Consider the following 72,089-nt stretch of genomic DNA (forward strand, 5'->3'; position numbering starts at 1 on the left):
TCTGGATGTACTAGGGGTAAGTGATATTCGGGTAAGAAGAAATAACGATGAAGAGACAGGAGATTTTAAAGTGTACTTGATTTGCGTTAAAAAGGGAAGGACTGTTTGTCAGGAATACTATTGTACGCAATAAAGTTTCTGTTAGGCACGTAAATGAGCAAACTATGTGGGAAGATTTGGCAGTTGGAGGAATAAGGATGAGAATTACCTGAAGGTTTTCACCATGTGAGGGTGCATATGAGGTTGAAGTTGACACGTTTTATGAAACATTGAGTGAAATCGCAGTCAGGGTCAACAGCAAAGATAGCATAGTGCTAACGGGCGATACCAATGCGAGAGTTGGAAAGAGAACTGAAGTATTCGAAAGGGTGATTGCTAAATGGGGAGAAGAATGGACGCTAATGGGAAAGGGAAGCGTTTGCTGGACTTCTGTGCTAGTATGTGTTTGGCAGTTACGAATACATTCTTCAAGCATTAGACTATTAACCGCTACACGTGGGAGGCTAGGGGTTCCAAATTCATAAAGTAGACTATATATTAACCGACTTCAAATTCAGGAAGTCTGTTAGGAATGTACGAGTTTTTCTGGGATTTGTCGGTGATACAGACCACTATCTGATCTCTAGTGAAGTAAGTAGAAGTATCTCAAGGTTCTAGGACAGAGAAAGTGAAATCTGTCTGCAAACAAATAAGAGTAGAAAATCTCCAGGACGAGGAAATTAGGCAGAAGTACATGGATATTATTAGTGAGAAGTGTCGAACAGTGGACTGTGAGCAGGTTCAGGATATAGAAAGAGAATAGGTGGTATACAGGGATGTTGTAGTAGAAACAGCAAGGGAACGATTAGGAACAACTGGGAGTAAAGATGGGCAAAAGCGAACATCTTGGTGGAATAATGAAGTGACAGCAGCTTCTAAACGTAAAAAGAAGGCTTATCAGAAATGGCTCCAAGCAAGGGCCGATGCAGACATTGAATTGCACGTAGAAGAATGAAGCAGGGCGAAAGAAATTGTTGTTGAATCCAAAAAGAAGTCGTGGGAAGATTTTGGTAATAACCTGGAAAGGCTATTTAAGGCATTAGGGAAACCTTTCTGGGTAGTAATAAATAATCTTAGGAAAGGAAGGTAAAATAAAATGAGCTGTGTTTTGGTTAATTCAGGTGAACTCATATTAGATCCCAGGGAACCACTGGGCAGGTGGAGGGAATATTCTGAAAATCGTCTCAACGTAAAAGGAAATCTTCCCGGTGGTGTCGTGAACAACCAAGCTCATGGTGAGGAAGAAAATGATGTTGGTGAAATTACGCTTGAGGAAGTGGAAAGGATGGTAAATAAACTTCATTGTCATAAAACAGCAGGGATAGGTGAAATTAGACCTGATATAGTGAAGTATAGTGGCAAGGCAGGGATGAAATTGCTTCATAGAATAGTAAGAATAGAACGGAGTGTTGGTGAGGTACCTTCAGATTTGACAATAGCAGTAATTGTACCTATCTATAAGCAAGGGAACAGGAAGGATTGCAACAACTATCGAGGTATCCCGTTGATTACTATAATAGGCAAAGTATTCACTGGCATCTTGGAAGGGAGGGTGCGTTCATTGGTTGAGAGGAAGTTGGTGAAAACCAGTGTGGTTACAGACCACAGAGGGGCTGTCAGGATCCGACTTTCAGTATGCGCCTGGTAATTGAAAAATATTGCGAGATGAATAGACAGTTGTGCTTACGTTTCGTAGATCTAGAGAAAGCATATGACGGGGTAAGGAGGGAAAAGATACTCACCATACTGAGGGGCTATGGAGTGATGGGTAGATTATTAAAACCAATCAAAGGCATTTATGATTACAATTGGTCTGCAGTGAGAACTGATGGTAGAATGAGTTTTTGGTTCAGGATACTTACAGGGGTTAGACGAGGCTGTAAACTTTCTCATTTGCTCTTCGTAATTTACGTGGATCATTTGCTGAAAGGTATAAATTGGCAGGGAGTGATTCAGGCAGGTGGAAATCTACAAAGCAGTCTGGCCTCTGCTGTCGTCTTCGTCTTAACGGCAGATTGTGCCAAAAACCTGCAGTCTAAAGTGTTGGAACTTGAAAATAGGTGCAATGAGGATGGTATGACAATTAGCCTCTCCAAACCTAAATTGATGTCAGTAGGTAAGAAACTCAACAGAATTGAATGTCAGATTTGTGATACAAAGCCGGAAGGGGTAGGTAATTTTATGTATTTTTGTTGTGTGTTCCCCCAGGATGGTAATATAGTAGGTAAGTGAGATTGAGTCAAGGTGTAGTAAAGCTAATGCAGTGAGCTGGCAGTTGCGATCAACAGTGTTCTGTGATAAGGAAGTCAGCTACCGGATGAATCTGTCTATTCATCGGTGTGTTTCCAGACCATCTTTGCTTTACGAGAGGATAGGATAGGAAGGGTGGGAGGCGGAGTGTTCATTCTGGTGAAAGAAGAATTTGTAAGCTACGAAAATGTTAAAGATGAGACACATGAAATTCTAGGTGTAAGGCTCATTTCTAAAGATAATAGGCAACTTGATATATTTGGAGTGTACAGATCGGGAAAGGGTAGCACTGACGCCGAATCGGAATTATTTGATAGGATAGTCAGCTATGTGGGAAACGACATGGAAAGAAATGTGATTGTAGCGGGAGATCTGAATTTGCCAGATGTCAATTGGGAAGGAAATGCGAACGACAGGAAGCATGACCAACATATGGCAAATAAGTTAATATGGGAAGGACAGCTGATTCAGAAAGTGATGGAACCAACCAGAGGGAAAAATATCCTGGATGTCGTGCTGATAAAACCAGATGAGCTCTATAGGGAAACTGAAGTAATAGATGGTATTAGTGATCATGAAGCTGTTTTTGTGGTAGTTAAAAATAAATGTGATAGAAAGGAAGGTCTTAAAAGTAGGACTGTTAGGCAGTACCATATGGCTGATAAAGCAGGCATGAGGCAGTTTCTAAAAAGTAACTATGATCGGTGGAAAACGGTAAATATAAATGTAAACAGACTCTGGGAAGGGTTTAAAGAAATTGTTGAGGAATGCGAAAACAGGTTCGTACCATTAAGGGTGGTAAGGAATCGTAAAGACCCACCTTATTATAATAGAGAAATAAAGAGACTAAGAAGGAGGTGCAGACTGGAAAGAAATAGAGTTAGAAATGGCTGTGGAAGTAAGGAGAAATTGAAGGAACTTACTAGAAAATTGAATCTAGCAAAGAAGGCAGCCAAGGTTAATATGATGGCAAGCATAATTGGCAGTCATACGAATTTTAGTGAAAAATGGAAAGGTATGTATAGGTATTTTAAGGCAGAGACAGGTTCCAAGAAGGACATTCCAGGAATGTAATTAATGAACAAGGGGAGTGTGTAGGTGAGGATCTTCGAAAGGCAGAAGTATTCAGTCAGCAGTATGTAAAGATTGTTGGTTACAAGGATAATGTCGAGATAGAGGAGGAGACTAAGGCCAAAGAAGTAATAAAATTTACATATGATAACTGTACCGGGCGGTACACCTCCACGCCGCTAATTTAAAATTTGCGCCACGTGAAACTCCTCTACTGGAGGAAGTCCGAACTTTATCTAATGAGTTAATTTGCAAGTGTCTCAAAAGATGCCACTACGTGGAAATTCTTGAGTTTTTGAACTGTGTCATTTTCGACGTATTTTTGTTTTGCTTGTAGTAAGAAGTGTGAACTTTCTCTTCTAGAGGACACTACTGAAGATCAACAATAGTGCACCCTAGTGCGAAGTGAAAGAACTATTTCTTGGAGAAAATTTAATTTCAAAAGTTTGTTCTTTGCTAAATTTCTTTCTGTCATTGGTTAAGTTGGCAATATTAACCCTTGCTTTCCTCTTGTTTTGAATCTAGCCAATCCCGAATTTCTTGAATTCATTTTCCACCAATAATGTGTTTCTTCTTCATCTTGTGTAGGGGTTTCTCTTTATTCACCAATAAAGTGATTGTGGGCGGGTGTTTTCCTTCCTGAAACGCCTCGAACTTTCCGCGGGAGTTTATAAACTGCTGATTTTAGGGTCTCGGGGCCACTTCTGTTCCATCTTTTAGTGTGTAAAGTACATAGCAGGGGGCGGGAAGCGCCTCTTTCTTCACCAGCAGTTCAACACCAGGTAATGGCCTCTTAATAACTTCTTTTCTTGCTAGGTCGGCAGTTTAACTCTCGGGGCGGGTTTGAAGCGTTTCCACCATGTAACCTTTTCCTAAAATGTAACTACTCTTTACATCTATTCTCTTTTAAAGCTACATATTGGGATAGAGAGTGCTTAACCCTCTCGAGCTCCCACTCATATTGTTTTGAGGTGAACTTATTTTTCACAACCTATTCTTCCTTGATGTAATGTAAATTGTTCTTTTCGAAAGTCTCCTCTGTAGTATGGGATTAGCCCTTGCATTAGCGGCCTGGAGCCAGATTAGGTTTTAAAACAAAAATGTATAAGGAGTGCAGTTCGCCTCCTCTCAACTTGGTATTTTAGAAGCCATGTAATTATTCTTTTCTCTCTTAATAGGCCTCAGTAGGTTGGGTCTTTTACCCCTGTGTTTAGGTCCTTAGAGGACAGCTTGAAGGTCGAGTTTGGTGTGGCCTTTGATTGGCTTAAACTTTGAGAGCAGATTACTCTTTTTGGAACTTGATTTTTGTATGCCTCGGGGAGGCTTTTCTGCGTAAAGAGGAGCTAGTGCTCCAGGGCATGATTGGGGTCTTCTGCCCCTTTTGTTGAATTTTGTATATCGTAAGGTTGGGCTTCTAGCTCAAGAATCGTGTGTTTGGCTCTCGGAGCCCAAATTCTGTAATCTCTGTTATTGTACATTTCAATTGTGTTTTCGGCTACTAAGTACCTGTTCTATTTGTTATTACTTAATCTTGAAAAGAAAATATAACCTTGTTATATTTTACATTAACTTTAATTTCGTAGTTTGAGACCCGTTCACACCCGCACCTTCTTTCTCCTCTACCTACCACGATAAACACGGTAACAATAACAATGACATTTACAATAAGATACAAAAGTTAAAAACTAGAAAAGCGACTGGAATTGATCAGATTTCTGGGGATATACTAAAGACAATGGGTTGGGATATAGTACCATATCTGAAGTACTTATTTGATTATTGTTTGGTCGGAGGAGCTATACCAGATGAATGGAGAGTTGCTATAGTTGCCCCTGTGTATAAAGGAAAGGGTGATAGACATAAAGCTGAAAATTACAGGCCAGTAAGTTTGACATGCATTGTACGTAAGCTTTGGGAAGGCATTCTTTCTGATTATATTAGACATGTTTGTGAAATTAATAACTGGTTCGATAGAAGGCAATTCGGTTTTAGGAAAGGTTATTCCACTGAAGCTCAACTTGTAGGATTCCAGCAAGATATAGCAGATATCTTGGATTCTGGAGGTCAAATGGACTGTATCGCGATTGACCTGTCTAAAGCATTTGATAGGGTGGATCATGGGAGACTACTTGCAAAAATGAGTGCAATTGGACTAGACAAAAGAGTGACTGAATGGGTTGCTATATTTCTAGAAAATAGATCTCAGAGAATTAGAGTAGGTGAAGCTTTATCTGACCCTGTAATAAGTAAGAGGGGAATTCCTCAAGGCAGTATTATCGGACCTTTATGTTTTCTTATATATATATAAATGATATGAGTAAAGGAGTGGAATCGGAGGTACCGTAAGGCTTTTTGCGGATGATGTTATTCTCTATAGAGTGGTAAATAAGTTACAAGATTGTGAGCAACTGCAACGTGACCTCGAAAATGTTGTGAGATGGACAGCAGGCAATGGTATGTTGATAAACGGGGTTAAAAGTCAGGTTGTGAGTTTTACAAGTAGGAAAAGTCCTCTCAGTTTTAATTACTGCGTTGATGGGGTGAAAGTTCCTTTTGGGGATCATTGTAAGTATCTAGGTTTAATATAAGGAAAGATCTTAATTGGGGTAATCACATAAATGGGATTGTAAATAAAAGGTACAGATCTCTGCACATGGTTATGAGGGTGTTTAGGGTTTGTGGTAAGGATGTAAAGGAGAGGGCATATAAGTCTCTGGTAAGACCCCAACTAGAGTATGGTTCCAGTGTATGGGACCCTCACCAGGATTACCTGATTCAAGAACTGGAAAAAATCCTAAGAAAAGCAGCTCGATTTGTTCTGGGCGATTTCCGACAAAAGAGTAGCGTTACAAAAATGTTGCAATGTTTGGGTTGGGAAGAATGGAGAGAAAGAAGAAGAGCTGCTCGACTAAGTGGTATGTTGCGGGCTGTCAGCGGAGAGATGGCGTGGAATGACATTAGTAGACGAATAAGTTTGAATGGCGTTTATAAAAGTAGGAAAGATCACAATATGAAGATAGAATTCAAGAGGACAAACTGGGGCAAATATTCATTTATAGGAAGGGGAGTTAGGGATTGGAATAACTTACCAAGAGAGATGTTCAATAAATTTCCAATTTCTTTGAAATCATGTAGGAAAAGGCTAGGAAAACAACAAATAGGGAATCTGCCACCTGGGCGACTGCCCTAAATGCAGATCAGTATTGATTGATTGATTGATTGATTGATTGATTGATTGATTGATTGATTGATTGATTGATTGATTGATTGATTGATTGATTGATTGATTGATTGATTGATTGATTGAGAACGAAAGCTTGGTGGACTCAGGATATCGTATTCATTAGAAGTAAAATACATGAAAGTAGCGAGAATTATTGCTTTTACAAACCAGTGGAACAATGGCAGGAGAGTTCACGGAACAAGCGGATAAAGGCTAATTTAGGAATGAACTCGATGGACGAAGCTGTACGAGTAAACCGTCTTTGGTGGTGGGGAATGTGCGATGAATGGAGGAGGATAGGTTAGCTAGGAGAATAATAGTCTCTATAACGGAGGGTAAGAGGAGTTGAGGGAGACCAAGATGATAATATTTTGACTCATTTTGTAACAACTTAAGGATAAGGGGTATGGAATTAAATGAGGCCACCTCACTAGTTGCAAATAGACGATTGTCGCGACGTGCCGTTTTGGTAAATTCACAGAGGCTTGCAGACTGATCACTTGAAGGGCATAACGGACTATAAAGGTAATGCATGTATATATGTATAAAAAACCGTACGATTTTATTTCCCTTAGTGTACGAAGAATTGGATCGTAAAGTTCAGTCAGTTGATCCTTCCTTCCATGACTGTCCACATATGTTGACTTATGGACTTGCATTCGTATTCTTTTTTTTTTTCACCCGGAGAGGTTCCTTCTCTCTTATACATCCTCTTTGAGCCAGAGCCAGACATAGCGGGATTTTGCACCCAGTGTAGCGTACTACAATATTGTAGACAATGCGGATATGTTAAACTACAACTCTCCCCACAGTTGTGTATTTTGGTATATATGCGTGTTAACAGTGTGATTTATTACAACCACAGTTGTGTATTTTGGTATATATACGTGTTAACAGTGTGATTTATTACAAGTATTGGAACTGGGTGATATAACAAGCCCATTCACATTTCAAGCAGAAGCAGGAGAAGTGTTGCATACTCTTTAGTTGTCACTAGTAATACACCCTTTCCTAAATTCAGCCTGTTCTACTGACTGTTGGAAATCAAATTTGTTCTTCAAGAGTTTGTTTCAAGTGATTAAACTAAATTCAAACACCCGATTCTGTTTCGAAGTGGTTGGAATTTTGTTATATAAGGTGCGTAATTCACCAGCTTATGTCGTTCACAGATTTACGGATTTTCTTCATTGAGGAATTGTGTTTTCTATCATTTTACACTGTTCACAACCTCTAACATATTGTCGGTAATGTTCAAGTTCAATCATTTACTTTTGCTAAATATATAGATCTCAATTGAGAATATTATAAGTTAATAATAATCTTTCTCAGTTCCAGCATTCTACTAATTTTTACTATTTAATGTTATTAATTTTATTAAATTTTATTTTTAATTAAGCGTTAAAAATGAGTACGTATATAACTAGCTTGCTTTTTAGAAAACTCCCAGCCTGTGCGTTGCAAGTGCCCGCAAGTTTTGTGTAGTAGCAATGTACCGTATATCTACATTTAGTGAAATGAGGATTTATTTTCTGAAGAGCTACGCAGATGAAGAAATGCGGATGGTAGTTTCAGAAAGATTTTGCAATATATAGTGTGTAATTTTAATTATTGTTTTGCTGTGTTATTTACCTCTGTTTGCAATTTTATAGTGACGCTGTGAATGTTGAATTTAGGGGACAATTCTGAAATGTTGAATGCTGCGACAAATGGCATTAGGGTTCGAAATCTTCAGAGGTTTCCATTTAGGATATCTGTATCTTGTTATATAGGTGTTGTTATGGAGATTCTTCTGTATCACATCATTATGCCACAGCAGCTGTATGCAGTATTTATTCGTGATGATTTAGGTAACAGTTGCCTGCCTCCCTGATTTATTTGTGTGTAAATATTTTTAGGGGCGAATGGCGGTGAGTTTGCATGGGGTCGACTCCTTGGATCTGCAGCCCTGGAAAGCGTTTCCGTGGTTTCGCCATTTTATCATTAATTAACCTTGCGTACCTAATCCTATCCCTTTACTTTGGAGTTGTTAGTGCAACATTAAACTGCTAGCAGGAATGAAAAACAATCTTCTGGAATAAATTCTGGCTGTGGAAACTGTAAAAGGCAGTTGCTTGGAAGTAAAGCCGAAAATATATTAATAGAATAAACTGTGATGGCCAGAACAAGTAAACATGGCACATTTCAGAATTGTCCCCTACATTGAAATATACAAAATACAATTGAGCATAGTTTCCTGAATATATATGTGTTTACATAAAAATCAGTTCCCTGGCAATGTGTAATTATCGACTCAATTAGCCATAGAAACGAAGTTTATATTACCTGTAGGAGAAATTGTAGTATTCATTGTTAGTGCAGTATGTTTACATTTACAGTAAAATCTCACAAAGTGACTAATGAAAACTGCTGTCGGGTGAAATGAACTTTATATTACCTGTAGGAGAAATTGTAGTGTTCATTGTTAGTGCAGTATGTTTACATTTACAGTAAAATATCACAAAGTGACTAATGAAAACTGCTATCGGGTGAAATGAATTCTCTGAGGCACTACTCGAGGTATTCAACATAGACAATTTTCGTACCACGTGGGGAATAATAAACCGTTGTTGGTTTCAAGGATAATGTCCAGATAGGGGAGGAGACTAATGCCAAATAAGTATTAAAATTTACATATCAAAACAGTGACATTTACAATAAGATACAAAGTTGAAAACTAGAAAAGCGGCTGGAATTGATAATATTTCTGTGGATATACTAAAGATTATGGGTTGGGATTAGTACCATATCTGAAGTACTTATTTGATTATTGTTCGGTTGAAGGAGCTATACCAAATGAATGGAGAGTTGCTATAGTAGCCCCTGGGTATAAAGGAAAGAGTTGTAGACATAAAGCTGAAAATTACAGGCCAGTAAGTTTCACATGCATTGTTTGTAAGCTATGGGAAGGCATTCTTTCTGATTATATTAGATATGTTTGCGAAATAAATAACTGGTTCGATAGAAGGCAGTTCGGTTTTAGGTAAAGTTATTCCACTGAAGCTCAACTTGTAGGATTCTATTGGATTCAGAATGTCAGATGGACTGTATCGTGATTGACCTGTCTAAAGCATTTGATAGGGTGGATCATGGGAGACTACTGGCAAAAATGAGTGGAGTTCAATTAGACAAAACAGTGACTGAATTGGTTGCTATATTTCTAGTAAATAGATCTCAGAGAATTAGAGTAGGCAAAGCTTTATCTGCCCCTGTAATAACTAAGAGGGGAATTCCTCAGTTCAGTATTATTGGACCTTTATGTTTTCTTATACATATATAAATGATATGAGTAAAGGAGTGGAATCAGAGGTAAGGCTTTTTGCGGATGATGTTATTCTCTATAGAGTGATAAATAAGTTACAAGATTGTGAGCAACAGCAACGTGACCTCAAAAATATTGTGAGATGGACAGCAGGCAATGGTATGTTGATAAACGGGGTTAAAAGTCAGGTTGTGAGTTTTACAAGTAGGAAAAGTCCTCTCAGTTTTAATTACTGCATTGATGGGGTGAAAGTTCCTTTTGGGGATCATTGTAAGTATCTAGGTTTAATATAAGGAAAGATCTTAATTGGGGTAATCACATAAATGGGATTGTAAATAAAGGGTACAGATCTCTGCACATGGTTATGAGGGTGTTTAGGGGTTGTGGTAAGGATGTAAAGGAGAGGGCATATAAATCTCTGGTTAAACCCCAACTAGAGTATGGTTCGAGTGTATGGGACCCTCACCAGGATTACCTGATTCAAGAGCTGCAAAAAATCCAAGGAAAAGCAGCTCAATTTGTTCTGGGTGATTTCCGACAAAAGATTACCCTTAAAAAAGTGCTGCAAAGTTTGGGCTGGGAAGAATTGGGAGAAGACGAGCTATTCTACTAAGTGGTATGTCACTTAGTTTACAAAAGGAGTCTATTCATTACAATTAATACCACGCTTTGTAGTTAAATAAACATAGAAATTCTAAATTTTAAGGGGACACGTTTTGCCCTTCCTTTATTGGACATCATCAGCCTTATTTAATCTTAAAACAAACATTATTTAGAGGACATTGACATTTATGATTTATAAAAATTGAACTGGGTTTTTTAAGGTCAAAGACACTAAGGAATAGTAGGTATAAAGTATGATGTTGTGACATGACATATACAACACATGCTAAAATCATTGTAAACAATTTTAAAATCTTTGGCCAAAAGAATATCATATAAAATTCTAAAAACAACTCTTGTCTGGCACTGAAGTGGATCATCTTCGTAAGAAAATTCGAGCATATGTTAGCTTGAGGCAGAGGTCAATACTAGTCTTCAATAAAGTAGATTGGTTGAAATGTTGAGGTTGGATTTTGTATCGTTTTGCAAACAGCAGCTAAAGAATATTGGCCGGGAGAAAAGGCAAATGTTTCAAATTACCTTATTAAGTTGGTTGATCCATAAATTATCGTAATATAACCAATGCAAAAAAGATGTTGATGTGCTGGTTGAAGCTGCTTTTAAGACGAGTATATCTGGTATTTGACAGGTATGCTTGACTGTCTCGTGAAAGTGTAGTCCCTCTAGAAGATGTAGAGCATCGTGGAAAAGGATATGGTTTTACTGTAATGGAACAAGAAAAAAGAAGAAGAGTGTTTAAATCATATGTTAATATCCAAGAGTTATGTATTATGTAAAACGGGTACTTACTCATTTGCCGTAACTATGTATATCTTAGTGTATTAACATCATTGTTCTGCCTGGAATTCCTACTCCTCGTGTTGTATCGATGCGGTAGAGGAGGAGGGGAATATTGAGTGGAAGGTTAAACACACACCGTGATACACGTCTTTCTTTTTTGTGTCATTACAGTATAACCACATCCTTTTCCACGATGCTCTACATCTTCTAGAGGGACTGCACTTTCACGAGACAGTCAAACATACCTGTCAAATACCAGATATACTCGTCTCAAAAGCAGCTTCAACCAGCACATCAACATCTTTATTTGCATGGGTTATATTACGATATATTATGATAATTTATGGATCAACCAACTTAATAATATAATTCAAAACATTCGTGTTTTTTCCTGGCCAATATTCTTTAGCTTCTCTTTACAAAAATAAACAAAATCCAACCTCAGCGTTTCAACCAATCTAGTTTATGGAAGACTTGTATTGACAATTGCCTCAAGCTAACATAGGCTCGAATTTTTTTACAAAGAAGATCCACTTCAGTTCCAGACAAGAGTTGTTTTTAGAATTTTATATGGCATAAATGTTCTTTTGGACAAAGATTTTAAAATTGTGTACAATGATTTTAACATGTGTTGTATTTGTCATGTCTCGTGATGATGATTATGCTTGTTGTTTTAAGGGGCCTAACATCGAAGGTCATCGGCCCCATGTCATGTCTCAACATCATATTTTATACCTATTATTCCTCAGCGTTTTTAACCTTAAGACATCGCAGTTCAATTTTTGTAAATCATAAATATCAATGTCCTCTAAATAATGTTTGTTTTAAGTGTAAATAAGGCTGATGATGCCCAATAAAAGAAGGGCGGAACATGTCCCCTTAAAATTTGGAACTTCTATGTTTATTTAACCACATAACGAGGTATTAATTGTATTGAATAGGTGGGGTAATAAATATACTCCTTTTGTAAACTAAGTGTTTTCAGTATCGAACAAAAATGAGAGTGATGGTTTGTAACAAGTGGATGTTCCGAGCTGTTAGTGGGGAGATGGCCTGGAATGACATTAGTAAACGAATACGTTTGAGTGGCGTCTTTAAAAGTAGGAAAGATCACAATATGAAGATAAAGTTGAAATTCAAGAGGACAAACTGGGGCAAATATTAATTTGTAGGAAGGGGAGTTATGGATTGGAATAAGTTACCAAGAGAGATGTCCAATAAATTTCTAGTTTCTTTGAAATCATTTAGGAAAATATTAGTAAAACAACAGATAGGGAATCTGCCACCTGGGTGACTGCCCTAAATGCATATCAGTATTGATTGATTGAAACTGCTAAACATTTAAACCAATTGTTTGACATGGAACTCCCTACAAGGGGCGCTCTGGTAAACACCACTCGGTTGTGTCATTAGACGTGACATGCGCAGAAAAATAAAGAAAGGACACTTAAGTAATTGTTGATGGCATTGCTCAGTGCAATGAGCTGATAGGACAATTGTATAAATTTCTGTCTTCATATCAGTAGAATTTTCTTCATTTTCCATTTCCAGTCTTTTGCATTAAAATGTGAATCAAGTACCTCCTCAGTTTTTCTCCACTACTCCCTTCCTTCCTCGAATATTTTTTCTACATCTACTCCATTCTTCTCTGTACTCTCCTTTCCATATCCATTCACCCCCTTCTGGGCATTCCCCGATGTCTTTCTCCTATGACTTTCTCTGTAAATACTTACTTTGGTACTCTATCCTTTTGCGTTCTCATCATGTGTCCATACCATTTTAGCTTACGGGATCTATCTTGCCTTTCAGTTCACGGAATTGAATCCTCTCCCTGATATCTATGTTTCTGACTTTATTCCTTCATGACCTCCCTATTATTTATCTTAAGTAATTTAATCTTGGCCTCTTGCATTCTGCTTTCGTCATGTTTTATTGTTGTCCATGTGTCTGATGCATATGTCAAAATTGTTGTGTAATAAATTGGGTGCAGAATTTTCTCACATACTTTTCGGACGTCCCAGTTACAGACTATACATCTCACACATTAGTAAAACTCATTGGCTTGTTCAATTCTCTTTCCAATTTCTTAATTTATTTTCTCATCTTCTGGAATAATTCTCCCCAAATACTTGAAGCTTTTTCCACAACTTCTAATGGTCTTCCATTTACTTCAATATTCCCACTTTCTTCTCTATTACCTCTCGACACCACTACTGTCATACACTTTTCCACACTTATTTTCATTCCATATTTCTCTATCTCCTGATTCCATACAGCATCTTGTTCTTGTGCTTCCATTTCATCTTTTCCGCATATTACTGTGTCATCTGCAAAGATGGTTCCCATTATTTTGTATACTTTTGTGGATTTCATCCATGACTAATTAAGATTGGAGGGGATAAAACACATCCTTTTTGAAGTCCTGTTTCTACTTTGAACCAGTTAGTTTGTCCCGTCGTAGTATTCATACTACTTACTCACTTGTCATTCATGGCTTTCATAATTGGTTCTTCTCCTCTCCCTGCCTTCCTTTTTATCAATGCATCCGAGACCACTTGCCATGGTACACTAACATATGCCTTCTAATTATTAATAAATATCATCACTGAATCCAGCCTAAATTCACATCTATTCTCCTTCTTTAGGTTCACAGATTGAAAAAATTAAAAATTATGTTTACACTGAATATGGAGTACGACATCATATGGAAGTGAAACATAGATAGTAACTGGTGCCGAAAAAACAGAGTTGAAGCCTTTGAATGGCCATGATATCAGAAGTTCTTGATGATCAGATTGATAGAACATATCTCAAATAAAGAGATAGTGAATCAGCTGGATGGGAGGAGAATGTTTTGAGAGAATTTGATCCTGAGAAGGATAATTTTGATAGAAAAAATCCCAAAGAGCTGTGATCTTGTTCAGTTAGTTTTGAAGCTAATTGCAAAGGATATACATTATAGGAAGGGAGCCTCCGTGGCTCAGACGGCAGCGCGTCGGCCTCTCACCGCTGGATACCGTGGTTCAAATCCCGGTCATTCCATGTGATATTTGTGCCGGACAAATCGGAGGCGGAACAGGTTTTTTCCAGGTACTCCAGTTTTCCCTGTCATCTTTCATTCCAGCAACACTCTCCATTCTCATTTCATAGCATCTATCAGTCATTAATAAATCACTTTGGGACACCCGGTCAATGATTGGAAAACAGGTTATAGGTTTTCATAAATTGTAGGAAGATTCCAAGATATGGACCCAGGTGATCACAGTGATATGCAAACGGAATAGTCATTGAATTTTCAAGAAGTTTTGTGCATTTCGATCACAAGCGATGCATGTTGGATTTTTAATAAGAAAGGTCATCTTGTTGTGGTTTCAGTTCCATATTAAACTGTATGTTATATAGCTATTAATATGATATATGGTGTCATATAATACTAGGGGTCCTTTGACTATGATCTTGATATTGAGAGATATGTTAACTTATATTACCTATGGAAGTGATCACTGTTTTAGAAGTCATTTAAAACTGGATGTCCTTAGCTATGATCAAAGTATCAGTCGTAGAAAGCTTGAGGTCCTTAGCTCTGATCACAATATCAACAGTCATGTCAAATTTTGAGTTCTTCAGTATGATCATAATCTTGATGGTCATGTAAAATTACAAGCTTGTTGCTTAGTCTGTTGACAAATAACATAAGTAGATATTACATCAATAAGGTAATATATTTTTCTGGCTTATGTTTCAGTGTAAAGTCATTGGAAGTAATCAATAATCCCAGCACCTTCTAACTACTTCAGTTGCAGTACAAAATGGACCTTGAAGTAAAGATCAAAGAGGAACCAGCCGGGCTTGAAGGAGCAACATATGCATCACTTGTAAGTCTCATTTCTGATAACTTTATAGAGATCAGAATTTTATCCTTAGCAGTTCAATAAGTTTGGCAGGGGCATAATTTACTATGTGTTTCCCCAATATTAACACCAGCCGTCACCATTTGCTGCATGGACATCTAAGTGTAGTACGACTCTGTTTTGTTTCTTTGTCTGGGAATACACCACAACATGCTACACAAAGCTGCCAACTCTTAGGAACTTAAGGTTGGGGTTGGATTAGTCTGTACTTTTTACTGCCAGTATCAAAATTACTTTTGTTTAGGGGATGCACCTATTCTATTTTCCCTCTCCGATTATAATAGAGGATGGTTGGCCCATTGTACTGATTTAAAAAATAATATTCTCCAACACTACTGCACCACCATGTTAAAAATTATTACTTCTACCATAATTAGTGTAGAAGAAGTTAAATCACAAACCATTCGTTAGTGTTTTTGAGATGATACGCCAGTCTGCTAAATAAAATGTCAACACAGGTGTGATTATTCTGGGTTACCCTCACATCCACAATATGCTGGAAGATGTGTGTGTTAAGGAAAGAGCAGATTTGCCTATGACATGTGAGGGATAAAATAGCTCAAAATCTGAATATACATTCTCTCAAAATAAGTATTTTGCTCCGGCATTGAATTCATTTAGAAAGGCAGAATAGTGATTAGCTCATTTTATTCCTCAAATGCAGGTCAGCTTATGTTATATAGAGAACCATATCTAAGGGCTCTAGAATGCAGGATTTCCGAGAATAATTTCTTAAGGCACATTAAACAGAGTTTTTTCTTTCCTCTTTTTCATTACTTCCCTGTCGTTTTTGTGCATCCTTTTCATCCATTCCTTAGTTCAGCTACTGTTCACTTCTATATTGAATGCATTAACTTGGTACATTCTAGAATTTGTTACCTTAATTCACTTTTATTAGTAGTTAAACTTATATTAAAACATAAGCTTTTAATCACAGTCCCTTCCCCCCTTTAATGCCGACAAGGTTTTATGAATCCAAGTAAAAAATTTAAATGTATTGTAGTAGACCATAATTAATCTTCTGAAACTCCAGATGTACACTCCAACACTGCTGACCCTGCACTGACAGTGTTCTCATCCCTACACTTCAAAGAACACTACATAACATGTTTGTAGTAGTAAAATATTTCATTTCTAGTTGCCTTTACTTTGGGCTACATCACGTCTTTTGCTGTAATATGACTGTGATAAGTCTCCTTCTTTCATGTTTACGTTTTTCATATAAACTTGGAAGCATTGAAATATGCTGTTTGAAACAGAAATGCCTTAATGCTTTATGTAGCCCCTGTGATCTCAGCAAAACCAGAGTAGGGAATATGATTCCTTTATTTCAACTTATTTTAATCTGTCTATAAACAAACTCTATGCTGAGAACAAAAAATTATTTAGAACACTTGTAACACTTCTAATTGGTTCACACAACTTCTATGATTTGATTGATATGATTGTACTTATGAAAACAGGTCATACAATTTAGTGTTGATGCCTATCACTGCTTCCTTCCAAATTCTGTATGAGATTGCTCCAATTCCATCCCTGGTATTATATCTTCTGATATGGCTAGACATTTTTTTGCATTTTATATTTTATTGTAAGTCTTGTCCTTTCTCTGACATAAGGAGTGGGCAAGTATAGTAACACCATTCTCAGTACAGCCTTTGGTTATAACAGTTCTCTGTTGCTAGAAATCTTCCTTAATCATTAGTGAAATTCTGAAAGTAACTGTAATACTGAATTAACATGCTCATTTGTTAGTGACTCTATTTCTAGATGTGTGTTAAGAGCATACCTAATATCTTATTTTCCACAGGAAAATTTTGAACATGTATCAGAAGTGATAGCTCTGAAAGAAGAAGTTAAATCGGAGTTAACAGAGCCAGGGTCATCGCAGGAAAACTCTCTTGAGGTAATGTACATAATTTGATAAGCCATCATCAGGAAATGGAAATGGGTAAAAAATTGCTCAACAGATGCCAGGGTTTGATCCTTCATTTCAGGGCACATGATTGATAGTCTTACAGAAAATATACTTTTTTATGAGATTGACTGTTTACTTACCTAGTTTACACTTTTCCTTCAAGTTGTTCCATAATCTTGCGTTAGAATTATTCCAAAGACCTCTATTCTATGTCATTTGGGATCTGGTATCATTCCTACTAATACTTTTGAATTCGTAAACAGTTTTGAACACAAAGTAGCTAAAAGATACATTGATTTGCTTCTGTTACAGGATATTTTACTAGTTGTTTCCAAATGAAACACCGTTGTTATCTTATTGATTATATTAATTTTTGATTATATTAATTTCTAGATAATACAGTAATTTGTTCATACAAGTTGCAAGTGATATGCTTGTTTTCTGTGAGCGTTCGCTTGTATACTACACACATTGCAGCCATCTCTTGGGAAGTGAAAAATATTCTTGTTCTTCGTAATGTGGTCTGTGGTGTTACTAGTCATTGTGACTTATAATATTTGTACCGGGAGGTACACCTCAACCCCGCACAGTTAAAAGAAGTGCCTTGAGGGACACCATCTATCGAACAAACTTGAAACTGCTAATGCATAAAGCTGGTACATTGATCAGAAGATGTCACTACTGAATAACTGAGTAATATTTTATTTTAAAGTTACCTAAACTGACTGGATTTCTTTGTTTTGTTTTGGTGTACATCAAGAAGTTTGAACTTTTCTCCATAGATGTCCCTACAGAAACTGAGGTCATGCACTCTGGTCAAGGTGGAATAATTAAAGTATTTTAAGAAGACTTGTGTTTATACATTTTCTCAACTAAATTGACTTTCATGTATTTTGATAGTTCATGGTTTGCAACACTTCCTTCTCATCCCGCCAGCTTTCGAGTCTGGCCAATCACAAATTTTCTGCATTTATTTTTCAGCCAATCATAAGCTTCTTGTATCGTTTTGAGTATCCAATAAATTGAGAGGGTGTGGTCGGATTTAGTCCGGAGCCTTCTCGAACCCTCCCGTCGGCTATAAAAGCCGTGGCTTTTTCTAGTTACCTTGTCTTATTCTCGTCAAATTTCTGAGTGTGTATGTTAATTGAGAAGGCGGTGTGCCTAATTGTTCGGCAGGAAGTACATCAGCCCAGGTAAAAGCCACCCGTTTTCTATCTCTGTATCTATCTCCGCAAACTCACCCGAGGGGTAGGTTCTATTATTTTTAACTATGTAACCATCTGTTTTCTAAAACGTAAACTTTCTTTCTGCTAATGTAAAATTTCATACAGAATTAAACTGTAAATCGGGGAATAGAGAGTGCTTTACCATCTCGAATTCCCGTTCAATTTATCTTGAGGTGACTACGATTTTGTAACTTTTTTTTCTCCTGTAAATCACTCATTAACTTCTCTTTTGAGTCACCTCAGTAGTGTGGGATTCCCTAGCCTCTGCATCATCGAGCCACAAGCCCAGGTAGGGTTTAAAAACTTGGTTTTAAAGGAGCGCAAGTGTACGACTCCATACATTTTGAGTTTGGGCCAGTATTTTATCCTGTTCTTCTTTTTCACAAAGTAGTATGGGTAATAGATACCCCTGTGTAAAGGAATTGTAAATTGTAGGTTGTGCCTAGAGAGGCCAGAAATTGTAAGGTTTGTGTAATGTTGCCTTGAGCAGCCTGCAAGAAATTGGGAGCATAGCCTCCTTGGTTGAATTTAAAGATCATGTAAACTCTCTGGTGATATTGGTGTAATATTGAGTGGGGCCTTCGGAATGCTGTACGTGTAACGTTTGGAGCAAGGTGCTCTTGAACTGTGTCTTGGGAGATATCTCTCGTTATCTGACCAAACACAACATTTGTGATTTTGTAAACTTGTAAATTGGAGCTGGAAGCTCAAAACTTGTAATTTCCAACCCTTGGATTTCTGTTTTAGTTTGCTGTTTTGTATCTGACATTTTCTTCCTTCACCTAGTGAAAAAATTTGTTAAGTTTGAGATCTGAAAAGAAACATAACTTTTATTTTAATGTTTAAATTAATCTTTGATATCGTAGATAGACCCATTCAAGCTGACACCTTTTTTCACCTCTCTGCGTTCCACAGATTATCCCGGAAAAATTATTTGAATCGGGGATTGAAATTTCTGCACTTAGCAACTTAGCAAATTAATTGCGGAACTGAGTAGCTCAGGCGGTTAAAGTGCTGGCCTTATCTTTCTTATTATGCATGAATGTTGAGTATTCAGCAGGAAAGCAGCTTTGATCTTCAAAATTTTTATAGCAAACTTTTCAAACGTTCGTGTGTAGTTAGTAAGACGTAAAGAGAATATTATTATTGTCCCCCCTCCCCGTGAAAGGAAGTCGAACTTGATGTGTTTCAATTAAACACACAAGCTTTTAATGTACAGTCATTTAGTTGCCTATGTAAAGAAGCCACTGGTTCGATGCCTTGTCTGGTTGGTGATTTTTAATTTATTTTAGCTCGATGGTTGTGTGTTTTGAATCCTTTAGCTATTATGATAGTCAACAGTCCAAGGGAAAGTGTGCCGAGTTTGATTACCAGGTGGCATGGGGATTTTTTAAATGCGTGTTGCTCTAATGTTAGGTACCAAGTGATGTAAACATTAGAGCAGGCAGTTACACATCTCCAGGTTTCAAATCTGCAGCCCACAGTTCAATGCGCGAACAATAAACTTTGTATTCCCTGTCATAGCAAGTATGTTACTTCCAAGTTTAGTCAAGTTGCTCGTTGCGCCAATGTTCTTTTTCAGAGATGAGCATACTAGGCTAATTGCAAAAACCATGAACTTTGTATTTCATGTCACAGCAAAGATTTACAAGTCTAATCAGAATGTTCCTACAATCAATTTTCTTTTTTGCTGAGACGCACATATGTCACGACCTTACTTAATACAAAATTTGTGGCATTCTCTTTCCACATTTAATTATCATAGTTTGTGCTAATCGTTTACACTTAGTCTTCAGTGAAAGGAAAGCTTGTCATCGATTCCTGGTCAGGTTGAGGACTTTAAACGTTTTTCTTCTTATGAACTTAGGGCCTTTAGTTCTGAGTCGAACTTAGCTCCAGGTTTGAGAACCCAAATCAGCGATTGTTTTCTTTGCTCAGAAATAAGTTTGGATTTTTGGAGTTAGATATTTGAATAGCACTACAGCTTAGAATCCAAGCAAGCTCTATGTTCAAATCCTAGTTCTGTTGTTGATTTTTCGTTTGAATCTTGTAACGCAAAAACTAAGTGTTTCAGTGAAACACATAAGCTGTTAATGAACAGTCATTTAGTTACCATGCTTGTTGGCTTCCAAAGTAAATGAGACCCGGGTTCAAAACATAGTCGGGTCGGCGAATTTTTCATTTCCTGTAGCTCAAATGTTGGGTACACACAATAATTTAGTTACTATGGTAGTCAGCAGTCCAAGGGAAGGATTGCCGAGTTAGATTCTCAGTTGGTGTGGGGACTTTTTTAATTTCTCGCAGCTCAAACGTTAGGTGTTTTGAATTACATGGAAACTTTCAGTGTGCAGTAATTTACTTAGCATGATACTCAGCAGTCCAAAGGGATGAGCTCTGTGTACCATTTCCAGTCACATGTAGTGCGATCATTTCTTTTCAGTTCTGAACACTTATGTTTTAATCTCTTAAGTGATATCAAGAGTATTATAATTCTAAAATTCTAGAATAACTCTAGAATTCAAATCTCTGAGCTCGAATTTTTACAATAAAAATTTAGGTTTCCAAACCCTGAAAACCAACAGCACATTTCGCATCAGCTCACACGCTAGCATCGTTGACTCTGCAGCCGCTCAGCTTAAGGACCTTGAAGTATCTTTATAAAGGTATGTCCCTGTGAATAATGCACATGTGTTAAACCTTTCACCATCTCCATAGTCCCATACCACCATCTTGTTCCACATTCAGTTCTGAGCCCTAGACCATAGCTCATTCCCTTTTGCCCTTTTGTTTTCAGCCATTTTGCACTTTCGCCCTTTAACCATTTAACTCTTTTGCACATTTGTCCTTTTGCCATGTTGACCTTTTGTGCTTTTGCCCTTTTGCAGTCACTCAGATCCACGACCTGATATCGCCTTTCAGTGATATGCCCCTGTGAATAAAGCACATGTATTAAGCTTTACACCGTCTCCCTTGTCCTATTAAAATAGTGTATATGGCTGCCATCCACTTCCAAGCTCAGCTCCTAAAGCCCATGCACCATGTCTCATCTCATCTAGTTAGGTTAAGCCTGGGACTGAATCTCAAACTCGAGTCTGTAACGCCCTTCTAAGGTTAAGCCGGGCAACAAATCTGTACCTGTTAGCTTAAGTCAGCACTCTTGGACATTAAACTTGAGTCTGTATAGCTAATGACCTTATAAGGTAAGCCTAGGGTTGAATCCATGGCCTGCTATGTTAGGCCTCGAGTCGAATCCATGCCTGTTAGGTTAATTTTGCACTGTTGGCCAAACACTACTATTCGAATCCCCCTCCCCCCAAAAGTTAGGTCATGTGAAATTAATCATTTTATTTAGGCATTGTTATTACATTACGTATGTTCATAATTTATTGAAAACCTTAACTTCATGAACATTGTAGCATTTATGTCACCCTCACTGTGAGGATCATGATCAAATAACTAGAAGAATGTTCACTTTAACACATTATGAAGAGTTGTCAATCCATCTTCACACATTATAGAAGACAGACTAATAATGGTTTATAATTTGCATTAATTAGTACATCTTTAATTAGACAAGCTTGGTGTTGTTGAGTGTGCACAGAGAGTGATTATTATCTTAAACTGAGCTGGTCGCCTCATGTCCTCAGTAATATACTCTCCGTAATGCAATATTTGTTGCTACTTCCTCACTGGTCATAAATATGAGCTATCATCGCATTCTGTCGCTTAACAAGACTAGGCTATTTCCATTGAACACTATCCACCTTCCTAAATACAGCATCCTACGACATTAAGGTCTATTAAGGTCACTCATTTACACCCATGTTTATTACTTTCAACATAACTTACTTTTATATCATAAGATTAGTCCCTAATGCACATGAATAACATTTGGATGACAATTTGTACTTCATTGATGAAATTATGCAAGATTAGATAACAAATATTCACAAAGGAATGCATTGTATCCGTTCCTGTTAGTCTCTTATGTTCTAAATTAAACAAATTGTTCTCTGATTTTAGCACTTGATTGTTAGTGCACTACGCTGTTAATGGAATTGTAATAATTGAAGACTTGCAATATAAACACATTTCAACTGATAGAAGTACACTCATGTTCATGAAAACAGAACACCTTTAAAGACTACAGATAGGAAGTTCATATTCACAGGACATGTTCATTAGTATGTTCTGCAGTAACGATCAGCATTTCAGTCACCCAGGTTCGGCATGTACCCTGTTGCCTAGCAGGAACTGGGTCCTCGAGGGGCACTGATAACTTATTCCATATGTGATGGCATCGACACGTATAAGGCGTGAATGGCACCCTGGGGTATAGCCTTCACCTGGTTCCACAGTTGATCTTTGGTGGTTGGCATTGGATCACAGCGCCGCACCCATCCCTTCACCATATCCCACACATTTTCTATTAGCGACAAGTCCGGTGATCGGGCGGGCCAGGGCAACAGTTTGACATCCTGTGACAACAAAAAGGCACCTGTTCGTGGAGCAACATGTGGTTGTGCATTGTCATGTTGAAATATGGCGTCCGGGGTGTCGTGCAGAAAGGGTATGGCTACGGGTCGCAGGTCAAACTGGTAACAGTGACATGGACATGCACCAGCTGTGATTCGTGTTTGTACCCAATAGCACCACACACCATAAAGCCTTGAGTTGGCTCTGTATGTCTTGTGAGAATGTAGTCATTGTGATGCCCCCCCCCCTCTGTCTGCGGCGAACAAGAATGCGGCCATCATTTACAAACGATCAGAACCTGGATTCTTCCAAAAACTATCTGCTGCCATTCCTGTCCCTGTGACGTCGTTCCATGCACCGTTGCAGTCTAGCATGTTTATGCACATTAGTCAAAGGTAAGCGGAGAATTGGACGATGCGCCGGTAACCAGATCGTAATAATCAGTGATGGACTGTCGCTCCTGATAGTGTACGATGTGTTACACTGTTCCACTGTTGCGCCAGAGCCGAGGAGGACGCAGATCTGTGCTGCAATGCTATTCGGATGAGCTGTCGATGTTATCGGGGTGTGGTGGGGGGTGGGGTGGTTTGACCAGCCCCATCTCATCGTGTTCTACGACCTTCTGTCAACGTTCTCTACACGCCCGTTGCACTGCCGACGCACTTCTTCACACACGAGCAGCATTTTCCCAGATGGATGCATCATGTTCTCTCATGTTAATAATGCGCCCTCTATCAATCTCACTCATTTGACAGTACTTTTCTTGCATTCGTCTGCGAGGCATCCTGTATGTCTGCTCAAGTCACACGGATTCATTACCTTCGGTTTAAAGCGACAACACGAGCCGCAGGCACAATTTACCAGTCGGTGGTGCGCAGAGATATTGATGTGGCCTTGAACCTGAGGGTCGACATGGTTCGAATGCTAATAATTTCTTCAGAACATACTAGTGCACATATCCTCTGATCATAAGCTTCCTATCTCTAGTCTTTCAAGGTGTTCTAGGTTTTATGGACATGAATGTACTTCAATCATTCACAAAATTTGCCAACACCAATAAGTAGGTCAGAAGCGGTAAGAATCTGCAACAACACAAGGTAATAGAAAATACTATTTCAAGAATGAAATCCTTCTGAGAAAAATATTATTTAAAAAGGGTACTTTTTTATGTTGAACGTTGTATCAGTCCTGGCTGGCAACGTCTCACAATTGGTCCCTTTAGCACTCTTTATTTTGTGGTGGGATCTCCCCTTTTAGTAGCACATTACGGAAGGAATATCCCTTGCAAGGTGCACCATGCTGAAAGTAGAGATTCCTCTTGCAAGCAGCATGATTATTCACCTTGTTCCTTCTCTTGCAGGCTTCTTGTAACACTAGCCTTCCTCACACACACACACACACACACACACACACACACACCTCTCACACACACTGAAACTAAAACGGCACATTAATATGTGCTCCAATCATGCCTATTTAAATGTCAGTCGACGCTTAGCTTGCAAGTTCAGATGATTTACGCATACCACACGTGTTCTTGAATTAATATTGTAGTGGTTATGTCGTGCAGAAAATAAACTAAAGTGTTCCCTTTGTAAGACAACACGGCTAATAAACATCGCTTGTCGTAGGATATCTTGTAGAATTGTAGTGGAAACACAATGAAGTTGAACTAAGATATATAATGGTTCAATCTTTTGAATACAAGTAGAATTAGAAATATAATGTTACTTTGCTAGTTGATTACAAGCGGTACTGGTTTCAACCACTGTTGCGGGTCATCATCAGCTGATCACTTAAAATATAAAAAAAACAATGCACAGGAAAACAATAGTAGATGTATAAATATTTCACCAGTTGCAGTTCATGAATCACCATAACACATTAGTCATTAGCACTGCGTGTCTAAAGTTCCCAAAATCCTGAAGCCAGACACAAAACGTATGTGCTAACCGGCATCGTGCTTCCGAATTACTGTGGAACTCGACGGAAAGGAGCAAGCCTGCAAACGCTCCTAGGCGTGAAATCGTACAATGCTGTTCAATGTACTTGATGATAGAAATATATATTTATGTTTATAGAATCTCATATATCAGATTCTTGAAGTTTGGAGATGCAAAACAGTTGACATAAAAACAATTGTGAAAAGAAAGAAGTTAAGAAACGCAATATTAGAACAATTGAGAAATGCATTTACACAGCATGTGATTTCTTTGAAGATATGAGCTCGGGTAGTTCTTGAGGTGACGTAAGGTTTAAATTTAAATGTTGTAACGATCTGAACCGTAAATTATATTTATAATACGCAGATCAATGCGGAAAATAAAAAGAGAGATAAACAAACATGTTAACCCTTTATTGCATGAATTATTTTTCGTTTTCGTTTGGTGAAGAAAATTTCAAGCTTCAATGTTCAACTTACGTTCAGTGTTTTAGATTTACCAGCAATTCTTAACTGGGGCTAATAGCTTAACACTCGTATGTGATGTGGATTGCCATAACGGGGTATATATACGATTTCACGCTAAGATTTTAACATTCAAAGACCGAACACTACTGCCTACTGGCCATGGGTACGTATTGCAGGGCGCAATACTTGCACGACCGTAGGTCGGTAATGTCTTTGAGGTTGAGCCAGAGGTACTTCTGAAGCCTGTGGTAATATGATGGGGAGGGCCCACGTAAAGTAAACGGTGGTTGGTACGTGTGGATGCTGACGGGGTGGAAGGAGTACCTTTGGTTGTAGGGCTGTTTTGTCTTATGTTATGTAAAAAAAACAAGGCATCACTGGTATATGTCTTTAAATGACTGTACAGTTAAAGGTGTGCCGGAAAACTACATCTGTCCACAATCTGTATCCATTTATACAGGTGAAAAGTTGTATGTTGCCTGAGGGCAACAGTATGTAGTAAAGGGTTAGTGGAAGATAAATAGGTGTGGATCAGAATACAAATAATGACTAAAGCAGGTAAAAGCATTATATATATATAGAGAGAGAGGGGTTGGATTAGATAAGGTAAGGGTGTATTCTGCCCGAAGGCAGGTCCGAACCTCCGCAGAGGTGTTCCTGAGCCGGAGTTTATGTACGGTAGGGTGGCCAGTTCCTTTCCGCTCCTCCATTCAATTTACCCCACCAACAACGCGTGGCAACCCATTCAAATGTTGACCACGCCCAATGTTGCTTAACTTTGGTGATCTCACGGGATCCGTTGTTTCAACACGGCTACGGCTGTTGGCGTTGATTTAGATAGAAGATGATTAATAGAGAATAGGGAAATAAAGGAGTAGTAGTTTAAGGTGAGGCAGGTGAATGGTTATTGGAGGTAAAAACGTGGGTAGGAAACTGCATGGAAAATCGAATTCCATTTTAGATTTTCACCATTTTTGAAACGGAGAATGAGGAAGTCGAATAGATTATTGTTTTTTTTCAGAAATGTCGTTTAAATTGAAATTAGGGTTGAAGTACTGGTCAGGGTGAATGAAAGAATTATCAGTTGTGTTTAGAAGGAGACCTTTGTTAATAATTTTAAGTATTACCATGTCATGTTAAATTTTTGTGAAATTATGTTTAGAGTCTTGTATGTGTTGTCCTATTGCAGAAAATCTTTTATATTTTATGGCGTTGATATGTTCGGAGTATCTGATATGAAAATGGCGTCCAGTATGATCATTGTACGAAGAGCTACAGTAGTTACATTTGAATCTGTATACTCCAGATTTAGAAAAGCATTAGATTTATTTAATGAGTTAGAGTTGTGTAATATATCAAGATTTCTGTTATTGGTTCTAGAAGATACTTTCATATTGTATTTTTCAAGAATGTTTGCATCTTAAGTGAAAGTGAATGCAGTTACCACTTCATCTTCCACTTTCACCATAGCTGTCATAGGTGACCCACTGACCGAATTAAATTAGGCTTTTGTGGCAATCTCAATTTTAACTCGAATTATGCCAAAATATACAGGTACAAAATGTTGTAGATGAAAGATTTTTTCAACGCTATATACTGCTGTATAAATGACACAGAAGTATTAAATTGTATTATTTTGATATACTGATGTGTTGTTGAATTAGTAAAATTACTTTGTAGAAATCCTATGTGTGGTGTGAAAATCTCATTTTCAGTATAAATTGTTGTGTAGAACTTTAAATTTAAACTACATATAGACTTTACAGTGTGTACGGAGTGTCATTCTACATTATTAACAGTTAACTTTTCTGAGATGCCCAGCTATTTTTTAGCGGTTAATTTTAGTACTATAATTGGTTTTACAGTAAAATAATGATAATCGTTAAATTTACTATTTGTTAATTGATAATTCACCCAAGTGTCATTGAAATGTGTTTGATCCAACACAATTTCTTCCCTTTGTAGATAAATTGACCCATGAGCATTTCTCTATGCCCAGATACCTTTAATCCATGGTTGTTATTCACAGCATATACCCTGCAATTCACTAGTGTTTTCCTACATTTCTCTGAGTATTAGCTTCCAAATATTCCATGGGATATTTATGGACGTCGGTTTATCTTCAAACAAGTGTACACTTTGTTTCTTAATATGGATAGATCTGTGTTGATATAGGACAGTCAAAGTTCATAGAACTATTGTGATAAACCTATTTCTTGATTGTTGTCACTTTTCTCCTGTCCCTCAGTGGGAAGATTTGTTTGTTTTATTGCGTGGTATCTGAATGTTCTCCTTGTCAACAAATGTTAATTTAAGTAAATTGTTTTTGAGTGTTTTACACCAACTGAAGTTCTGTTAGGATCAACTTGCGTTACCTTCATCACCTCAATAATCATGCCTTTGGCAGTTTTTCTGAATATGGTGCTTTCATGGTGTTATTTCGGACTGTGCTGCAGGAATATAAGCATAAACTTGGAAGCATGGTCTATCCTAATTACAGTGCTGATATACTTGATAAATCTCTTAAAGTGATTCTTGGTGAAAGACATACGGAGAAGCTGCGAAGAAGTAAGAGCTAGCTCGATCGTAGAACCGAAGAGCATAGGTAGGCAGCCCATCTTGAGTTCAAGAGAGGAAAGCATGCTCTGCATGGAATTTTGAAAGATGTGCGTTTGGGGTTTGGGCCGATGACCTTCGATGTTAGGCTCCTTAAAACAGCAAGCAAGCAGCGTATGGGGTTTTATTTTACTCTTACTTTTCCAAAGTAACCCCATGTATCGTAAAATTTTGGACATGTATATGAAAACGTTTGTACAAATGTGCATGTAAATGTGTCTAACTGTGAACACCGAATTTTTTGAATAGAAACTTACTTCTTAACATATTGTTTGAAATTACATTTTTAGATACTCTCACAATAAGTATTGGAAGAGAAGGAATTCAAGCAATAGCTTCTTTGTGGTACTGAACAACAGGCCGTGCAGCTATAGGCCTGCATTTGGGAGATGCCGGTTTCGATTTCACAGCAAGCAAATGGTGCAGCTGTACCTTAATTAAGGCCACAGTTGCTTCCTTCCCACTCCTAGCTATTTTCTAGCTCATATCGCCATACAACCTATCTGTGCCAGTGTTATGTAAAGCAATGTTAAAAAGCAGTTCTTCGGTGAAAGAGAAATGGCAAAAATCATCAAGAAACCAATATTCCATAGGTTATGTTCAAAGAACTTTCTTATTAAGTCTTAAATTTATGAATTCAACTGGCCACTGTTCTTTGACTGATAATTACATTCAAACTTTTCACATTTTTGTCTAAATATTATGTACATAGTCAATGAAAATTTACAGGCCCATAAGTTCAATAGATTCACAGTTTAAGAAACATTTTTTCAGTTAAACTATTGTAATTAGGACACATCTAAATATGGCTTGTAGTGTAGTTATTTTATTAGTAAATATTATGCTTGCTTTATTATTACATACTATTTTCATTATAGGGGGATATCTCTCTAGAAATTTGGTTCTCATTAAAATCCTATTGTTTCAGTAGACCTGCTGTAATTAGGATAATGCTAGTCCAGTTTAGAATTGAAGAATAGCTATGTTTATTAGATAGTAAGTTGCTTGTTTAGGAAAGACCAGAAATCTCATGACATCAGAGATGTCTATGAACTTTTCTACCAGAGTACATCTAGCAGGAACGGTGTTGACTTGTACGCAAGCCTGCAAGATTGAGTTGCTGAGGTTCAGCGCTATTCAGAGAGCCTTACGTCAATTGCACTCAACATTGCACCTCTCGAACTTGTGTTTTCTCTGTCACAATCTGGCTGTGACGACCTAGTTAAGGAAAAGCATTCCTCTTCAACTTTTTATCTCTCTTATCCCTTGTCCGAAAAACGGTGACAATTATAAATTTACGTATTTACAAATGATCCTCCTTTTCTATGCTACCTTGCCTACTACTATCCTACAGTGTGTTGCTCTTCAAGTTTTTATCTCTCTTATCCCTTGTCTGAAAAACGGTGGCAAAAGGGTCACGAGTGAAGAAACAGCAGGTCGTCATGCAAGTTAGGTTCCAAAAGGTTTAGAAAATAAAATAAATACATGCAATGTAAATTTTGTTGGTTGTTATTTAAACGGGCCTAACATCTAAGGTCATCGGCCCCAATGTAAATTTTTATATAATAGCAGTTTTACAGCATGATTTGAAGTAATTCCACATGTTGTATATGAATTGATTATATTTTTCAATACGGAAGATATTATGAGTAGAATTTTGTAAATAATATAAATTCATTAAGGATGAGCTGTGTGTTTAAGAGAAAAAGAAATTGGTGTAAATTGTATAACACTGTATTTTATGAAATTGTGTTTTTCTCTGTTCATTTAATATTTAGTGCTTGATACTAATGTATTTTGAGTAATTTTCCACCAAGGTGGACACTTCTTTTGCATTAAAAGTTGTTTTTGATTGTTCCTTTCCATTGTTTTATTTTTAAAATAAGAGATAAATTAATTATACTCTTGTTGTGCCACTATGAAATTTATATTCTCAGCTGTTTCTTGTTTGGGTCTATATATTTTTATTCCCTTTCTCCTTTATTCTGCTTTTCTTATTTTTTATTTATAGATTTCCGAAGGTATTAAGGAGGAAATATTCATAGAAGAACATACTGATGATCAGCTGTTGCCGTACATCAAAGAAGAAACAAAGTACGTACACTACAGATCCTATAGAATATGGAATATGTTGTACCTATTCACAGTTATTTCAGTAGTGGCTGGTTTATCTCCAAAAGCTAGCCATTTTCGTCAGTTTATTCCCATCTTTACGAGCTTACACTTAAACACTAATATCTTAAAATTCTGTTGATTCAAATTATCTAAAATATTCATGAATTTTAAGATTATATTTAATATTCGGCCATGTAGCCTTTTTGACTACATGTCTACAAAAGAAATCTCTAGTAAAACTAGACAATTTTGAAGTGTATTTGTTTACAATACCGGTACCTTTAAGGAACCATGAAAAATGTGTTCTTTCTTTCTCTGTCACTGCATCATATGTTCATCACATTCTTATCATCTTAAATACCATCTGCAACTATTGCCACCAGATATTCTAAGTAATTTTGTACATGCGTATAAACAGTGACACATAGAAAAAGCCATGTTTGTAGATTATAAACTAAATCTACACATTCAAAATTGTTAAGTTTTATGTACATTTAAAGAATATAATAATTTCAAACTAACTTAATTAGGTAAATTAATCACTATAATGAATACTGTGTTCAAAAGTGCAATAACTCAAAGAATGCCATTTTAAAATTATTTATTTGGCTCGATTCCAATTTTTTCATGAATTTTTCAGTTCTTTTGTGTGTTAAGTCAGATTCCATCATTTGTGGACGCCAAAGCAGATAATGTGTTGTAGAAATGAAACGTTCAGATCATTAGTGCTACATACTAGATATCGTAGATTTCAAATAAATCTTCCACATTGTTGTAAGCATAAAATAAATTGTGGTATTGAATTTATGTTTGTTCGAGTTGTATTGCCACACCTGCTGATTGTCGCCAGTTCCCTCTTTTCATTTTAGTGCCCATTGTCAGTCAAGTGCTTGTAGTGTGTTGATTGCAAACACATTCACACAATTAGTATAAACTAATAAAATGGACAGCTACAAGTATAGATATAATTTGTGCAGTTTGCCTAAAAAATTCAGAATTATTCAAGTAAGTGAATTTAATATCTCATAACAGTGGGTAAATAATAATGTAATTATATAATATTATTTCAAAATTGTAATTTTTATCAGTGACATTACAACGTATCAAAAGTGTATATCCTGTTTTCAAACATTTCATGCAGTATTTTTTGAACTGTAGGTGAGCCTTTTTTTTTTTTTTTTTTTGCAATTTGCTTTACGTGGCACCGACACAAATATGTCTTACGGCAATGATGGGATAGGAAATACCTAGGAATTGGAAGGAATCGGCCGTGGCCTTAATTAAGGTACAGCCCCGGCATTTGCCTGGTGTGAAAATGGAAAACCACGGAAAACCATCTTCAGGGCTGCCAACCATGGGGAGGTGAGCCATTGGATTATTTGCCAATTAACTTTTTGCCCTCTCACCTTTGTTGGTTCTGTGTGAATCAGTCTTTGATAATCCATGAGAAATGATTTTATAATCTCAGATTGGTGCTCTTAACCGAGCCCTCTTATAGGCAGGTCCTGCAATGGCTAGTCGTAGCCTAAAGTTTGACTTCAAATCAGATTATTGATGGAAACTATGAATTCTGAAAGGTTTATTTGATTTCGTGAGAGGTTAGTCTTCTCGACTGTTATGTGACGCATTGCCTTGTTCCTACTGTATGTTTACTACTGACTCTCATTTCGGCAGTCTATAGATATCATGCAGCAACTTAAATTACTTCTGTTAATAAGTCTGATAGAATTGCCATGCCAATTTGGTACTGGATTACATAAGAACTGGTTTTAGGATTCATTTAATTTTCTAATTGCTGACTTGTGGAAAGACACACATTTCTGAGTTTACCAATTAGTGATGGGTTACCTTCCATTTGTGGAGATACACATCGCCCTGATGAGTGATGAGGCAAATTTCCACTTGTATAGAGACACATGATCAAGAACTAACCGCTTAATGATGCTGTTTCCTTCGAATTGTAGAGTGTCGAGTGTCACATGGCCCTGAGCTGACCACTTTGTGCCACTTCTCAATGGTCTTCATATTATAGATGTGATCAGGGTGAAAATAACAAATTGCTTATTATGATCGTCTGCTATCTATGATGGATGTAAGCAGAAATATGAATTGCAAAATTCCATTCTGGCTAGAATACATCGACGGACTCCCCTCCTGTTGATACTCGTAAAATTTCAACGGATATTCAAACTGTCACTCCCGATTAACACAGATAATCATCAAATTTTTTTTGTTGAGTTATAATTTTTCTTTATAATGCATTTATAGGAGTCACTTAAACACGAAATCCAGAAGCGTTCTGTCATTCCAACACTATTTTGTGAAAATAAATCATTATAGATATGGGACATAGGCTTTAGGGGAGTGAATTTGAACATACTAAGTTAAATGATTGGATTTTTTAAAATATCCATTGTATCCCATTTTTATAAAAAATATTCATCAATCTGCTTCTTGTTATTCTGCTCCTTTAGTGTTAGTCCTGCCTGGTCGCAGGGTCCAGTGTTGTGATTCATTGCATCCAGTTCGGTCTCGGACCGCGTCTGTATGTAGTCACACAGCTTTGAAGTCGTTGTACACTTTATCTGTCCTGTGCGGTCTTGTTCATTCCTTGAGCCTCTTTTCACCGACTTTCTGTGTATAGGTGGACTTTCCCAATATATATCGTCCTCTGCACGCAACGCATGCCCAAACCAGCCCACATGCCTTTCCTCAATTTTCTTCTGGATTGGTGCAATGCCAAAACGTTTTCTAATAACAGAATTTGAAATGTGATCCAGTCTAGTTATGCCAGCTTTCCACCTAAGCTTATTCGTATCCATGATGCTTAGTTGGCACTCTGCATCCTATTTAGCTGGCCACCATTCATTGCCCTAGAAAATGACAGGACGGTAGATCTTAGATTTCAAATGGTCCTTCAAACGACGGTCGCAAGGGTGCCCGTTGTCTTTCCCAACTAGAGCCAGCTTTGTATATCTTTAATTAGACTTCATCAGTAAGTTGGCCATCATCACAGATTGTGGAGCCAAGATACCTAAATTTCTCTACTCGTGCTATATCTTCTCCATCAACATGCATGGTTCGAACTTCTCGACGATGTATTGTCATGTATATTGTCTTTTTTTGTTGAAGCGCGGGACATATGGCACTAGTCGATTGTTCCAGTCTTCTGTTTGGCGCTTATTCTCTGCAGCCAAAATCATATCATTTGCATAGAGAAGTGTCCATGGCATTGGACATTGCAGGTCGGATGTAATGGTGTCCATCACAAGAATGAACAGCAGAGGTGATAAGGCAGGACCTTGGTGGACTTCTACAGTTATGCGGAAGTCATCAGACGCTCCTGTGGAAGCTTAAACATAACTCCTTGGTTCTTCATAGAGCAATTATACTCTCTCAACAAGGTGCTCTGGAAGGCCTTCTCAGGGTCCAGAAAGTCGTGATGATGCCTCTTATTCCTTTCACAGTGTCTCTCAAGTAACAGCCCTGCAGCGTGGGTTGCTCCTGTTGCGCCACAATTTTGGCTATATTGCTCATCCTTTTGTCGAAAATTTGTTCAAAATCTGTCATTGCGTAGCTCAGAGATATGATCGGGCGGTAATTAGAAAAATCGGCAGAGCTTCCCTTATTTTTGAATGGACACTTTGTTGGTTCTTGGACTTCTTAGATGATCTGTTTGAAAAGCTTCCTTTAGCCACACTGCTGCATCCCCTCATTGGGAGAAACAAAACTCTGCCGGAGGATAATTAGGACAGATGGCTTTCCCTGGTTTCGTTTCTTTCAGCTACATTGGACCTTCAACAGCGAAGATGATTAGGACTGGTAGATACCGAAATTCCAAGATTGAAATTAAGTAGCTCCGCCAGTGTACCTGCACTTCCCGCCAGTCGAATAGCAAATCGACTGTTTCCTCGATTTGACTAGCCGTTAAATATTCCGCTCGTTTCCTCGCGTGTCAAGTTTCACATATAGACGTGCTTACCGGTTTGTTTTTGTTACAGCAACGTCATTCTGGCTGGATTGTAGGCGTTCCAACGAACAAGAAACTTGTGGTACAGCTGTTTGTTCAACCGTACTGCATACTTAACATCACGTGTCATAGTTATTCCTTCGTTGTCGTCGCCCGGACTTAGTTGTTTCAAGAATAGAGCGTTTAGTTTAGTCCGGCTCACTTCAACTATGGGGATTTTTGGCACTGTAACTTTTGCAACAACGTTGGCCTCCTCCTTCAGGCGCCACCATTTGGTCCATTTCCTGCGAAGTATTGAGGTCTTGGTGACAGATGACGGGTCGATGTTGCGTTGCAGCGGTTTCGTAAGTAGCTACTGTTGTATCTTGGACGTCTTTGAGATTCCTTCCTTTCACATGGATGGTGTGAATGTGAGTTGGATGGGATCCACTGTATTACATGACTAGATGAATATCGCGCTTTTTGAACCGTCTGTTCGCGATGATCAGTTTCTGCGTACTCGGGAATTTGTTGGCCATCGTCGTTCTTGTGTCCATATCTGTGTCCGCCACGGACTGTGTGGTGTTCTTTCCTCCGTCCGACACGTCCATTCAGATCTCCGGAAACGAAAAGATTGTCAGCGTTCTTCTTCTCAGGCAAAGCCCAGAAGTCATCATTGGTGTCCTTGCCCAGGCCAGTTTGTGGAGCGTTCCACTAAAAGATTAGAATTTCCGTCTCTCCCCAGTGTGGACGTGTTACATCAAGCGATTGTCATACTTTTGCACCTTGGAGACTGAAACATCAAATTTTGCTAATATAACAATGCCAACACCGTTAGTTTTTCTTCGGCTTCCGTTGTACGTCAGTTGGTAACCGCACCCCATTGTGCATGACTTGTCTCCACTACATCTTTTTCCTGCACATCACAGATGCCTCAAGTGCTGTGGGTAATTTGCTACTTCATCCAGACATAGTTCAGTGATGCGATACAGAATGAGGGTACTCGCTTGCTTAGCCGTCGGAGCCCGTGCGACGATAACCCTTGCTGACTGGGCACTGCCAACCTGCGTCCCTTCCTTCGGGCGCGCTAATCGTGGTTCGGATTCCATGAGCCATATTTCTGTAGTCATGTGACGGTATTATTTTACGGCCGGCTTGTCTTGAAGTATATTAGAGCTCATGACAGCAGGTAGTTACGCCGCTCTGGACATGGGGAGCAGACGCCTTTTGCAGCCGCTCCTCTAGAGAAGAAACACTACGCTCTTTTCTGCATTACTTTCCAGAGATATAGAGTACCACTTTTGCCAAATGCTCCGTACCGAACATCTCCATCTCCGCCAAAATCGCCATTAAAACTTTGTGCGTGTTTGGTCCGTGAGAGCTATTATATTTTGCTCAAAACTGCTCCCAGGCCAGTGGGGAACCCGTATCCGTCATCTGGGACGCGCCACATTTTACAGCAATATAGCTGGTTCGTGGAGAATATTTATGAATGCAAAATGAAATACGATTTTACAGAAAAACTAATTCTGAACCTGATAAATCACTTGTCACAAAAATCACGTAAAGAAGATTGGCCACAGACTTTTGCACATTTTAATTGGCGTGATATGTCACAAATCGTATGATATACAATCCAGTGTCTTATTTTCTGCCCCTCTTGTCAAGTGGTGTCAACATAAATATCTTATGTGATGATCAAGAGGTCTAGCCTGTCAGTAGGTATATTGGACAGTTTGGCGGCCTCCGCCTCGGCAAGCTCCCAGGGCTCTCTCTTCCGCCTCCGCACGGGCGGCGTTCCCAGGGGCCTCCTCTTCCGCCTCCGCACTGGAGGCCTTCCCAGGGGCCCGCTCCTCCTCCCGCGGGAAATTTGAATTGGTAAACAAAGCCACGTGCTTTTTGACAGCTGTCATCGACAACAACACATCGCTAACCTCACTGCTGCTATCTTGACGGGCCTAAACCTCAATGCTGCCAACTTAACCTCACTAGCGCGAGATTTGAATCGGTAAACAGAGCCACGGGCTTTTATGACAGCCACGTGCTTTTTGACAGCTGTTATCGAAAGCAACGCATCGCTAACCTCAGTGCTGCCATCTTTACGGCCCTGCTAAAAAATTCCGTCAGCTGTCATCCACCATCTTGCATCGCAAACCTCAGTGCTGCACTTTTTAGCTCTCTTGTTTGGAAGCAAACCTACGTGCTTTTTTGACAAGCAGCCATTTTTAATCAACAGAGCACCGTGCTGCCCTCTTTAGCTTCATACTTTTGAGGTGGATAATTTGAAAAATGCTTTTTGACAGCAGCCATCTTTAATCAACAGAGCATCGTGCTGCACTCTTTAGCTACTTACCTTTGAAATGTGCTCTTGTTTGGAAACAAATCCACGTGCTTTTTTGACAGCAGCCATCCTTAATCAACAAAGCATCGTGCTGCACTCTTTAGGTACATACATTTAACATGTGGTGGCGGATAATTTGAAAAATTCCGTCAGCTGTTATCCGCAATCTTGGATCGCTTACCTCAGCGCTGCTATCTTTACGGTACTAAATCTTATCGTTGTGGTGGTGGGAAATTTAAAATCTACGTTCTTTTTTTTGACAGCTGCCATCTTTAATCATGAGAGCACCGTGCTGCTATCCTGCGGGTAATTCCGTCCGCTGTCATCCGCCATCTTAAGTCAGCAAAGCACCGTGCTGCTATCTTTAGCTACATACATCTAACAATGTGGTGGCAGCAATTTGAAATTCTATCCAGATGCCATCTTTAATCTACTGAGCACCGTGCTACTATACCTTTGAATTGTGGTGGCGGATAATTTAAAATTCCGTTGGCTATCATCATTCAAAATTAGTGCATTCGCGAACCTAACCTCTCATCTACTATCTTGAAGCAGACTATACGACACCTCCTCTACCTCCTCCTCCTCCTCCCCTACCTCCACGGCCTCTTCTACCTCCTCCTCATCCTCTATCAAGGCATAGCTTTATCGAACATGCATCGCCAAGGCGTGAGTGTGCAGCGATAATATCATTGTTCATGTTTTAGACTTGTAGATTACAAAAGAAACATAAGAAGACTAGAATCGATGCTGTTAACTTTAACATGTGATCAGAACATTAATTGATGTGTTCAGATCACTAAATAAGTGATCAAGGCTAGAATCGAACACTGTACAACATGTGTTTAGAACATGTCAGGGGATACCTTTGTTCTAAGAAGATCAGATTAAAACTTAACAAGACTAGAATCGATGCCGTTAACTTCAACATGTGATTAGAACATTAAATCAGATTGAAACATAACAAGACTAGAATCAAACACTGTACAACATGTGTTTAGAACATGTCAGGGGATACCTCTGTTCAAAAAAGATCAGATTACAAAAGAAGTGATTAAGAATAGAATCGAACACTGTACTCGATACAACATATGATCAGAACATCGATTGATATGTTTACAGCATACCTGGGGTATACCTTTGTTCTAGGAAAAAAAAAGACTAGAATTCAGAACAGCTTGCATAAGATAGCGATTGTTATAACCTTTTCCTGCTCTGTCAAGGCATAGCTTTACCGAACATACAACGCGATCTTACGCATATCACGTAGCTAACTCGCTCAGTAAACGATATATAACATCAGTGATTTTACCTAATGTGAAAATAAAAAAACATACTGCGTAGCTAACTCGCTCAGCAAACGATGTATAACTTTAGTGATTTTACCTATTGTGAAAACAAAACCATACTGCGTAGGTAGCTCGCTCAGTAAACGGTATAGCAACGCTTCAAACGATTTGCCTTGTCTTGTGCGAAAATCAAAAACCATACTGCGTAGCTAACTCGCTCAGTAAACGATATAGCAACACTTCTGTGATTTTCCTAGTGCGAAAATAAAAAATGTGCACATGCTGCGTAGCTAACTCGCTCAGTGAACGATATAGCAACACTTCAATGATTTGCCTAGTATGAAATTAAAAAACACACTATGCACATATCGCGTGGCTAACTCGCTCAGTAAACGATATAGCAACACTTCAAATGATTTGCCTTGTCTTGTGCGAATATCAAAAACCATACTGCATAGCTAACTCGTTCAGTAAACGATATAGCAACACTTCAATGATTTGCCTGGTGTGAAATTAAAAAACACACTATGCACATATCGCGTGGCTAACTCGCTCAGTAAACAATATAATTTCAATGATTTGCCTAGTACGAAAATCAAAAACACACTGTACACATATCGCGTAACTAACTCACTCAGTAAACTATATAACTTCGATGATTTGCCTATTACGAAAATCAAAAACACACTGTACACATATCGCGTAACAACTCGCTCAGTAAACGATATAGCAACACTTCAATGATTTGCCTAGTGCGAAAATAAAAAACACACTGTGCACATATCGCGTAGCTAACTCAGTAAACGATATAACTTCAATGATTTGCCTAGTGTGAAAATCAAAAACATACTGCGTAGCTAACTCACTCACCGCACTGCTAAGACACTCAGTAATTGCAAATACACTGATATATGTCATGCGAAAATCAAGAAAGCACACTGCGTAGCCAACTCGCTCGGTTACTCGCTTAGTATTTGCAACACGACTGGAACACTGATACACGTCACTTTTTTTCGAAACACACACATGGACAAGAATGTTGCGAGATACTACATACTTACATGTTTAAAAAATGGGGGGATGAAAAATCATAAATTATATGTACGCATGTTTGCTCCTCTATGTTGTAAGACTAAATAGACGCAGTACTGTGACTTCCCGCTATGGCAGGCGAACGGAAGTGACATGTTATCTCAGCAAAAATACGCATGACCTACACGCAAGTCAGACAATGATGGATACCGCGATTCAAATCCCGGCTACTTATGCCGTCAGGAAGGGCATCCGTCCAGATCCTTATGTTTCGTGTAATTACACGTTGTGACGATCGCGCAGGAAAGGGCTAGCTACCCCTCTTAGCATTTGATATCTTCAGGGCTACCGACAGTAGGGGTTCGAACCCGATATCTCTTAAAGCAGCGAGAATGATTGCGAGTACAGGATGTTGATGATGATTCATCCGTTGCATGGGGACGATAAGCCATGTGCAGTCTTCTTCGGCAGGAGTAGGCTATGTGCCGGCACCTGGATTTACTAGGACATCTAGTTATAAAACCCACTACAACAGATTTGTCTTACTTCATATCGCGTATACTGCGATTTAAAATCCTAGTCATTTAACGTTAGGAAGGGCAACCGTCCGTAAAGCCATGGTGTATGATGTAAGAGGCTAGATTCTGCGATTTAAAATCATAGTTCTTGCGTTAAGAAGAGCATCTAGCTGTAAAACAGATTTTTGCGACTTAAAATCATAGTTTATGCGTCAAGAAGGGCATCTAGCCGTTAAACAATGGTTCGTGATATGGGACAGATGATACTGCAATTTAAAATCTTATTTCTCGCTTTAAAAAGAGCATCCGACTGTAAAACAGATTCTTAACCCCAGTCCTCGCGTCAAAAAGAGCATCTAGCTGTAAAACAATAGTTCGCGTTGTGAGACACTAGGTACTGCGATTTAAAATCTTAGTTCTTGCGCCAAGAAGAGCATCCAGCTGTAAAACCCCGATTCTCGTGCTTTAAAGGGTATTTGGTTGTAAAACAGATTCCTGATCCCGGTCCTTTGACGTCAGGAAGGGTAACCAGTCGTAAAACAATACTTCGTGATGTGAGACACTAGGTACTGCGATTTAAAATCTTAGTTCTTGCACCAAAAAGAGCATCTAGCTGTAAAACCCCGATTCTCATGTAAAAAAAAAGGTATTTGGTTGTAAAACAGATTCTTGATCCCGGTCCGTTGACGCCAGGAATGTAACCAGTCGTAAAACAATACTTCGTGATGTGAGGCACTAGATACTGCGATTTAAAATCTTAGTTCTTGCACCAAAAAGAGCATCTAGCTGTAAAACCCCGATTCTCATGTAAAAAAAGGTATTTGGTTGTAAAACAGATTCTTGATCCCGGTCCGTTGACGCCAGGAATGTAACCAGTCGTAAAACAATACTTCGTGATGTGAGGCACTAGATACTGCGATTTAAAATCTTAGTTCTTGCACCAAAAAGAGCATCTAGCTGTAAAACCCCGATTCTCATGTAAAAAAGGGTATTTGGTTGTGAAACAGATTCTTGATCCCGGTCCTTTGACGTCAGGAAGGGTAACCAGCCGTAAAACAATGGCTTATGATGTAAGACGATATATACTGCAATCTAAAATTTTAGTTCTTGCACCAAGAAAAGCATCCAGCTGTAAAACTCCGATTTTGGCGTTAAGAAGGGTATGTAGTTGTAAAACAGATTCTTGATCCCTGTCCTTTGACGTCAGGAAGATTAACCGGCTGTAAAACAATGGTGAATGATGTAAGAGGCTAGATACTGCGATTTAAAATCATTGCATCAAAAAGAGCATCCAGCTGTAAAACTCCAATTCTTACGTTACGAAGGGTATCTAGTTGTAAAACAGATTCTTAATCCCGGTCCTGTGACGTCAGGAAGGGCTACTAGTCGTAAAACAATGGTTTGTGATGTAAGACACTAGATACTGCGATTTAAAATCTTAGTTCTTGCACAAGGAAGAGCAACCAGCTGTAAAACCCAGATTCTCGCGTTAAAAGGGTATTTAGTTGTAAAAGATTCTTGATCCCGGGCCTTTGACGTCAGGAAGGGCAACTGGCCGTAAAACAATGTTCTATGATGTAAGAGGCTAGATACTTCTATTGAAAATCCTAGTTTTGACAGCAGGAAGGGCAACTAGTCGTAAAACAATGGTTCGTTATATAAGACACTAGATACTGCGATTTAAAATCTTCGTTCTTGCACCAAGAAGAGCAACCAGCTGTAAAACCCCGATTCTCATGTAAAAAAAGGGTATTTGGTTGTAAAACAGATTCTTGATCCCGGTCCTTCGACGTCAGGAAGGACAACCGGCCGTAAAACAATGGCTTATGATGTAAGACGCTAGATACTGCGATTTAAAATCCAAGAAGAGCATCCAGCTGTAAAACCCCGATTCTCGCGTTAAAAGGATATTTAGTTGTAAAACAGATTGTTGATCCCGGTCCTTTGACGTCAGGAAGTGTAACTGGTCGTAAAACAATGGTGTATGATGTAAGAGGCTAGATACTTCCATTTAAAATCCTGGTTTTGAAGTCAGGAAGGGCAACTAGTCGTAAGCAATGGTTCGTGATGTAAGACACTAGATATTGCGATTTAAAATCTTAGTTCCTACATCAAAAAGAGCATCTAGCTCTAAAACCCCAATTCTCGCGATAAAGGGGAATCTAGTTGTAAAACAGATTCATGATAGCAGTTCTATGACGTCAGGAAGGGCAACGGGCCGTAAAAATAATGTATGATGTAAGAGGCTAGATACTGCTATTTAAAATCCTAGAAGGGTAACCAGCTATAAAACAGATTCTTGATCAAGGTTTATACGTCAGGAAGGGCATCCGGTTGTAAAACCGATTCACGCTATTTAAAATCTTGCGTCAGGAAGGGCACCCGGCTGTAAAACTGATTTTTAAACCCGGTCCTGTTACGTTAGGAACCGCATCCAGTTGTAAAACAGGAGTTCCTAATATTTACAGTGTAGTTCGGGTGTTAAGCTTTAAGAGCAGGCTATGTGCTCGCACTGCTTACATTTTTTGTTGTTAACATAGCAGGTTCGATTCTTGTTCTGCATAAGCCGCTTAGAACATTGTCTTTGAAGTTGTATCTGTGTAGTCAGTCAGAGCGAGGTAAGGAATGCATGCGTTGACTGAAATTGTACACTTGTCTTCCGGCTGTAGTAACCTTCGACAATCAGCGAGGACACTGTGTGTATGATAAGGCACTTGTAACTCAAAGAGCATTTAGCTGGTGTAAGTTCCTAAGATAAAATATTATGATTGTACGGAGAGGGTAAAACCCATTGCCAGCATATAGCCTCGAATAGCATTAAATGCCCGCACGGTGCCGGCACATAGCCTACTCCTGTCGAAGAAGCCTGCACATGGCTTATCATCCCCATCCAACAGATGAATCACCATCAACATCTTGTACCCGCAATCATTCTCGCTAGTTTAAGAGATAGCAGGTTCGAACCCCTACTGTCGGTAGCCCTGTAGATATCAAATGCTAAGAGGGGTAGCTAGCCCTTTCCTGCGCGATCGTCACAACATGTAATTATATGAAACATAAGGATCTGGCCGGATGCCCTTCCTGACGGTATAAGTAGCCGGGATTTTAATCGCGGTATCCATCATTGTCTGACTTGCGTGTAGGTCATGCGTATTTTTTGCTGAGATAACATGTCATTTCCATTCGCCTGCCATAGCGGAAACTCACAGTACTGCGTCTATTTAGTCTTACAACTTGGAGGAGACAACATGCGTACATATAATTCATGATTTTTCATCCCCCCATTTTTTAAACATGTAGGTATGTAGTATCTCGCAACATTCTTGCTCGTGTGTGTGTTTCGAAAAAAAGTGACGTGTATCAGTGTTCCAGTCGTGTTGCAATTACTAAGCGAGTAACCGAGCGAGTTGGCTACGCAGTGTGCTTTCTTGATTTTCGCATGACATATATCAATGTACTTGTAATTACTGAGCGTCTTAGCAGTGCGGTGAGCGAGTTAGCTACGCAGTATGGTTTTTTGAATTTCACACTAGGCAAATCCTTGAAGTTATATCGTTTACTGAGCGAGTTACTATGCAGTATGGTTTTTTTGACTTTCGCACAAGACAAGGCAAATGATTTGAAGTGTTGCAATATCGTTTACTGAGCGAGTTAGCTACGCAGTATGGTTTTTTATTTTCACAATAGGTAAAATCACTGAAGTTATATAACGTTTACTGAGCGAGTTAGCTACGTGATATGCATAAGATCGCGTTGTATGTTCGGTAAAGCTATGCCTTGACACAGCAGGAAAAGGTTATAACAATCGCTATCTTACGCAAGCTGCTCAGAATTCTAGTCTTATCTATTTTTCTCTTAGAACAAAATTACACCCCAGATATGTTGTAAACACATCAATTGATGTTCTGATCATATGTTGAATCGAGTACAGTGTTCGATTCTATTCCTAATCACTTCTTTTGTAATCTGATCTTTTTAGAACAGAGGTATCCCCTGACATGTTCCAAACACATGTTGCACAGTGTTCGATTCTAGTCGTGATCACTTATTTAGTGTTTTGAAAACACCAGTTACTGTTCTGATCACATGTTGAGGTTAACAACATCGAGTGCATTGTTCGATTCTAGTCTTGTTATGTTTCAATCTGATTTAATGTTCTAGGCACATGTTGAAGTTAAAGGCATCGATTCTAGTCTTGTCATGTTTTAATCTGATCTTCTTAGAAAAAAAGGTATGCCCTGACATGTTCTAGACACATGTTGTACAGTGTTCGATTTTAGTCTTGATCACTTATTTAGTGATCTGAACACATCAATCAATGTTCTAATCACATGTTAAAGTTAACGGCATCGATTCTAGTCTTGTTATGTTTCAATCTGATTTTCTTAGAACGAAGGTATGCCCTGACATGTTCCAAACACATGTTGTACAGTGCTCGATTCTAGTCTTGATCACTTATTTAGTGATCTGAACCCATCAGTTAATATTCTGATCACATGTTAAAGTTAACGGCATCGATTCTAGTCTTGTTATGTTTCTTTTGTAATCTACAAGACTAAAACATGCACAATGATGTTATCGCTGCACACTCACGCCTTGGCGATGCAAGTTCGATAAAGCTATGCCTTGCTAGACGATGAGGAAAAGGTAGAGGAGGCCGAGGAGGTAGAGGAGGTGTCGTATAGTCTCCTTCAAGATAGTAGATGAGTTGTTAGGTTCACGAATGCACTAATCTTTAATGATGATAGCTAACGGAATTTTAAATTATCCGCCACCACAATTCAAAGGTATAGTAGCACGGTGCTCAGTAGATTAAAGATGGCATCTGGATAGAATTTCAAGTTGCCGCCACCACATTGTTAAATCTATGTAGCACGGTGCTTTATTGATTAAAGATGGCGGATGACAGCGGACGGAATTACCCGCAGGATAGCAGCACGGTGCTCTCATGATTCAAGATGGCAACTGTCAAAAAATGCAGGTAGATTTTACATTTCCCACCACCGCAACGATAAGGTTTAGTACCGTAAAGATAGCAGCAATGAGGTAAGCGATGCAAGATTTCGGATAACAGCTGACGGAATTTTTCAAATTATCCGCCACCACGTGTTAAATGTGTGTACCTAAAGATTGCAGCACGATGCTCTTTGATTAAAGATGGCAGCTTGTCAAATAGAATTTTTCAATTTATCCGCCTCAAGGGTATGTAGCTAGAGGGCAGCACGGTGCTCTCTTGATTAAAGATGGCTGCTGTCAAATAGAATGTTTCAAATTGTCCGTCTCAAAGGCAAGTAGCTAAAGAGGGCAGCACTAAGGTTAGCGATGCAAGATGGCGGGTGACAGCTGTTACGTAGAAACTGCCCACTACTATGATAAAGATAGCAGCACGGTGCTCTGTGGATTAAAGATGGCAGTTTGTCAAATATAATTTTTCCAATTTTCCGCCTCATATTTAAGTAGCTAAAGAGGGCAGCACGATGCTCTGTTGATTAAAGATGGCGGATGACAGCTGTCAAAAAAGCACGCGGATTTATTTCCAAAGAAGAGCACGTGGAATTTACCGCCATCACATTTCAAAGGTAAGTAGCTAAAGAGTGTAGCACGATGCTCTGTTTATTAATGATGGCTGCTGTCAAGAAAGCACGTGGATTTGTTTCCAAATAATAGCACATTTCAAAGGTAAGTAGCTAACGAGTGCAGCACAATGCTCTGTTGATTAAAGATGGCCGCTGTCAAAAAGCATTTTTCAAATTATCCGCCTCAAAGGTATGAAGCTATAGAGGGCAAAACGGTGCTCTGTTGATTAAAGATGGCTGCTTGTCAAAAAAGCACGTAGGTTTGTTTCCAAACAAGAGAGCTAAAGAGTGCAACACTGAGGTTTGCGATGCAAGATGGTGGATGACAGCTAACGGAATTTTTTAGCAGTGCCATAAAGAGGGCAGCACAAAGGTTAGCGATGCAAGATGGTGGATGACAGCTGTCAAAAAAGCACGTCGATTTGCTTACCCATTCACATCTCGCGCTAGTGAGGTTAACTTGGCAGCACTGAAGTTTAGGCCCGTTAAGATAGTAGCACTGAGGTTAGCGATGCGTTGTTGCGATAACAGCTGTCAAAAAAGCGCGTGGCTTTGTTTACCGATTCAAATCTCGCGCTAGTGAGCTTAAGTTGGCAGCATTGAGATTTAGGCCCGTCAAGATAGCAGCAGTGAGGTTAGCGATGCGTTGTTGTCGATGACAGCTGTCAAAAAGCACGCGGCTTTGTTTACCAAATAACAAATTTCCCGCGGGAGGAGGAGCGGGCCCCTGGGAAGGCCTCCAGTGCGGGGGCGCAGGAGGAGGCCCCTGAGAAGGCCCCCCGTGCGGAGGCGGAGGTGGAGGCCCCTGGGAGCCTGCGGAAGCGGATGCCGCCGAACTGTCCCTTTTGTTTGTCCACTTATTTTCTCCTAAGAGTGTAGTATTAACATTACTTTTCTTGTGCGGAAGTCATGCATTCGACTGGACCATGCGAATTCAGTGCATACAACATGAATTGGGAAGTGCCAGTTCATATTACGATATATTTTGGGCTGCGTGATCGAATTTTCCCATGTGCTCGTTGTAAGCGGATCTCTCCTGTAACCAAGAAATGTGTATTTCACGCTCTTCTTTCCTAGAATATGTAGAACTATTGTGCGGTGGGAAGACAGGCACAGAATTGGATGCTACACAACTATGTTATCAATCCACGTTGTCCATAATCTTTGAAATGTAAGGAATCTCATTCTTTCCTTTACATAGCAGCAATATCAACTGCTGTGCATTTGAACGTCCTGTCATCTGGAATTTTGGTTCATGCCTTGGTTTTTATGTTCCTTCTAGCCGCAGGATTAAAGGAACACTTGTAAGAATATTTAGGGACATGATAGCTTGCATCTGGGTTCAAATTCAGGATGTCAGAACATTGCAATAAAACACTAATACCAAAGCTATATTCCTTGTTGCCTTCATAAAGTCTATGACAGCAGTATCTGGAAGAGAAAAGAAAGCATCAATGTTAGGGAAAGAGCTATCACCTGCTTGTTAAATTTCAGCTTTGCCTGGATTTCATCAGGATTAGTGGTTTCCATGTTGCATACGGCCTCTGTTAAAGACTGTAATTAAGACAGACTGATGTAACACATGGTAGTATGAAATTCCTTGTATAAACCAACCTTCTTATATCTAGGTTGGCTATGTTTGATTGCACATCAAAACTGCGTAGTTAGAAATAACCACATTGTGACATAATAGAATGCTACAAGATATCAGAATGTAAAAATACATTATATATGTTTGCGTGACAGTAAATCTGTACCTGAGAACCAGACTATCTCAAGTCCAAATGGTGAGTTTAACAGTAGAACCAGAAAACGAAATTTTACTCGCAAATTTCCCTGCAAGGTCGTAACAAAAGACTGAAATAACATTTATCTTACATTTATATAATCATAAGCTCTTGTTCTTAATACTGTGATGACGGGTTTTTGTTCTCTCATTTTTAAAATACTTTTGTGGACTTAAGATATCTATTTGTGAGGATGTGGAGAGGACTTAGGATAGGAAAAATACATGTTAAACTATAAAATTATAGCGCTAACTCCTTTCAAATTGACTTTATTATAAACATATAAAAGTCACAAGGAAGAAAAATAAAATTCAGTACAGCATTGAGCGCTACTGCGCTTATGTTAAAAGTTTATAGATCCTGAGCCAAAACTGCTAACCAGGCAATTTTTATTCCGAGTCAGGGTAGTCTTCTGTGACGGATTCTTTAGTCTTGAGATTCCTGAAGTACAAGTGATATTCTTCTGGAACCCAGTTCAAAATGGTGCACAAATCCTTATACTTTTCTTTACTAATTGACTTCTTAACAGTTCTAATCATAGGAAGAGTTTGTGAGAAAGATGTCCTGGCACTTCTGGTATTCCTCCTCAAATTGACTTCTTTGAACATTTCATCCTGGAACGAGGTTTTGTACTGCTAGGTGTATAGTTTGTCATTTCTCACCTGGATCCAAACCATATCAGAAATATGTGCGTTTTCTCCTTGGGTGTTTTTCTTCCTCAGAACAATCATGTTGCTGTCTTTTCTTGAAAAACCCAAGAAATCTTTGAAATCTGCCAAACACATTCTTTCAACTTTTATTTTTTATCACTTTCTTCTACGAGGTTTATCCATTCATTACAAGTGAAGATGTTTTGTGTCTCGATGCTTTTCTTCTTCCTTTCAATAATGCTGTGTACGGTATCCACTTACATGCCCACGCAACAAGTAATTGTGGTTAATAACTTGCAAATGTTTCCATTTTGAAATAAGCCAGAAGTACATGATAATCATTTGATGATTTGAGTTCTGACCTGAGCAGTTATCTGACCAGACAGTGAGGATGTGTGTTTCATCAGTTAGATGATTATTTGCCCATTTCAAGAAACATGAAGCCATCTCATTTCCTCCACAGGTTTCATCATACATCATGCAATAGGACTCTCTTAGTGTGGAATCATATAGAGTATAGTTTAGTGTCCATAACTTCCTGAGGTAGTAGCACTCTGAATTTGTTAGATATGGTGTCGGTAAACATTTTTGTAGGTCCACCATTACGACTTTCTCGTTTTCGCCGCAAGTTTCCTTGTCATTTGCTTTCATCTTGTAGCGGCGGGCGGCTTCTTCCAAGTGCTCTTTCTTCCTTTCCGTAATTTTAGATATCTCATGTTGTGTGGACGATTGTTGGTTTATCTGAATATTATATTCATCGCACTTGTCACACGTATCATTATCTAGCAACTTAAAAGCGATGTTATACTCTTCATTGAATATTTTTTGAAACAACCATTCTTTTGCTGCTATTTTTCCTTCCTTGGCACATTCTTGGCAGTATAAGGAATACATTTTTGATAGATTCAGTTCATTTCCTATGTTCCCTGCTGTAATGATTCTCATAAACTGGATATCTGTCAATATGTGCTCTAATGTCATGACAAAGCTCTTCTGAGATTTTATTTGATGGCGTGTGTTTACCTCTTCCATCAACAATCATACCACACCCACTGGCCTTTTTCAAGACAGTTTTCACCATTTTAATACTTATCCGTAGTGTATTTAAAAACATTCCTTGACAAACGTGGATTTTATTGTTTGACACGTTTAAATGATAAATATATATTGCAGTTCGTTGCCGTTGTGTCTCATGACATCGTGGCCTATGCCTTGTAACTGTCTTTTCCTCCATAAGGGAAATAATGTATTGTCCTTTAAGGTCCCAACTCTTCTCTGCACTCCAAAATTCATTAAATATTTGCTGTCTTTCAACCTCATTTACCTTTGTTCTGCAGTTTCTACATTCAGAAGGAAAGACACGCTTACCAACTAACTTACCAGCTGAAGAGACACATGTTTCTCCACTAATAACTTAACTTTCCTCACATTCTTCTTCCACAAAAGAGTATTTCTTTTCCTTTTCCTACATCCATTCCTATTATTTTCAAAATCTTCATCTTCATATTCAGAATCTGAGTACGGAACCAATCTAGCACCAGTTGTACGAGAGGGGATCAAAATGTTCCGCTCTCTGTTTGCTTGATGTCACGAACAGAAGAAAAGGCACTGGATGGGGTATCATTAGAGCCACTCTCCAACGAATGCTCTTGTGGAGACTGTGATCTCTTACCAGAACTACCCACAAGCCCTTGAGAATTGGCACTGCATTCTATTTCAGTCTCTTCAGCAACAAGCGGCGGATAAATTGGCGTGGAGACTTGATCATTGTAACCTACGTCAGTGAAATGCGTATTCACTGTAACACATTTTAATTGAGTGTACACCTTTTCTCCACTATCTTCTTCGTCCTCTTCCTCTTCTCCTTCACAAAATCGGGCATCGTAACAGTAGGGGCCTGTGGACAAAAAATATTTTTAAGCTACTATCCAGCAGATAAAAGGTCATGCACGAATAACAGTTCTTGAACAAATTGCGTTGGCTCTTAAAAACAAATACGGTATAACCTTTCATGATTATAAAGTGCGGTGAACTTAATACTTATTTCCACTTTTTTATCTACTTTTAGATTCATAGAAGGAAAGGCAGTTTCTGTTCCCTTAAGCTCATTGTCATTGTCATTAAACACTGTAAAAGAAATTGATTAACAAGCTAATTACTGTTTGGCTCATAAAGAGGAAGACTCTTTTCTAAAACATCAACAAATTACTTTTCAATATCTGTAGAGCATAGAAATAGAAATATATAATGTACTAATCAATATTATTCTTACCTTTGGGACACTGGTTTAGCTGCAGTGCAAGATCAACCAACATCCGCCCAAGGCTCATTGCTTCTTATGAATGAAACCGAGCAGAACGTGCAAAACAATGGTAAAATTCCCGCCTAAGTCAACAAAATCCTTGTCAATAATGTAATAATGTGACTTGAACTACAATGGTAACCCAAAATATCAACGCCAAACTATCTATCGCAAGTTATGATTTGCTTAGGACGAAGTATCGTAAGTGGACTTAGGATAAGTTGGCTCACAGGATTCTCAGGACGAAAGATTATATTGACACTGCTAATTCGTAAAATTATTGTTTTACAAGGCTTAACATAGTCTGGCTCAATAAAGCGCTCTTTCATCATCTACACTCCGGATTATCTCAAGAAGGCAAAAAATAACATTCATAAAGTATCAGCCATGATTCAGCAGATCTTGTTGACTTTTGGCAAATAATGTTCTCAACTTTATTAATATCTAAAACACTGAGATTCTCCCAAGCAACCTCAACAACGAGCGTCTTATTACAATAACTGATTATCTGCCCGCCCCAAAGCGCAGAGTGGTTGAACGAGATCAAAACTCCAAAGCATATGCCGTCCTACATGTAGGAGAACAGACATATACGAATTTCAATAGATAAATGTGTGCCGGATTAAAGAGATTTTATATATACTTTTGAGCATGATCACTTCTCATTAAGTTGTCTTTTAACTCGTGCATTCCTAAATCGTGAGAAGACCGAGCTCGTTAGCTGCAGTCGCTTAAGTGTGGCCAGTATCCCGTATTCGAGAGATAGTAGGTTCGAACCACACTGTCGGCAGCCCTGTAGAAGGTTTTCCGTGGTTTCCCATTTTCACACCAGTCAAATGCTGGGGATGTTCCATAATTAAGGCCAAGGCCGCTTCCTTCCCACTCCTGGCCCTTTCCTGTCCCATCGTCGCCATACGACTATCTGTGTCGGTTCGACGTAAAGCAAAGAAAGTCGTGAGAAGTTTCTTGTGCGTGATATTCTGATTCGAGAGAAATGATGCAACACATCCCCGTAACAAGTGAGAGCATTTGAAATTTAAGTCCACCTCTGTATTTGACCTCAGATGTAGTTTGCCCTCATGAATGTGATGTTCATGAATAACGAGTTCTCTGCATGGGATATCAGTGTTTGGAATGTTGAGTAGGAATGCCCTTTTCGTGAGTTATAGTGGAGTTAGCTGAATGACTATTGGTCACTTGGTTTTAATTTGTCATTGTAGATCGAGACCTGCGGATGTCGGAACACCTTGTTTTAGGTGCAGTGTGTGCGGTGAGGTCCTGGCCGGAAAGTTGGGCCTCTTGCGACACCTGAAGAGACACAAAGATGATCGTCCCTTCAAATGTGATCACTGCGGAAAGCTGTTCGGTAGCGGGAGCAGCTTGTCGGAACACCTTAGGATCCACCCGCTCTATTTGTGCGAATATTGCCATAAATGCTTTACAAAGGACAACTTGTTCACAGAGCCAATGCTTTTGAATACAAGTAGGTTAGTAAAATATTGCTCTGTATGTTGTGAAATGTTTGTGAATTCGCGCTACTTAACCAATCAAATCTGGTCTGATACAGGAAGGAACTCGCACATTTGCAATATCTGTGGCAAATCCTTGCCCATCAGAGCCAACGTAGCAGTTCATACGCCGTCATACACACGGGGGGAGCATTACTTATGCAATGTCTGTGGCAAATCATTTATTCAGAAAAGTCACTTATCACGTCATAACATGACTCACACAGGCGAGAAGCCATATTATTGCAGTGTATGTGGCAAATCGTTTATCCAGAATAGCGTCTTAGCGCGACACATGTTTACTCACACAGGCGAGAAGCCTTTTTTGTGCAGTTTATGTGGTAAATCATTCGTCCATAAAGGCCAACTAACAGTTCACATCTCCACTCACACAGGCGTGAAGCCGTACTGTTGTAATGTATGTGGAAAATCATTCCGCCTTAATTCCGTCCTGAAGCATCATTCACGTACTCATACAGGCGATAAGCCATACTCCTGCAACATCTGTGGAAAATCCTTTAGCACAAAATACTACCTGACTTGTCACATACGGAGTCACACAGGCAACAATCTTTGCTTCTGTACTTTCTGTAAGAAGTCATTTATGATGAAATGGCAGCTAACTTGTCACCTCCGGACACACACAGACAAGAAGCCATGTTGTTGCAATGTCTGCAGCAAATAATCTATCCTGGAAAGAGACAACGTCACACGCTTTCCCACAAAGCCAACAAGCCATACTGCTGCAATATCTGTGGCAAATCCTTCAACTCGAAGTCCTACCTATACCTGTCACGTGCGGACTCACACGGCCTTTGAGCCAAACTCTTGCATCACCTGCGGCAAATCATTTATCCTTTAAGGCGACTTAGAACGTCTCACGCGGACTCACACAGTAGAGAAGTATTATTCCGGCAATGTCTGTGGTAAATCATTCAGTCAGAAATTAAATCTAATATTGCATATCCGAACACTTACGGGTGTGAAGGCACACTAGTCCTCGTTAATGGGTTAAAATGCCCAGAGAATCAAATGACTAAACCATTCACCTGTAAACAACACTTTAGAGATGCCGCATGTGATTTAAAAATTGTGTTATTTTGCTTTATGTCCCATTAACTACTGTTCGAGATTCCAGAGTTCCACAAGTCCTCCATTTATGCAGATGTAGCCAGGCACATGCGATCGAACAGAGCAGACGACTAATAAGTTCTTCATCCTGGACGGCACCTCGGTACACCTCATGATGTTCACTGGAGGGCGTTCCATCCCTTGTACCATTTTCTCTGAGATACAATCTTCAGGAAACGAAAGTTGCAAAGGACATTTCATGAGTTATCCCCTCATCAATCACAGATATATGACACTCGCTTGCTGTCAGCCATGGACGTCCCTTTTTTGTTTTTGGACTTCGGTACAAGTGTGCTTAGAAACACTCATTGAGTGTTCATCCATATGCGAAGATTGGAAGTAATCCAGATGAACACAGAAGAATCATACGACAAAAACAAGTGGTATAATACTAGAAGCGCAGGAAAAAGTATTCAAACGTTTGATTGAATAATTCAAGAGAATAAATTAGTGCGAATCAAGCTATAATAGGGTATACAATGGAAGAAATTGTTGCTCAAGTCTGAGCACCCTTCTTACATGTCACTATTGTGTTCCATAATTATGAGTATACCAGTAGCTCAAAACTGTACCTGCTCCCTCGGCTTTTGCACGATAATATTGTTTCTGTCAACCTGTTCTGAATGCAAATTGAAAGTTCAACTTCTTTGCCCGCTGCTATTTATGAAGGTCACGTAGTTCTCAAGGAGGCGTCTGTAAGTAAGGACTCGTATGTGGGCAGCTGCAGTATACTCGCGCTTAAGTTTCTCCATTTTTGTTTACCTGGTGGCAGAGAATTGGTCACTCGCCTTTCTCTATTCAAACCACGAAGTCACAAAGTCTGTTATATCTCAGCGTTGCAAGTGTTGTAGAGACATACTGAGTACTGAACCCTTCTCGTCATGTCAAACTGATAATTGCCTGTTCCGGGTCTTCAGCATGAATTGTTAACTATTGTGCCTCAGGGGGTGTTAATGGCTCTTTGTCATTTCCAGACATGACTATCGGGTATCCAGGAAGTCCTACATACTTAAATTAATAGCTTACATAATTTGACTATGTTTATTCAATCAAAAACAATGAAATGTGATGGCAGAAATGTTTACAAATATTGCCTTAAACACTGGTCTGCGATCAACGATATTAATGGGCCAATGACCTTCGATGTTAGGCCCTTTAAAACAACAAGCACAGGCAATGATATTAATATAATTTTTAGGATGGACGATTTCAGGATAAAATTAATATCCAGCACAAAAGAAAGCCTTAAGGGCTATTTACTGAAAACCGTTTTGTAGATAACTGTAAAATGACAACATGAGATTCATTCTGCTCGGTTCTATAAACAACTGTGTGTTATGCTTCCGATTTCTCGAACGTCTAAATATCAGGAGGTGGTCTGAAGTCCTTGTTTTTAATTTAGGCTGTTCACTAACTGACCATCAGCATAGGACAAGTTATCTGGACCATCAATTGAATCAGAGTAACCTCCAATTCACATTACTAAGCTATCATGGCCATCCAAAAATTAATGTTTAAGGTTTAGGAAATGTGCCTGATGACCAAATTGAGCTCTTATTGAAGTTAATAAAACGTTGCTGATGACCAAAGTGACCCTTCACTGAAGTTAATTGAACATGCCTGATGACCAAAGTGCCCCTCCAAAATGAGAGGACTTTAAGTGCCAGTGAATTAATAGCATAATATAAAACAGCATAAAAGAATAATTTTTATATTAAATGAATGAGGTTATTTCAAGAACCAAAACAACAGGTTCAAGTCTGTAATTGGAATAAATCCATGAAAACCTGTGAAAAGAAATCCTGTTAACATTGTGTTATCACGTTCAATCAAGCCCAAAATAAATAAATAAATATTATTGGTCACGGAGTTCAACTAATTCCAACAATATAGTCTTACTAAAATATTACACCTCCTTTATGAACAACATGACCATAAATCACGGGTAGCCCATGGACTAATGGCAGATTACTACTACATCTTATGGAATACCATGTGGTCCTGACTCTGTGTCAAACTAGAATGCTCACCTCTCATATAGTAACAGTTGACTAACTACATCATTTCACGATCGTAGCATGGCCGAGCAATCCCAAGAATCCCTTCCATACACTTAAACCACCATCCTACTTTCCAGTGGAGGACATGCCATTGGCAATCATTAACACCTAGCTGCACTACGAATATATCAAGAAATGGAAATCCTTAATATCTAAGGACATCCTTCTGACACAAAAATAGTTAAATGTTCAGTGGCAATACAAACTATGACAATGTTATGGAAACATTGAAGCTGGAATACAAAGCCAAATGTTCAGAATTGTTACAGAGAATCCACTCTATCATTTGCAATAGCATTAAAATTCAAATAACTCCACAATTTATTTTAACATGAATACTGTTGTAACATGCCTTCTATTTCCAAACAGGGTCCACCTCATTAAAATATGAACAGGTTTATACCTGTCGCTCTCCATTGGATTACAAGTGAGCAAACAAATCTTGCCACGGATAACCTTTTACTACAGCACAAATCTTCCTCATATTACCCGACAATTTATCGATCAAGAGTATTGCCATCATGAATGACCTCAAGTATAATGGGGTCTGTGGAATATTACATGCATTTCACTCGTATTAATGGAGTTAGTAGATGAACAAAGGATCCCTCTTGGATAAAGGATCCTATTCAATGTCCAAACCATGGAACCGTACCATATTTCAAACACTCTGTCCTAACGATTTTCCCTCGGGCAATTTTTACAAAGAAACCTGGACATTATCTACACTCTTACCTCTGGAGATCCTCTAGGAAACTACCTCACTCACTGAGTCACATTGTTTTATAACTACATGGACAAATAGAACACGTCTACACCGACAGTTTTGGACAGTTAGGAAGTTTCTCACTTCACTTGGTAATATAATACTTCAGACGCATATGACACTGACTCAGCATCCACACCAAACCTTAGTAGACCGAACCCCATGCTATCACAAATGTATCAAAGACTGACCCTTCACAAAACAAACCATACCAATTGGATAGTAACTGTTACTCATTCCATTATTATCATTATTATTATTATTATTATTATTATTATTATTATTATTATTATTATTATTATTATTTGAAAATATGCTCAACTAAGGAGCAAGATTGTACATATTTAGCAGATGAGTGTGCTCTCTTCTCTTCCCTGATTCTCTTCCCTCGCTGTGTTTTTCATCCGTTCTTCAGTCCATGCAGTGGTGTTCTCATCTTGCGTTTTTAGCAAAATGATGTTTGTTCACCAACGTCCTAAAGCTAGGCATGTCCTATATAATTTCATCTGGTATGCTGATTTCTGGAAGGACTTCTTCAATTTCGATTATCCAATTATTCTTCACTTTTAGGAATGAGGCAGAATTAAATGTCTTTTTAGTGAGTCTTTCATCATCCATTCCTTGAATATTGCCATCAAATTTAAATCGACTTATCCCAATTGTGTCTGATATTTTCTCACTATATTGGTATAATTCCGGAGACCTCATATTCAACCACACTTCTTCTATGCATACTGGGCAAAATAGTTCCCTGAGGACTGATCTTTCTTTCTTTCTTTCTTTCTTTGTTTTTTTTTATAATTTTAGATAGCGATCCTTCTCCAATGACCAAGTTTTGTGACGTGTGCAATGCTTCACGTTTAATTACAGTGTTATAATGTTTTAATTTGTTGCGAGATATTGATTTTTTGTTGTACATTTTCCGTGTGTTTTTATGGCCTACTTTTAATATAAATATATATCTCCGTTTTCGTCTTGTTTTAATGCAGATGTTTGGATGATTTCCCCAAGTGTTTGAAATTATTTACCTGAGGAATTTTGCCAAACCGAGTTACCAGAATTTCTTTGTGTAAGTATTGAGTAGATCCTTCCATGTATCAGATTTTCTAATATGAGATTTGAATTCGTTTTAGATGCAATTTCATGAAGTTTTTGCAGGGACTGAATTCATTCTTGCCTATTGTTGGATAGAATAACTAGACCATATGTGAAGGCCAAACATTTCATATGAATTTTATCATTAACTAGCTTGCCAGAAAATGTCTTGAGGCGACCTCTAATGCTAAACACGTCATTTTTATTTTATGAAACACTTCCTCTCATGCAGAGGCTGCCTTGCGAGAAAGTATACTTTTACATTTATTTTTAGAAGAGAGGTAACCTAATTGTAGCAATGATTTCTTAGAATTATCAGTGAACCCCTCCTTGCTATGATGGCAATCTCCCGTAACGTTGTAACTGGCAGAGACATCTGTTTCCTGAAATTAGCGACAAAAACGGGAATAGTTCTCCTAGCTCCAATCATCACACCTACTATGTTGATTTCCTCTAGCTGGTATTTCTCCCTATAGTAACGAATTGCGGGTAAGTAAACATTCCTCTTCTCAAGATTAACATCTGGGGCCTGCGATTTATGGCTTTCAAGGCGAATTGTGGGGTCGATGATGTAACCTCTCTTCTTATTCTTGAAAGCAATGATGTCGATCCTTCTGTGGCTTCCGTTGTCCGCTAAGCCATGAACCTCTTCAAATACCTGGAAACTATGGTTTTTCAGCGTTGTCACAATTAACGAGCGGATTTTATGATGACACGTGTTCCTTAAACGTTCACCATAAGGAAAAGATAGCAGAATATGCGCAAGCGTTTGTCTCCTTGAGGCAGCGCCTACAAAGGGAATCGTTCTGAGATCTTCCTGGTAATGATCTAACTCCTGAAATGTTTGCTGTCATCTTAATTGCTTCACGCCATTCACTACATGATAAGCCTTGATGGTCTCGAACCCAGGAGTTGGCAGGAGTATATTCATTGTACAAACATACACCTCTTCCTTTCTGCTGCAAGTCACACCACTCAATGAATGCCCTTTCTATCAGTATTCTTTTCACTTTCCTGGCATCAGTTATTTCTAGGCGTGGATGTAGCAAATTGTCAGATGGAGGGACATTGAGGGATTGTAGTGTGAGAGTTATTTCTTCCTTCAGATTTCTTGTAGCATGGATGTATTCGTCACCTGGGCTTAATACTACCTTACAGATTTTAATGTGGTGAAGATGAGCTTCCCAAGTGGCGCAGAAGAGTCCCAACCTTTTATACATTTCCTCATTGTAGACCATTCTCTCTGGCTTTATAGTTTTCTCTGGCTTTATAGTTTGGAATGGGTATATGAGAGATGGGCATATAACTGTGTTTATTATTTTAAATTTATGGTCAGCCTGTAATAGTGGACAAAAAATCAATTTCTCTATTTTATTTTGTAATATTTTAAGCTCCTGTGTAGGTAGAAAAATATTTCATTCGAAAAGTTAAGTCCCAGATAGCGGATTGTTTCTCCTTGTTGCAAACTCGATATATCATAGCTCTTAAATTCAGCTGGGTGCAGATTGCCGTAGATTTAATTGGTTTGATATAAAGTGACTGTTTTCGAGAGCTGAAGAGCTGCTGTTCGACAATCAAGTCATTAGCGAAACCTGTGATCATTAAAGGTGGAAGATGTGGTACTAAAGAAAATCCATGGTGGCTTGTGAGAGAGTCTTCAGTTAGTTTGCTAGATTGTAGAGACAGGGAGAAAGAGGTGAGCCCTGCATAACACCCCTTTTTTAGGCTTAAGGTGGCTGTCTTTCCAGTTACAGTTTCTATTTTGTACTGTTTCCTGTCTGGAGATTAACTATTAGTTCCCTTAATTTTTCAGGTATTCTTAATGCCCTCAAGGTCTGATGTAAATGATGGTGCCCAATGTTGTCAAACGCCTTACTGAGGTCTACAGAAATCACTGTTAGATCTGTTTTGTTCAGTTTTGCGGCATTTAAAACCGAATCGAGTGTAGAAGTACTGATATGTGTACCGGCTGAAGATATAAATCCCCGTTGCTGTGGAATAAAAGCACCGTATTCTCTTAGGCGTTTATCAAGAGCTCGCTCAATTACTCCCCTAACAAGAGAAAATATTGTGATTGGTCTCCGGTTTGCTATGTCACCAGAGGCACCTCCCTTGTGTATAAGAACGGTTCTTGCCTTTCTAAAACACGGTGGTACCTGTCCTGTTTGAAGCATACGAGTGGCTATTGTGGCAATTATCTCGGAAGCTAAGTCACTTGTAATAGCTCTAATCAGGTCCAGGTGAAGTGTCCACCGTAATTCTACTTGTTGCAAGCTGTATTCCATCTTTAGATATAACATTGAACGTGTTATTTTGAACCGTTTGTGTAGCTTCACTAACTTTTGGTGGATAATTTTCTCTCACTGAATTATATCATGTCCTATATTTCATGCAAATAACCATATAAATGTTGACAATTAATCAGACATCTTTCATTGTTTTCATGAAGGACCGTTCTAACTGCTTTCCTACGTTGATTGTGGAACTGAAATTGAGTTAACTGATATAAATATTTACTTCGTTTTTTTTTCTCTATCCCTGTTAGCTGACCTTTGCGGATTTGAGCTTTGTTTATATTCTTTTTCCGTATTAACATACGAATTCTTTTTACGCGCCTCGGAAAATTTCCTTAGTGGGTGTTTAGGCCCAGGCAAATAACATAGCAGTGGACAGAAACTTTAGAAATTCTTCTACAAGTAAGAAAAATTCAGAATCATTGACGTCACTTTGTAGCTTGTCCCTCCATATCACCATTTGCTCTTGTTAGTACGAGTTATGTGTGTTTTGTTGTTTTATTTCTTTTCCAGATTCATTCCCTTGTTCTGCAGATGTTCCTAAATTTATTTCATTACTTGGTGCTTGGATGCCCCAGCTGTCTGTCTATTCACTGGCCGTGATCGGTGAAATTTCGGATGTCTTTTCGAAATCTGAATATTGACCCCCCCGAGTGGGCTTAAACAGTTGTCCGCAATGGCTACACGTAGGCTGAGAGGAATTACTTTTGTCATTAGCCGAAACATTACTACTGTTTGCATCATCCAGCTCAATGCATAATATGTCAGCTCAGGTATATAAACTTCGGTTAACCTTACTTACCTGATCATTTGTGTGCTATGGTAGCTAAGCAATGTACGTAAATAAACAAAAATGGCTTCCCAGACTGAAGATGTATGCAAATTCAACTTGAAAAGATTATATAAAAAATATGCTAACGAAAACACAGATAGCATAGCATAGTATAGTATAAAAATCAATATAAATAACTCAATCAAAATTCTGTTATGCTGAAGAATACATCACCTAAAAGAATAATCCTATAGAGATCACATACAATATCCTTGGCTAATACATTCTCCATGGCCATCTAAAGATAGAGATAGATTAAAATCGAACTCCCCCCTGTCTTCAACTTACTAGCGTGATGGAATCGATTATTATTATTGTTATTAGTATGAGATGCGATAATTATTGTAAATATTAATTGTTTTTAGTGAAGTAGCCATGTACAAGATAAATAATTAAATAATAATTCTTATAATTATTGACATTTACAAATTACAAGTTGACCAAAACTTTCCAATTTGCATGCACAACTGATTCTACGTCCGTGGAAATGAAACCTCGCAAATTAACGTACTTAAAATGTCTCTAAATTTCACTGCTCTACTGAAAATATGTTCCTCGTTATGTCTGAACAAATTCGATGAGAAATGCACAAAATTAACGTCCCATCTTGAAGAAAAGTGTGGCGAAATTTCTGTTATAACACTGATACTTCTAACACACGCAAGCATCGTAAATTTTGCCAATTGTCTTCTCAGCACAGAAATTAATAGTTGAAGTTGTGATAAACTTCCACTAAAATAATACAAGCTCACATCAGCCCTGCACATAGCAAAATACATCGGACTACGTTGCAGAAGTTACTGGAATACAGACCTTATTTATCTCTTATCAACTCCAATTTTCTGCTCATCGTCGTTCCCTGTATGGATGAAGTTACTTGTTTATTTTACGTAAGTTTGCATAATATTTTGCTTTCAGATAATTTTATTACTTTTATTAACTTAATTCCAATAATATGAAAGAGAACACAAAATATATATACCCTCGCAATTTTCTCCACACGCTAATAATATGCATTCAGGTAACTCACCGAGACTAGAATCTTCGCCGTTGAACACCGTCAGTGCTATCCAACATCCAGATCATCTCCCGTGATGACATTGAAACTCTCACTGTAGAGCTCAATTAATAAGCCTTCCAGCATCGATATGTGAAGTTCGTGTTTGGTGATTTCAACAGTCATAATACAACATGGGGCTACACAGCTACCGACAAAAGAGAAGAGGCTGGGGTAGAATGGGCAGATTCGTGTGATCTAATTCTACTGCATGATAACAAACTTCCAGCATCATTCAACTGTATGAGATGGAGGCATGGATATAAACCACATATTAACTTACAGTATCTGAGGCATATCTCAGTTATCTGCGAAGTCAGTGGGGCAAGCAATCCTTAATCATCCTGTTATATGCTAGACATATGCTGCAATCTGACCGCAGACCGTTCCTTTTCATAAATACATCTTCATTCCAGACTGTAATGCCTTTCAGCATTCAGTCTGCGACCTTCTGTGAATTTACTAAACGCCGCCACAATCCTCTATTTGTAACTAGTTCTTTGGCCTCGTTTTGGTTCTATGCGCCTTATCTTTAAATCGTTGGAATCTGAGTTCCTTTTTGAAGATATCATTTTAAGAAGGCTGATTGGCAGAAATTTACCATTTCACTGGATGAGAACATTCTGAATATAGAGCCTTTTCCTGAATCATATGAGATTTTGTAAATATCGTGAAGCATTGTTCTCGTATCTCGATTCCCTGAGGCTGCACACTATATACTGTACCAGGAACGCACGGTACATGCTGTATTTTTAATGAATATTATTTAATTCTCACACGAGCCATATACTGCAAGTTTGGTGTATCTACGTTTAGCAGAGCGAGCCCGTACTAAGCGCAAACAGCTGCGAGTGACGTAGATGCAGGAGCGAGATAGGCTACCCGCCCGCTCAGCCACTTGCCACACGACATTGACCAGTGTTCCAGAATAAACGTCACGCCTTCCAGAAACTTCGGTTCGGAAAATTTTAAAGCTTCTGTATCAATGGTTGTATCAGTTCGAGAGATACGTCATTTTGTAGGGAATTATGTGAACGTCTACAATAGCAAGTTTCAAACAAATCCACCGAGGGATTTTCGCGTAATTCCACTTCTTAAGAATCACGACATCTGGCGACATATGAAAGACGAGCCAGCTAGGCAGCAGATTCCAGTCACTGCTGGGAGTTCTGATATGTCTGACTCGCCACGCTACGTCGTAATTCTGTTCGTCGGAACATAGTACTGTTCAAAATCTTAAATTCTGCGAGTGAAATGAACTTAGTAAATCGGACTAAGAATTTGTGTGCAAGTAGGGACTTTGATATTTGTCAAGTCTATAAAATTTTTCTACGGATTGTGGAAATTAGATTACTCACCATCAAGTGTTATAAATGTGCTAATTGCTTCAAAGTGACACTGCAACATTATATCTTTAACCGTGGTGTTTTTCTTAGATTGTCTCTAGTTTGAAACTCAGTTAAATTTATTTTATTTGCTATGCAAACGTGATCTTGAAAGTGCTTAAAATGCTTCGCTATAATAATAATACGAGTGTTTGCCTATTGCACAATTCAATACTCGAATGCTCCGATACAGGTGATTGATTGTTTGTTGAAGTGAACGGTAATCAACTCAAACTGGATTGAATTTATATCTGTACATAATAATTTCTAAACTTTCTTATTTCATAAGAGTGATTAACAATTTATCAGTTCGTCGCTAACAGAAGTGCCCAATGTATAAACTCTTGAACAGCGATTTTTTGTGTGTGTCAAATGCTACATAATTCAAAGTGGAAAGCAACCACGAACAGTGAACAATACGTGAACAAGCTTTAGTTTCATTATTTCCAGGAGTCAATACCATGAACTGTGATTTATTTTTTCTTTCGCATCTTCAACTTCTTAAGTGACACTTAAATTCTGCTATCTACATGTGTCAAGTAAAGTTCTGACTACTTCAAACTTCCTGTTACATCAATATTAAAGTAAATCGTTGGTGCCGAATAAATGTGTCGGGGACTGTGTAAATACGGACACTGGTATAAGTAAATTACGAGTGATTACCTCGCGGCAAGGTCATCGTAGAGCTTCGAGATCGTCTAGAGCTTCAGGTACGAGATAAGAGTTCGAACTCCCATGTTGGACGGACCTGGGTGTTCCAGCTCCATTCCTTGATGACGAAAGGACCGCGCGGAACGAATTCGATTGCATGGTGACGAGGAGACCTGGGAGTACGAGGTTACCTGGTAGGCGATTCTGAAGACGACTAATATCTGCATCAAGATGATATGCAATTCAACCTGCATTGAATTTGAATAAACTCATTTCTTTAAAGAAATCTCAATTTTCTTATAGATAGGGTCCATTCTCCTGTGCCAGGCCCTAGCTAACTTTCACCTAGGATCGCCCTGAGAAATGTCTTGTGCGCTTTTAAAATCAACAGTAGAGTCGGGCTATATTTTACTGCTACAATACAGAATCTAGCGAAATATTGAGAAAATATAGTGATCTCTTTGACAGCGATCCAAGCTGGGGAAGATATCTTAAAAGCGATATCTATTAACAGAAGCGATGGAGGAGAATGATCCAAAGATGAGTAGCCAGATAGCCTGGAGGTTTCTAAAGCGTCTGGGTTGCGACCCAACAGTTAGAGGGTCATGCGAATGTAACAGCTAAACAGATTGCTCGCCATCACGTGGAAAATGGTAAACCTCACCATCAGACTTCAAAATTTTACGGTCAGAAGAATTAGAGTCTAGTCATCTAATGCGGCTTTTCTGCATGGCAGCCGTTGACAGTAGTAAGAGCGGTAAGCCAGGAGGGATAGAAAACCACGAACCTACTACGCTGCCGTTATAACTTACACATGGCCGCGTCCCAGGTGGCGGGTAGAGGGTCCTGGTCGGGCTGCCGACCGACTCGTGTGAAATAAAATATCTCTCTCAGACCAAACACAGAAGCCTCTCTGGGTAAGGGACGAGCCCAAGGGATGCTGAATTTTGAACCAAATTACCTGTGTTTAGTTCCATCATCTTTGTGATTAGTACCACAAACTGAGGAATACATGGGTCTGTTGGAGGATCACTATTCGCTTACAATACCCGCGTATAGTATCCACCACTATGACGTAGGCTAACACTTTGTCCAGATTCGGTTGTAAAATCCCATTGAGATAAAAAGAGACTAACCTTGTTCGGGTGTTTTAGCATCTGGTAATGGACATCACGGCCTGCCTTCCGAGGAACACCACGGGATAGTGTGGGTCTCTGAGTGTTGTACTACCACTTGACGAAAACCATGGGTTTCCGTTCGGAGGAACACCAGTGGTCGGGTTTCCCTGTCGTTAATATCCTGCGCCGTTCCCGCGTCCAGGCATGGACACAAGAGATCCTGACTAGCTCTAACTTCAATAACTCTGGTAACTAAGTTCTAAGGGTGTGAGTTCCGTAACAGAAAAACGTCCAGGTCGATCAACGGTAGTCTCTAACTCACGCAGAAAGACGTCTCTTACTCGTATCTAGTTAGGTACCATTCTCATTAATTCTTATGGAAATCGTCGTCGCTTGTTACTACTACATTCTTACAACTAATCCTTATTCTAAGAACACAGAGAAAGAGTGTTTAGGTTTCACTATTCCATATTTATTTAAATATTAGATCAAATATTCAAGAAATTGTTTCAAATTTTTACTAATGAAGTAACTCTTGTAATGAGTGACTCTTTGTCCACCTAATAATTCATGTCCGTCAACAACTTTGGAGAAATCACATCTTTCGACTTCAACCTAAATAAATGCCTTCTCGGCTTAAATTGCTTCCTTTCTTAAAACTCATTTATCTCCGAAATCATCCATTATTAGTATAAATTACATGTAACATTTGGGAAGATTCTTGAAAAAAACTACCCTTTCCTTCTCTTTCAATTCACCTACCGAGTTGGGTGATGAGTAAATAAATTAAATTCAACACAGCTAATGGTATTTACAAGTGCCTTCTTGGCAAGAAAATAAACATTGAAATTAATTACATTAAGAATATGGGATGCATCCACAGAAAAGAAAATAAAAAAAATCTTATTAACTATTATTCACAGTCTTGCTAGTGGTATTCCTTTGAGAAATAAAGAATCGCAAATGGAATTTCTGAGCTAATGTTCAGTCAAGAAATGGAGTTCCAGTTGTTTAAGTCAATTATTCTTGGAAATCGCATTAGATTCTGGTAATTAACACCTGATATTTATTCTAAAAACTGTCACATTACTTAAATTTTCACTGACTGATTGTCTGTCTGCCGTTTTAAGACTATCAATAAGGCTATTATAAAGCTCTTCTTGCATTGTTTTGACAAGTACACACGTATATGTTTTACGTCTTAAACATTCATTTCTGCCTACTTAGTTGCTTCTTAGACACTCATATTTCCTTGTGGTACACATCATGAGCTAAGCTACGTCCATTGTAAGCCGTAATCATCCAATAAGTAACATTTTCGCAAGATTTGATTCATGAGCTTAAGGTAATATGACCTTATCTTATTGACATTAGACTACGTGCGTACGAAGTAGCAAGAAACGTCACCACACTTGTCATACAGAGTTATAATAACACATACCACCAATGGAAAATCTATTTTATCGTATGACACTATCTCCAACTAAAAGAAAAATGATTCATCTTTGAAAATCTAGGTCACCAGTGATCGGCCTATAGATTGAAATTTATACAGAAATGTAATTATATTCAGTGAGAGTTTTTCAAGATCATCCTAAGTAAATCAGTGAAGGCTCAAATCATATCCAGAATACATACATGCTTATCTAGGTAACCTAATATGGATAAGAGAAAACATTGCAGTACACGTCTCGAGATCATATCCTGAGCTAGGTAAAATGCGTAGGCTTAGAATCATTGCGTGGAATTGGCGAGAAATCAGTGACCTTCTCAATTACAACATTTGAAGTCACAAGACCTTACTTCATACAACTATGACTATCTCTCTCGAAGAAACAATAACTACAACCATCATACATCATCAACAACTCTATATCATATCCATGACGCGTCAATTACTACTTATATTTAATATAAAGCCACACAATCACTTCATCATGTAAATCATTACCTTTACTTGCACATCAACGTGCCGTGACATTCCTAAAATACCTACTTTATTTACTACAGTCATAGTGCCAAATTTAACGTAAACTTGGAGTAGTCTACTGCCATTCCTTCATAACACACATCCTATGCATGATTTCGGACAAATTGACGTTGCTTAACTTTAGTACACGCAGGTATTAATGCCAACTTCACTCTTTACACATCACTGATAATAATAATAATAACTTTAGCGATCTCTCCTCACATATCTCTGGAAAACATTACGATCGGGACATCACTTGGTGACCACGCCTACAAATGGAATTGACGTTTCATACGGATGAGTACCTACTTCCAATCAATTCAGCTAGATGTTTATCTACGCACTGTATTCGCACAAACAAGTATTAACAAGCAATAAAAGAAATGATATATTCTTACTTACGAAAACGACTTGGATAATGGACTTAGCTTTGCTCAAGATGGTCTCGGCGCTTCCTCCTCCGGTCATCTGCGACTAGGATCTCGTCATCTGGTTCCTCCACAAGTGGTTGGGTACATCGTAGCTTCTCAACATCGATCACTGGTCATCCGGGACAGCCAACATCGTCTCGCCTCGTCAGGATCCAAGCAGCATCGCCTTGCTTCCTTACAGACCCATGGTGAAGACTCGTGCGTATGGAACAGAACAATGATAGAACATTTGACTCATTGCTGACATCTTCCAAGTACTATAGCTCTTGCGTTGCTCAGGTTGCATAGGTTTTACTGGGGTACTGTTGATCCAATAAACAGTTCAAAATTCTCTAAGACAGATGTTCGGTATATTCTGATTTGAAAATAAATTTCTTTCCGCCGTCTTTTATCAGCCTAAATGCATTCAATCACTGTTCCGTAGGTGTCTTTCAATGTTGAACGGTGTCGGGAAAATTTCACCGAGGGCTTGCGTCACTGCGTGACGTAGTTCCACTGTAGTATATCTTATCTCTTCTTTTTCACGTATTAAATCTCCCGCGCGGCGTTTAAATCTTGATCTCCGCAAATTAGCGTGTAGTCGGGAATTAATCTTCGTTTCCAATCTCTAGTATACAGCTCCGCTGGATAATTCCTTTTAAAAGAGTTTTACGTCTTCCTATCACCTCGAAGTCAGATTAGATAATAAATGATGAGCATTTTTTTTCTTGAATAATGGTTTCAAATAATCTCCATCTGTCATTTTTTTCTGCGCCTTCTATACGCGGCCATTACCGTAACTGACCGACGAAAAGACTTGCAATTCGGCCCGTACTGACGTTAAATGTATTTTATTTGACATTTTGACCGCAGAGACTCCATCTTTGTTACTATAGCTCTCATAAAGAACTGTGAAACGGCACATTAACTTCCCCTACGTTGAAAGAAATATATGGCTTGCTATATATTTATTATATTCGTCTTCCTTCTTATAATGGGACTTTTCACTGTTCTTTAGGAGTTCTCCTTTGCATTATTACTCCTTTCTTCGGAACAATCTGTTTATTCATGATGTAAGTGGCTTCAATCTGTACTTCTTTGACTCGTCATCACCTGAGATGGTTTGCCCCTTCTCTATTCTTTGAAATATAACTTGATGTTTGCACTGTTATGTACTCCTTTACTGTTTCCATTTAAGTCGTGAATTTCGTATGCATTATTTCTGAATGAACGGTTAATTCTAAATGGTCCTTCGAATAAATGCAGGAATTTCGCAAAGATTTTGTTCGTTACACTGGAAATTGCGGGTTTCTTTATTAATACAAGGTCGCCTTTCTTCAACTCAGGTTTGAATTTCTTATGCTGTACTCTCCTTAACCTTCTCTGTGCTTGTCTGTACAGTCTCTCTCGAACCAGTTTGTTAATTTCGTTGATATCTAAGTCAGGTTCAGCAGGTAGGTGAACAATTGTGTCCCAAGGTCTTTCAGGTTTAATACTATGATGAATAATTTTAGGTATCTGTCCGCTGGATTCATGTATTGTGTTATTCATGCTGTCTTCTATTATTCCAATTACCTCTAACCACTTCCAGTGTTGGTTTGGACAATAGATTCGACAAAACTTCGCTATTTCTTTCATGCATCTTTCAACAGGATTGGATGCTGGATGTCTCACCGAGCAAAGAATGTGTTTAATTCCTAACTCTTCCATGGTTTCTCTGAATCGAAGCGACGTAAATTGCGTCCCTCTGTCTGACAGTAATTTCTCAGGCTTTCCCATACTAGGTAAGGTGTTTTTGATTAAACGTTGTAATACCTGTTTTGTATTGGCGCGTTGAATTGGTTGTAACGACACATATTTAGAGAACACATCCATCACTACGACTATGTACTTATGTCCCTTTCTGGCAGTTGGGAGTCTGCCGAAGATATCTATAGCATATAATTCTCGAGCTTTATGAGGTAGTATAGCTCTGGGTTTGTGTCTTACTGTACCACTGCCATGTTTGACCTTTTGGTATATGTCGCATGTTCTCACTGTATTCCTCACAGTTCTTCGAATTCCTTTCCAAGTAAATTTCTCGAGTATGACTTGTGTTACCTTTTCCACGCACCGTGACCTGTAATCCTATGTATGTGCCAGATTACTTCCTTGTATAACATCGAAGGTAGTACTATACGTATCCTCTTATGACCTTTATCTGATCTAGCCATTAGTATTCCTTGCTCTAAGCTGTAGATTTTCGCAATCTTCGACCTTGTTTCACTTTCACAGTTTCCATCTTCCAATTTATCTATAATTTGTTTCGGCCTTTCGTCTTGACGCTGCAAGTGTACTAGGTTCTGTAGTTTCTCTAATGTTTCTTCATCGTCCGGGACCAATTCTATTTTATGAATTACTTCCTCTTTCTCCACAGGGTTACGACTTAAGGCGTCAGCAAGGATGTTTTCCTTTCCCTTACAATACTCGATTTTTATCTGGAACTGCTGCGTGAACAACATCCACCTTGTTATCCGCTCATTAGTCATTGCAGCTTTCAATCCAAATGTTAATGCCTTATGGTCTGATCTGACCGTTATTGGGTATCCGTAAATAGTTTTTCTCCATTGCTGTAAGGCGTAAATGATTGCTAATAGCTCCTGTTCTGTCGTAGTATAGTTAACCTCGTGGCTCCTTAATTTTCGGCTAGTGAATGCTAGATATATCCTTTTGGGAGGTGTTCCTTCTTCTTCTTCTTGGTACAAAGAAGCTCCGATGCCAACATTAGATGCGTCTGACTGTATTATAAACTCTTTTTCATAGTTAGGATAGCCTAATTTGATGCTTTTCGTTAACAAGGTCTTTAACTCTTGGAATGCTCTTTCTGCCTTTTCATCCCATTTCCACCTGTTGTTGATCTTTAACAAATCCTGTAAAGGTGCGGCGGTCTGGGTATATCCTTGACAATGGTTAGAGAAAAACTGCGCCATACCAAGAAATTGTCTGACGTGCTTTATACGCTTCGGTCGGGGAAAATCGCATATGGCTTGGATCTTAACTGGGTTAGGCCGTACTCCTGTACCGTCTATCATGTGACCGACGAATAGGACCTCTTCTTGACAGAATTTTGATTTTGAAAGGTTGATCTTAAATCCAGTGGCTCTTAGGTTTTGAAACAACTTCTCGAGCTTGTCACAATGCTCCGTAAATGTTTTAGTTGCCAGAATTAGATCGTCCACATAGTAAGTTAAAAACTCCTTTACTTCCGGCGTTAAATTTCTGTCTAATGCTCTCACCAAAACAGCACAACTATTTCTTAAACCGAATGGGAGACGACAGTAGATATATGTCTGATTATCAAACATAAATCCGGTTAACAATCGGGATTTTTCCTCCAGAACGATGTGATGATATGAGGATGTAAAATCCATGGTTGAAAAATACCTCATGTCACGGAATTTCTGAATAATATCCTTTATTTTTGGAGTTTGATTATACTCTGGAATCAATCGACCATTCAAAAAACGCGCGTCAAGGCACAAACGGAGTTTCCCGTTGCTTTTTACCACAATTACCAAGGGATTCAAATACGGACTTGATGTTTTCATTATAATGCCATCGTCTTCCATTTCCTTTATGATCTTCTTCACTTCTGGGAAGTGTTTCTCCGGAATTCCATAGAGCTTGCCTCTATAGGGCGTCCAATCGTTCACTATTAATTTATATTTAAAATTTGGAATCTGTCCTGGTTTATTCTTAAATAAATCCGAATATTCCTGTAAGATTCCATGAAGTTTTGATTTTTCGATCGAGGAAATCTTAGCATTCGCCACTGCTTCCGCTATGTTCGGCATGTCTTCTTCCTCCTCCATAGCCAATACCTTTTCTATGTTTTCAACAATGTTTTCATCCGCCAGAGATATCTCTCCTTCCTCTAATTGAAAGTTCGGATGCTCTTCCGATGGTACGTTTTCTTCTTCCGATACCTCCTTGTTATCTATGATCATAATGTCGTCATTGATCTTAATCCGTTCTTGGTTTTCCCTGGTGTGTTCGTCAGATATAGGGAACCTTATTTCTTGTTTCTCCATATCGATCGTCATTCCAGTTACCGTCATGAAGTCTATTCCTAATATAATATTATATTTAATCTTGTTCATGACTATGAATGGATGCTCAAAGTGCCTGTTTCCAATATTTATTTCCAAATATGTTTGTATATTGCATTCCACTGTTTTATCCGGAATTATACCTCTTATTTTAATTTTCGAAACTGGGATGGTTAATCATTTCATTCTTCTACTCATATCTTGGAATAATTCCTTCGAAAGCACACTGATGCTAGCCCCAGAATCAACTAAGCAACGTACTTTCAGCTCTCCAACTCTTGCTACGATAACAGGCAATTCATACTTTCTTTTCATGTGATGTACTGTCAAATCCTTTATCAGTTCTTCCGAATCGATTTCCCATGAATCAACCTGTGTTATGAAATAACTGTGAATTTTGGAATCCAATGCGTTCTTTATATTCTCAACCTCACCTTCTAATTCAAAATCGGCGTTTTTTTTTTGCTTGTTATCTTTTCATTTTCTCTTCTACATTCGAATTCTCTCGCGTTTGGATCGAGGATTTGTTCTTCCTGTTTCCTCTTTTTGTATCTCTGCAACTCAAGACTCTCCGCTCCCTCTACATCAGCGTTGACGTCCTGTTCTCTAATTGCTTTTTCCCACTTGCTCTTTTCGTTTCGGTCCTCATTTACATCGCGTGTAGGTCTCCGATTATAAGTTTCCCTTCCTTGGTCGTCTCTCATATTTCTTCTTCCGTAACCATATCTTCCTCTGAAATTATTTCTTCCTCTGTTTTCTCTATACGGGTTCCTGTATCGCATGTTGGGTCTATATGCTCTATTTCCCCTATATGCTTCTTGGTTGTAGGACCCTTTCCTGCAATAGCATTTTTCTTCATCTCTCCTTCCATTCTCCTGGTTTCCCCATTGTCTCTTCCTGTTCATTTTTCCTCTTTCTTCAGGGGTATTTCCATCGCTGTTTTCCTGTGTGAGCACATTAACCGTTTCTTCACCGTAAGCATTCCTAATCATTCTTTGAGGGTGTGGTGCTGTAGTCATATCGATCTGTCTAAGTGTCGTTTCCATTTGCACTGCCGTAGTTGGGTTAGCAGTAGCCAGCAGCCTTTGTATATCTGAGGGAAATTGTCGTTGTATCGTCTTGATCGCTTCAAGCTCACTGGGTGGCGAATCAAGGTCTTGAAAACGGTGAAACTGGTAGGCAAAGTAATCACTAAACCCTGTTTGACCGTTCGTAGCATACTTGCGAGAGTACAACTCTAGACGTAAATTTTGCTGCATTTCCGGACTCCAAAATTTCTGTAAGAACGCCGTTTTAAAGTCACTATACTCATGGAAAGTGTATTTAAATGCTTGGAACCATAAGCTTGGATTAGCATCTAAATGCTTTTCCACTATTTTCAATTTCTTCTCCTCAGCGATGCCATGTTCCTTGAAGTAATCCTCCATTTCCCTAAGGAAACGTTTGGGCGAAATACTGGTGGAATTATTAAAGTGCTTCGGTCTATCATCGAAGGTTTTTATGACTTTAATAATCGTAGGATAACCACTGTTTCCGTTATCCACATTTGTCTCCCCCATACTGTGGTTAGAACGTGTGACTGGTATGGGTGTCACTTCTCTTTCATTTATTTGAAACTCAACTCCTCTGTTCCGCTCGCTACTAGACATCATAACAGTCTTTCCTGCTCCTTCCTCTCGAATTTCTTGTAACTGGGCTTGCATTTGCCTAAGCCCTTCTTCAGATTTCGATATTCTTTGGTTTAATTCATCCTTATGTTGTTCTATTTCGTCTCTTATCTCCGTTATTCTGCTTCCAATTTGGTTTGCAGCCTGGTCGTATTTCTTTTCCAGACTTGTACTCGTGGTTAGCACGTCCTCACCTATTTTTCCTATACTTTCTTCACATAATCTCCACTTTTCTTGGGAATCTAGGCTCAACTTTTCCATATTATCTGCTAAATCTTTTATTACATTCTCCTTTAAAGACTGGAGATAGTTATTGTTCCCTGTCATTTCTTTCCTAATTCCGTTTATTTCCTCTCGTATCTCTCGGTTCTTCTCTTCCATACTTCCACTAATTTCAGCTTTCCATTCATCTATATTGTTCTTCATCTCCTCCATCTTCTCCTGATATTTATTCATTTCTTCCCTTTGTTCTTGCTGACCTCTCCTTATTTCCTCCATCATTTCTCTATGTTTTGCTTCCTGTATCTCCCCCATTTTTCTCTCCAAATTTTCCATGAATCTCTGATATCGTTCCTCTTGTTCTCGCTTCTCTCTATTCTTCTCTTCTTCCTGCTTCTTCTCCTTCTCCTCACGTTCCTGTCTCTCTTTATTCTT

The 72,089-nt window shown here is 38.7% G+C and overlaps 1 protein-coding gene across 1 annotated transcript; it reads left to right on the forward strand.

The window, feature by feature from the left end:
- The first annotated feature begins 7,743 nt into the window (after window positions 1–7,743).
- On the forward strand, window positions 7,744–54,137 carry LOC136881863 (zinc finger protein 665-like). The gene is made up of 5 exons (XM_068229402.1): window positions 7,744–7,827; window positions 15,031–15,160; window positions 17,007–17,102; window positions 29,854–29,936; window positions 50,622–54,137. Exons 2-5 carry the CDS (start codon window positions 15,095–15,097, stop codon window positions 51,592–51,594), a joined length of 1,218 nt encoding a protein of 405 aa, XP_068085503.1. The 5' UTR covers window positions 7,744–7,827; window positions 15,031–15,094; the 3' UTR covers window positions 51,595–54,137.
- Window positions 54,138–72,089: the final 17,952 nt, after the last annotated feature.

The sequence above is a fragment of the Anabrus simplex genome, chromosome 10, assembly GCF_040414725.1.
Source record: "Anabrus simplex isolate iqAnaSimp1 chromosome 10, ASM4041472v1, whole genome shotgun sequence".
NCBI lineage: Eukaryota > Metazoa > Arthropoda > Insecta > Orthoptera > Tettigoniidae > Anabrus > Anabrus simplex.

Excerpts from the sequence above, each read along its gene's own strand:
- LOC136881863 (XM_068229402.1), top strand. The coding sequence starts at position 15,095 with ATGGACCTTGAAGTAAAGATCAAAGAGGAACCAGCCGGGCTTGAAGGA. Across the intron at positions 15,161-17,006 it reads GAGCAACATATGCATCACTT|GAAAATTTTGAACATGTATC; the intron begins GTAAGTCTCATT and ends TATTTTCCACAG. Across the intron at positions 29,937-50,621 it reads TACATCAAAGAAGAAACAAA|ATCGAGACCTGCGGATGTCG; the intron begins GTACGTACACTA and ends TTGTCATTGTAG.